This window comes from Triticum urartu, chromosome 5, assembly GCF_003073215.2.
Source record: "Triticum urartu cultivar G1812 chromosome 5, Tu2.1, whole genome shotgun sequence".
Lineage (NCBI taxonomy): Eukaryota > Viridiplantae > Streptophyta > Magnoliopsida > Poales > Poaceae > Triticum > Triticum urartu.
This window is the reverse complement of record NC_053026.1, coordinates 200,045,565-200,117,653: the sequence shown is the minus strand read 5'-3', so window position 1 is coordinate 200,117,653 and position 72,089 is coordinate 200,045,565. Positions and strand designations below refer to the sequence as shown.

General features: G+C 43.7%; 1 long non-coding RNA gene across 1 annotated transcript; it reads left to right on the top strand.

Moving 5' to 3' along the window:
* The first annotated feature begins 52,344 nt into the window (after positions 1-52,344).
* On the top strand, positions 52,345-54,141 carry LOC125555822. The gene is made up of 4 exons (XR_007304885.1): positions 52,345-52,533; positions 53,336-53,395; positions 53,604-53,758; positions 53,868-54,141. It is a non-coding gene; the product is annotated as an uncharacterized LOC125555822 (long non-coding RNA).
* The last annotated feature ends 17,948 nt before the right edge of the window (positions 54,142-72,089 follow it).

Sequence of the window (72,089 nt, the reverse complement as noted above, 5' to 3'; positions counted from 1 at the left end):
TCATGGGCCGCCTTCCTTGAAACTTGGATAAATCAGCCTGTGATGCATGCTGCTACTCTGACACCGCGTACTCCTGATAAGTCTATCTTTACATTGGACCTGGACTTATCTGGGTTCAAATGTCGATTGGGTACTGTGAGTGCCGGCTCACGGAAAGCGCGTACCTTCCAGTGGCCATTAGGCTAATTTCATTGAAGAAACTGTGGCTTGGCGGCCTACAAAAGCCTTGATTTTTTTATTTCTTATTTCTATTTTTTATATGATCTCTTCTTTGCCATCTGATTTTTACAAATTGGGCCAAGTTGCCCTACTTGTGCTCATATTTAAAGCATCTTTTGGGTCTTTACAACCCGCCAGGATGGAAGACTCTAAGTCGCCAGAGTATCATAACTTTATGTTTGGAGTTATAGCTCTATAAACTCTGACTGCATCAAGATGATAAACCGGCAGTCTAAGCATATACCACAGGTACGATATTTCATTATGTCGGCATTTTGGTCAGACCAGCCCTGGTTATGGACTACTCGTCCCTAATGGCTTCAATTGGGTATCATGACCTGCCCGGCAGTCAACTGCCAGGGCATTTGTGATCTAATGTTGTGCAGCGTAATGATCAGTCAGATCTGCATAAATCCACGCTATCATCAGCATAAAGTGATGGTTTCTTAAACTGGCGAATAAGCAGTATCGCGCAAAATTGAAACGTGCACAATGGCACGGCGGATTAAAGTTTCACTACCCTATTACATGACTTTGTGAGTCAAATATACCAAATGTTTTCAAAAGGATCAGATATTTCAACCGCCCAGCGGTTCACCTTCTTGGCGTTGCTGGCTTGAAGCTTCTGGATCATCCTTTTCAGTTTCTTCTTCCTCTTCTGCCGTCTGGAAGTTTGGTGATGGGCAATTGATTCCACATAAAGCTTGAAATTCTGCTTCATCATCTATAAGTTCAGACGGCTCAACTTCAGGGGCAAAAGTATGCTTACAGATTGGAGGGATTAGATCCATCACTCTATAAGCCGGTGTAGGCATCTTCTAATTTTCTTTGTTATAAGCCGGATGGTACTTTGAAAGGTCCAAGTCATTGGCAATCTGAGTTTCCATTGGACGTATTTCTTTCACACAAGCCGCAAAGTCCTTTTGGTCAAACGGAGCACCATCCTCTTTTAAGCAGGGGTATCCAGTGGCTACATCAGCCGGGTCTAGTTCTGGTACCCATGCTTTAGCCCGGCTCAAAGCTGTCACGGCGCCGGCTCTTCCAGATGATCGCTTCATCTCGTCAATCCTAGCAGGCAGCGCAGAAAGCTTCTTCAAGACATCTATCAAGAGAGTAGGTGCTGCATTAGTTGGAGAAATTGTGGCTAGTGCATGCTGGGCTCCAGTATAAAGTTGTTCAACAAGAGTGTAAACAGCTTTGAGCTTCACAAGCATATCTTGGTTAAGATTGCTACTCCTAGGATCTAAGTAAATTATAGATTGGTTAGCGGCGGTTTATACTATCAAGAAAATGATTCACTTTGGATGGTTAGCAAGGCGACTCACCAAAGATAGCAGAAACCATCTGAGATACACAGTGTTTTAAGCCAGTGAGCTCAGTGGTCACCTCTTGAAGAGCCATCTCTGCTTTCTCAGCTCATTGCGTCAAAGCAGTCTTTTCTTCAGACCAAGTTTTTCTCTCCGCCTCAAAGCTGGTTTTCGGTTTTTCCATCTCAGATATGCTGAACTGGAATTTTGACTCGGCCTTCCGGGTCTCAGATTCCTGATTCGACGGCCGGGTCTTTGCATCCACCAATTGTGACTCAAGTTCAGCAGGGGCAGCCTGTATAAAACACAGAATTGTCAATACGTTCATATGAGGGTTACAGGAATGTAAGTCCCAAGCCTTTTGCAAGCAACAACACTTGGAACTTGGGGGCTAATGCTTGCCGAAACAATTTTTTGTACAACGGCTCATGTCTTTAAAAGTCCCAAGCACTGTGCAAGCAAGAGTACTTGGCACTTGGGGGCTAATGCATATTGCTTGTGCCTTTTTTACTACTTTATGATGACCTGGTTGTGCTGTAAACAATCACAGCCGGCTCATAGGGGCTATACAAATATGCTTTCCCTTTTTCAACAATGGTACAAGTCGGCTTTGGAAGGATTCCGCTACAGATGTTTACGGTTATTCTAAGTATACAGCCTATTCAATATTATCATATCCAGTAGACTTGGGGGCTGACAGGTTATACATAACTTGTTTAAAGCAGGAAGTCATACCTCATATTTTTGGTGCATTTGCTTCACCATATAAATTTTAAGATCGCGGCTGGAGTGTACTTGGCTGAGGTAGCCAGAGAGTATTTCACTGCTGCTCAATTGAGCATAATGGGAGACAACAAACCTCACTTTCCGCCTTTCAATAACCTCTTGTTTGGCAGAGTGCTTGGCCAAAGCTGTTGGATTTCCCGGTTCTGTAAAGCCGGTGCCAGTGATCAGAACGTCGTCAGTATGAGTCTCCGACGGCTAAGTGGACTTGATGGTGCAGTGTTCAAAGAGTTCATATTTGTGTCATCAATGGGGAGATCAGGAATTTCAGGTGGAACATCATGGGCAGGTTCGTCTGGTTGTTTTTCAGAAGCATCGGGTGTAGATACTTGATGTTTCGATTCAACAACTTTAGGATCCTCAGCTGGTTTGGTCACCCTTGCCTTCTTCTTAGGCTTTTCTTGTCCACTGCACGGGTTGTGACAAGTTGATATAATTATAAGAGTATAAAGGGGTACAAAAAAGTAAGTATTATTACCCAGGGGCAGTCTTGAAAGCCGGCAGCTAGGTCTCTGATGAGTCGCCAGAGGAAGAACGGGAAACCTCCTGGTAGTTTGAATCAGAGGAATTAAGTGGATGGCGAACGAGACCTGCCAGTGGGTAAAGAGAATTTAAGTTTGAAAAGACCTTGTTTCGGCGTTTCCGTGGAGACGGAGTGTTTGGTAAACCGGAGGACAATTCTTCACCTCCGCTTTTCCGAGTCTGGCGTCGGCACTCGTGCTGATGTTGCTTCAAAAGAAAGTGAGTATCCAAATGATCTAAGGGGTGTGAAAAGCTTACTTTCCGGGTTACTCGTCGAATTTTCTGTCTTGGCAAAGGTGCTGAGCCAGAGGGAATAATGGTTACCTTTTCTTCAACTGCTTGGCTGGCCCTCGTGTCATCCTAGAGTAGTCAATGTCAATAAGATAATTGAAAAAGGATCCAAGGGAGTCAAGGGCTACCTCCGACTCAGAGCTATCATCTAGCTCAAACATTTTAGAGGCACTTGGTTTCTTCTTATGCTTCTTGGCGGGTTTCTTGGAGGCTCTCTTGGCAGCCCTGGCCTTTTTGGCAGCTTCATGGTCATACTTTGCCTTCCAAAAATCAGATTTAGCCTGTGAAAGACAGTAAAATTGAGTTAGTGCAATATCTGACTGATGAGATGAAAGTAAAGTAAGTTAAGAGACTCACATCTGGCAGCAGGTTAAGTGTGCAGAAAGGGTTCAGACCCACTTTACTGCAGTCTTCTGTATCTTCATTCAGAAGGGGTTTTTTCATTTCAGTAATTGCATCATCCGTTAAACGCAAGGGGCTATGGCATAATGGATCCTTTATACTGCATGTATAAGTACACATTAAGCCGGGTCGGCGGCTCAAGGGTATGATTCGCCACGAGACCCAGCATCAGACCAAATCAATGCCATTTAGTTCGTTTCCCAGCAAAGCCTTGACCTTCGCAATTGTGGGGGGAAGCTTTTCATGTTTAGCGCCTAAGAGATTTTCCAGAAGATTATGCTTCGGGTCAAGACGTTCAGTATGATAACCCGGCAATGGATTCTCGTCAGCTGGAGAGGTATCCTTGCAGTAAAACCATGCCTGGTTCCAATCCTAGGGGTGAATCGGCAGGCGAGCATAAGGGAAGATGGCATCTCTTCTTCGTTGGAATGAGATTCCGCCAAGTTCCAAGCTGGGCCCGATTGTAAACTCATTTTGGCGGTTCAAATAGAAAAATTCCCTAAAGAGTTCGACACTGGACTCCTCTTGAAGATATACTTCGCAAAAGACTTGAAGTTGTAGATGCTTGACACGGAATTGGGTCCGATGTCTTGAGGATGGAGTTGAAAGAAGTGCAGAATATCTCGGAAAATTTTAGAACCGGGTGGTGAGAAGCCCCGATTCATATGATCAGTAAACACAATGACTTCGTCATCTTTGGGCTGAGGTTTTTCTTCGCTTGGAGTAGGGGTGCGATAATGCATGACATTTTTTGCTGGCAAATACCCGATTTTGACAAAATCTTTGAGTGTGCCCTCAGTAACCATGGAGGGAACCCAGTTACACGAAGTGACTGTCTTTGGCGTCATTGTGAACAAAGAAGCCTAAAAAAGAAGAAAGGTTTGCCGGTTTAAGTTAATACATTCCTTTAAGCCGGAAATAAAAGCTACAGTGTATAGTCGGAATGGTGGCTTAGATCGGGCCTAATGATATATGGGTAATTGTAAGACGGTGGTGTAAGCCGCCATGACCATCACGGATATTCAAAATCTGACAAGAGCAAATTCTACTAAGTAGACAGACAGGTTTCACAGGTTGAAGCTATAAGATTGGATCTGCAGTTGGTCAGAAAAATGAAATAAAATCTAAATTTAAGGTGGCGGTGGCCGAAAAGTGGGGATGTCCAGATGAGATCTATTTGCAATGGGGATATATTCTGATATTAAAAATCTAGTGTTAAAGCTGCTACCGCACAAGATTGGTGTCGTTTTTCAGATCAAAACTATGAATCTAAGCAAGAAAAGGAAGAACGGTGATGAACACCGACGAACAGGGAAACCCTAAGACAGATTTAAAGGAAAGATGAAGGCTTATTGATGCTGATGAATAGTAGAGGAGTGATGTGATGTTCTGGTCCGTTCAGGGTGATGCAGCGGCCGGAGTCGAGGAAGGAGACGAAGGTCGATGGTGGCGGAGCTCGGGCGCGCTGGAGCGTTGCAAGGAGGAAGAAGAAGGCGAGAAGGCAAGAGGGGAGAATGAAAAGAGGACCCGTGGCCTTATAGGACTGGAAGGATAAGTGGTAGGCGCGAGAATCGAGGAGACAAGGAAATGGATATGTGACGGCATGAGCGCCTTAATTTTCGGAGGTTCATTAAAACAAAATATTTATTAGGGTTTTGGTCGTATGTAGTATTAATAACATGTGACATCATGGCGAGTTACCGCAATTTTAGGAGGTGACGTCATGGCAGGTTACAACATTTCACTGGAAGATGAAGAAGGATTTTTTCTAAGTGTTGAAGATTGACATGAACAAGTTCAAATCAACCTGGGGCCTAATGTTGGGGATATGACTATTCGATATGACCCGCCCAGGAGGGGTCGGGTTATCACAATGGCGGTTCATCCAGACAAGGCCCATGAGTATGTTGAAGATGGCGGTTCATGAAGTAGGCTTATTAAAGGGCCCAAACCTAAAAGCGTCTTAAGGCCCGTAAGTATAAACTGCCATGTATATGTAACTAGTATGGTAAGGCATGTAAGATAAGTCACCGGGCCGGACACGTTTGTATGAGCCGGTCGGGACTCTGTAAGTCGTAGGGCGTCAACCCATGTATATAAGGGGACAACCCGACAGTGGTTTAGGGCAAGAAACAACATATCGAAAGCCAGGCAAAGCGTATCCGCTCCCTGGTAATCGAAACCCTAGTAATACCACCTCATACTGGATTAGGCTTTTACCTTAAACGCAAGGGGCCGAACCAGTATAAACTCCTCGTGTCCTTTGTCCCAATTAACCCATTTAAGCTAATCTCATCGCAATGGCCCCACAACTAAGTCCTTCCATGAGGACATCTGTCATGAAAATTCCACGACAACTCCGGATCTAGGTTTCTTTCTGGGGGTTTCATGATTTATAGGAATTTTTGGTGTCGGTTTAACGTTAGGGGGGTTCCCAAGGGACCCACAAGGCAGGGGGCGCGCCCCCTACCCTTGTGGTTGCCTCGGGACTCTTCGGGTCCATCTCTGATGCTCCGTGGGCTTCTTCTAGTCCATAAAAAATCACCGTAAATTTTCAGCTCGTTTGGACTCTGTTTGATATTCCTTTTCTATAAAAATCAAAAACAAGGAAAAAACAGAAAGTGGCACTGGGCTCTAGGTTAATAGGTTAGTCCCAAAAATAATATAAAATAGCATACTAATGCATATAAAACATCTAAAATAGATAATATAATAGCATGGAAAAATCAAAAATTATAGATACATTGGAGACGTATCATTCCACTTCTTCCTAGTTTAGAAGACGAAGCTTACATTGTTGTCGGGAACTTTGTGCGCATCTTTCCTTCATGGAAAGACTATACCACAGACAAAGAACAATTTCCAATCTTCCTCCGCAACTTACGCGTAAGTAATGTACTAATGTTATGTTGGGGAACGTAGCATGCAATTTCAAAAAATTTCCTACGATCACGCAAGATCTATCCAGGAGATGCATAGCAACGAGAGGGGAGAGTGTGTCCACGTACCCTGATAGACCAAAAGCGGAAGCGTTAGGTTAACGCGGTTGATGTAGTCGAACGTCTTCGCGATCCAACCGATCTTAGTACCGAACGTACGGCACCTCCATGTTCAGCACACTTTCAGCTCGATGACGTCCCTTGAACTCTTGATCCAGCAGAGGGTCAAGGGAGAGTTCTGTCAGCACGACGGCGGTGATGGTGATGGTGATGTGATCCACGCAGGGCTTCGCCTATGGAGGGGGGCACCGCACACGGCCATAGCGACCCGACCTCAGACGGTCAAGTCTCTGTGTTCAGTGTCATCCTTGGATCGGTAATGCTGACACACACGGTACTCGAATGGATTTATAACAGAGTAGCAATCACACACTTATTAAAATGAATGTCTCAAGAGAGAGCTTATTACAATAAATATGGCTTAAGGCCATCTAAATAAGATAACAGCGGAAGGCTTGGAAGATTAAGTGAGTCCATCACCTCCAATAGCATAGCTGAGTGCACGACAACGACCTAGCACACCTTACTCTTCATCTGAAAAGTCCGCAACATGATATGTTGCAGCCCAAAACGGGTTAGCACATGGAATATGCTGGCAATGTAACACAGTAGAGCAATGAACAGAATAAATGCCTATCACTACATGCATATATGGCTAGTGGAGGCTCTATGGTTATAATGTTTTCGCAAAAAGCCAATTTTTCCCTACAGCAAAGGAATATATTTTTTAACTATCATGGTAGTTGTTAAACATTGAGAAGGTTCCTCCAACTCAATCCCCAATTAAAAGTAATTATCAATCCAAAAAATTAATTTAGAGTCATGAGATCAACATGATAATCCAAGAACCAGATACTCAAGATGTCCATAACTGGGGACACGGCTAACCATGATTAGTTTGTACACTCTGCAGAGGTTTGCGCACTTTTCCCCACAAGACTCGATCTCCTCCATTGGATTTTTCGCACTACATGGTGTTTGAGAAACGGATGACCGAGACACAGTCTTTCAGAAGCATTAACTCTTTACTCTGGGCGGACAGTTACACCTACTTTCCCCTACATCTGCTAGCCCACCACTGAAAGAGGTCATGCAACATACTAAACTATGCTAGAGCCCATAATAGCTGGTGGCTGCACACGGAATTTTCTAGCATGGATAATCTTATGACACCTTTGAGCCTGGGTGGCGAACCATAGGATGATCACATAGGTACTCCGGGATATCCTAGGACAACACTGGATTCTCCAGGTGCCCACAACCAATCCACCCATATGTGTATTTAAGTAGCCACCTTAAGTTTAACCATTAATTAACCAACTCACATCTGTCATGGATACACTCAAACCCAAACCACGTCTACGAGCATAGCATGGCATTATAAGCATAACGTAGAAGTAACTCCCAAGGGTTTGATAAATAAAAGGGCAATAGGTTCTACCTCGTCTTCTACTTCCCAAACCCACATGTTAAGAGATCCTACTGATGCAATATTTGAGGGTTGTAACTAATGCATAACTGGGTAATAGAGGGGTATGATCAATGTGTTACTTGCCTTGCTGATGATCCGCAAAATCTAGTGACACGTAGTAGCACGTTGCGCACTCCGGAAATTCTATGGCAAACAAACAATAGCATACATAAGCACTCAAGCAAAGATACAAGTATAAAACTTCGAATAAGAAGATCAAATCTGAAAACTCAACTGAAAATATTCGATCTGCAAAAATAATCAATCGAATTGGAGATGGGAACTGAAACTACGGTCAAAAGAACTTCGAAATCAAATCTGCTTGAAACCAAATTTTAAATTGCCAAAACCTTGTTCAAGTTGATTAAACAGAAAGAGGGGCTTGAGACGAAGATTTTGGCGTTCGTTTCACTGGATTTGGACAAACGGTTGAGAAACGGCGAGGTTTGAAGATCAGGAGCTAATCTGCGATAAAAATAATTGCGGATAGGTCCCTGGAGGAAAATAAAATAAAATAAAAGACTAACGAAAGAACGTTCGCTGTCTGAACCTAACCGGCGAATAGCGTTCGTAAAAACGAACGAACGGACGGACGTCCGCTAAATAACTAAACCGAGAAAAACCAAACCGATAAAATAAAAAAACGCATGTATGGTTTCTAAAAAACCGATTGGTTTTTACCTAAACCGAAAAAAAAATCGGCGGATACGGATCGGATCGGAAACGGCGGAGGCTCCAGCGGCGAGGTGGCGGCTCCGGCAAGGCGAGACGCTGCGGGGCGGCGGCAGGGTGGGGCGTGGGGCGCGGGCGGCGTGCGGACGCGGGGAAGGCGGCGGCGGTGCCGGGCCGGCTGGGCTTCAGCCCACTTCGGACCGCGAAGAGTTTTTTTAAACAGAGTCTGCCAGAAAAAAATCCTAAATAAATAAAGATAAAAATCTAAAAATGCCAAAACAAATGTTCACCGTCTAAATAAAACATTTAGAACAAAGTGAACATTTTCTTGGCCTAATAATGCAATTTTAAAAAAATGCATATTTTCTAATTCAAATAAAATAGCAATAAAATCCAAATAAAATTACTTATTTGATTTTAATATTTTTCCTCCAATATTTTATTTATTTTGGAGAGGTCATATTATCTCCTCTCATATAGTTTTTAATATGAAATATTTTCGGAGAGAAAAATAATTAAAACCGAAATGATCCTTGTTTCGATATTTGAGAAAATTCAAATATGATAACGGTAAAACCCCCAACTCTCTCCGTGGGTCCTTGAGTTGCTTAGAATTTCGAGGATCGCAAAGCAAAATGCAAATAAAATATGATATGCATATGATGACCTATGTATAACATTCCAAATTGGAAATTTGGGATGTTACAAACCTACCCCCCCCCCTTAAGGTGAATCTCGCCCTCGAGATTCGGGTTGGCTAGAAAATAGGTGTGGTGTTCTTTCCATAGATCATCCTCTCGTTCCCAGGTGGCTTCATCCTCGGTATGGTGGCTCCACTGAACTTTGCAAAACTTGATAACCTTACTGTGTGTGACCCGGCTGGCAAACTTGAGAATCTTGACTGGTTTCTCCTCATAGGTCAGATCACTATCCTACTGAATTGCTTCCAGGGGCACTGTGTCACTCAGATGGATATCGGCCATCTCTGCGTGGCACTTCTTCAACTGGGAAACGTGAAACACATCATGAACTCCTAACAGTCCTTTGGGTAACTCCAACTTGTAGGCTACTTCTCCCATACATTCCAAAACTCGGTATGGTCCTACAAATCTTGGGGCTAACTTTCCCTTAACTCCAAAAAGTTTTAACTCCTCGCATCGGTGACACACGAAGATATGCTCTGTCTTCGATTTCATAGACTACCTCCTTGCATTTTGAGTCTGCATAACTTTTCTTCCTGGACTGAGCTACTTTCAGTCTGTCTCGAATCAACTTAACCTTCTCTTCGGACTCTTTGATCAAATCTGGTCCAAACAACTGACGGTCTCCAACTTCATCCCACATTAATGGTGTTCTGCACCTCCTTCCATACAATGCTTTGAAGGGTGCCATCTTCAAACTGGCTTGGTAACTGTTGTTGTATGAGAACTCCGCGTAAGGAAAATTATCGTCCCAACTAGATCCATAATCTAGCGCACGAGCTCTCAACATGTCCTCTAGAATATGATTGACTCTCTCGGCCTGTCCATCTGTCTATGGATGAAAAGTTGTACTGAACTCTAGCCTCGTGCCCAAGGTCTGGTGTAGCTGGTGCCAAAACTTTGAAGTGAAATGTGTCCCTCTATTTGATACAATGGTTCTTGGAACTCCATGCAGACATAGGATCCTGGTCATATATATCTTGGCCAACTTCGCACTTGTATAGGTGGTTTTCATAGGGATAAAGTGAGCCACTTTGGTCAAACGATCCACCACTACCCAAATAGAATCGTATCCTGATCGGGTTCTGGGCAATCCAGTGATGAAATCCATGCCAAGCTTGTCCCACTTCCATTTGGGAATCGGCATAGGTTGCAGTAATCCTGCTGGCTTCTGATGTTCTTCCTTCACTCTCTTACATACATCACATACGGCTACATACTCAGCAATATCCTTCTTCATACCAGTCCACCAGAAACGCTCCTTCAAATCCAAATACATCTTGGTGTTTCTGAGGTGTATCGAGTATGGCGAGTCATGAGCTTCCTGAAGTATCAACTTCCTAATCTCCGCATTATTGGGCACATAAACACGGTCCTCAAACCATAAAGTGGTGTGCTCATCCTCATGAAAACCCTTGGCTTTTCCTTTGCTCATTTTCTCCTTTATCTCGGCAATTTCTTTTTCATCCTTCTGAGCTTCTTGAATCTTTCCCAATAATGTCGACTGAACCTCCAATGCTGCAACAAAACCTCTAGGGACTATCTCCAAACGAAGCTACCTGAGATCTTTGGCCAACTCCTTTGGTAAAACTCCGCTTACAAGGGTATTGGCGTAACTCTTCCGTCTCAAGGCGTCTTCTACGACATTAGCCTTGCCTGGATGATAGTGAAACTTCATATCATAATCCTTTATGAGATCCAGCCATCTCCTTTGCCTGAGATTCAGCTCCTTTTGGGTGAAAATGTACTTCAAACTCTTATGATCCGTGTACACATCACAATGATTCCCAATAAGAAAATGTCTCCAGGTCTTGAGTGCATGAACTACAGCTGCTAACTCCAAATCATGTGTGGCATCATTCAACTCATGCGGTCGAAGTTGACATGAGGCATACGAAACAACTCTTTCGTCTTGCATAAGTACGCCTCCAAGTCCTAAGCGAGATGCGTCGCAATACACTTGGAAATCCTTGCGTATATCTGGCAGAATCAGCACTGGGGCTATATCAAACGTTTCTCCAACTATTGGAAACTTGTATCACATTCATTTGTCCATTTGAACTTGGTGTCCTTCTTCAACAACTCCGTCATGGGCTTCGAAATCTTAGAGAAATTCTCAATGAATCTCCGATAATATCCCGCGAGTCCAAGAAAACTGCAGATCTCTCCAACTGAGGTGGGTGCCAACCACTCAGTGACTGACTGAACTTTAGTGGGGTCTACTGCTATACCTTCTCCTGATATAACATGTCCAAGGAACCCAACTTCCTTCAACCTAAACTCACATTTGCTGAACTTGGCATATAACTGATGTTCCCTGAGCATTTCAAGAACTAATCGCAAATGCTCCTTGTGTTCCTCTCCATCCTTCGAGTATACCAATATGTCATCAATGAACACCACAACAAATTTATCCAAGAACTCCATGAACACCTTATTCATCATGCTCGTGAAATAGGCAGGGGCGTTAGTCAATCCAAATGACATAACCGTTTACTCATATAAACCGTACCTGGTGGTGAAACTTGTCTTAGGTATATCCTGTTGTCGGATCTTCAGCTGGTGGTATCCTGATCGAAGATCGATCTTGGAAAATACTTTAGCTCCTTGCAACTGGTCAAACAAATCATTGATCATCGGTAGTGGATACCTGTTCTTGATTGTCACTTCATTCAATGTGATAATCAACAACCATTCTCAAGGATTTATCCTTCTTCTCATCCAAGAGCACTGGGGCTCCCCATGGTGACGAACTTCGGCGAATGTAACCTTTCTCCAATAACTCCTTAATCTCCTCCAGATCATTCGCAGGCATCCGGTAGGGTCTCTTCGATATTGGTCCGGTGCTTGGCAACAGCTCTATCAAAAATTCAATGTCTCTATCCGGCGGCATGCCTGGTAGCTCCTGTGGAAATACATCTGGGTAATCCATAACTACAGGCACCTCCTCCTGAACAACACCTATGAGAGAATTTACGTGGGTCATCTTTGGTGTATGCCAGGATACATACTTAATCCTTTGTCCCTCCGGTGTGGTGAGTAGAATTACTGGCTCAATCGATGTTTCCTCCATACATCGATAGTCAATCCATTCCCAATATCACATCCAATCCTTGTGACTCCAAAATTATCAAGTCGGAGGGGGAAACATGTCTACCTATGGTTAATGGCACCTGAAAACATCATTGGCTTGCCATATGCTCTGCTCCTGGCGAGCTTACTAACATAGGTGTCATAAGAACCTTGGTGGGCAACTTATACTTATCCACAAATCCGCTTGAAATGTATGAATGCGATGCACCAGTATCAAAAAGAACGATTGCAGCAAATGACTTAACCAAAAACTTACCTATTACTGCATCGGGCTGTTCTTCAACCTCCTCCACGTTCACGTGGTTCACCTGTCCCCTATTGAAAGGGTTGGGCTTCTTCCCAGAGCTTCCATTGCCATTTCCATTCTTTGCTTCAGAACACTCGGTGGCGTAGTGTCTAGTCTTCCCGCACTTGAAACAAGTGGTGTGAATTAAATCCTTCTTGGCGGGCGTGCTTGGGTTAGAGCGGTTCTGGTTGCTGCCTGCTCCATTCCCATTTCCATTTTTGGGGCCACTATGGTTATGCGAATTTCCTCCATTGTGGGTATGGCCTCCATGGTTATGGGTAAATCCTCCCGAGTTCGGGGCGAAACGGGGCTTCTGCTGAGCTCCTGAATTGTACTTCCCTGATCCATACTTCCTTTTGCGGCTCTCAATTTGCTGCTGCTTTCCTTCAATCATGAGGGCCTTATCCACCAATTCCTGGTAGTTGTTAAATGTTGCCACCATCAACTGCACACTCATCTCATCATTCAGCCCTTCCATAAACTTCTCTTGCTTCGCGGCATATGTGGCCACATCATCCAGGGCATAGCGAGCTAACTTGCTAAACTCCTCCACATACTGCCCTATAGTACGGTTGCCCTGGCGTAAGTTGCGAAACTTACGCTTCTTCATGCTCGTAGCTCCAGTTGAAACATGAGCAGTGCGGAATGCTTGCTGAACTGCTCCCAAGTAACATTGGCTATAGGGAAGGTGGTTGTGTAATTCTCCCATCATGAGGCCGCAGGTCCATCCAATTGGTGTGCGGTAAAACACACCTTATCCGCATCTGTGCAACCTGCAGTGGTCAACTCACTTCCAATCCTGCGTAGCCAGTCATCTGCAACTATGGGCTCGGTGCTACTGGAAAACACCGGCGATTGTAACCTCAGAAAATGGGCTAAGTTGTCAACTGGTGGTGGCGGTGGGTTGTTGTTATTGTTGTTGTTGTTGCCCTGATTCTGAACTAGCAACTGCATCCGTGTATTCTGCTGTTGGATCAACTGAGTGAGCTCCGGTGGGAAAGCAAATCTGGGGTCACGTCTCGGAGGCATCTGATGGGTTTAAAGGGGAGAGAATTTAGAATAGAATGAGGTCTGGTGGGAAAACACTACCCATATGCACATGAGACAAACACAAACATATCACTCCAAAACAATTTCAAGCAAGGGCATACAATCGATCTAACTATCGTTACAGTGCTCGGACTACTAATATGTACATGGGGGAAAATACTACTAATAATATGGTGGTCTACTAGAAATTTTGATCGGTAGAAGACTCCATGATATCTGCTCCAGCTTCGTCTTCATAATCATCATCACTGGGGTCGGAGTCGGTGTCGTCGATGATGATGTAGTCCTTGGGATGGTCATCATCTCCTCCTGGCGCAGGGTCTCCCATGAATACTCCTAGCTCAGGTCGTCATTCTTTTCCACTAGTATGGTGATTTCCTCCTCGTATCTGTCGCATGTAGACTTGACTTTTTCTTCCAGCTACATGTTCCTAGTCATCAATTTCTTCAGATCTATCATGCTTGCACACATTTGGTTCTCCTGGCGGCGAATGTGCTGGTTTAACTCCTGGATGTAAGCTATAATGGACATGTCCTTCCTGGTGCTGGTCATCTCCCATTGTTCATCTCAGCGCCCACATATCTAGTAGATAGTGTCCTTAAGATCCTTGTGATAAACTTCGCCAATGCGTCCTATGGCGATATGGGCTGCCATGCTCTTTCCTAGACTCCAGGTGGGTGCATCAAAGGAAAACTCTATGGGCTCAGTGACTGGCGTGAATGTCCTTCCTGGAACTTGAACTCGAATCATCCAACATTCCTATTTTGGTAAAGTTGTGGTGTAGGTCTGGTGAAGCTTGGTATTCCAATGTTCAGGTACCCGGTGACTTCCTTCAAGTGTTGTCCAAAAGGTGTGTCTTCATCCGGCTGTGCAAACTTGTTCCTCGTGTCCGCCATCCTATAGAGTAGGAAATGGAGAGGAGTCAGAAATGGGTAGAGAAGAGTGACCTAAGGCTTATCTTAGTGGCCGTGTCCTACATTCAGCGTGGGCTCTGATACCATCTTGTAGCGACCCGACCTCAGACGGTCAAGTCTCCGTGTTCAGTGTCATCCCTGGATCGGTAATGCTGACACACACAGTACTCGAATGGATTTATAACAGAGTAGCAATCACACACTTATTACATCGAATGTCTCAAGAGAGATCTTATTATAGTAAATATGGCTTAAGGCCATCTAAATAAGATAACGGCAGAAGGCTTGGAAGATAAAGTGAGTCCATCAACTCCAACGGCATAGCTGAGTGCACGACAATGACATAACGCACCTTACTCTTCGTCTGAAAAGTCTGCAACATGATATGTTGCAGCCCGAAACGAGTCAGCACATGGAATATGCTGTCAATGTAACACAGTAGAGCAATGAACGGAATAAATGCCTATCACTACATGCATATATGGCTGGTGGAGGCTCTATGGTTATAATGTTTTCGCAAAAAGCCAATTTTTCCTTACAGCAAAGGAATATATTTTTTTAACTATCATGGTATTTGTTAAACATTGAGAAGTTTCCTCCAACTCAATCCCCAATTAAAAGTAATTATCAACCCAACAAATTAATTTAGAGTGATGAGATCAACATGATAATCCAAGAACCAGATACTCAAGATGTCCATAATCGGGGACATGGCTTACCATGACTAGTTTGTACACTCTGCAGAGGTTTGCACGCTTTTCCCCACAAGACTCGATCTCCTCCGTTGGATTTCTCGCACTACATGGTGTTTGAGAAACGGATGACCGAGACACAGTCTTTCAGAAGCATTAACTCTTTACTCTGGGTGGACAGTTACACCTACTTTCCCCTACATCTGCTAGCCCACCACTAAAAGAGGTCATGCAACATAATCAACTATGCTAGAGCCCGTAATAGCTTGTGGCTACACACAGAAGTTTCTAGCATGAATAATCTTATGATCCCTTTGAGCCAGGGTGGCGAACCATAGGATGATCACACGGGTACTTCGGGATATCCTAGGACAACACTGGATTCTCCAGGTGCCCGCAACCAATCCACCGAGATGTGTATTTAAGTAGCCACCTTAAGTTTAACCATTAATTAACAAACTCACATCTGTCATGGATACACTCAAACCCAAACCACGTCTACGAGCATAGCATGGCATTATAAGCATGATACGTCTCCAACGTATCTATACTTTTTGATTGTTCCATGCTATTATATTATCAACCTTGGATGTTTTATATGCATTTATATGCTATTTTATATGATTTTTGGGACTAACCTATTAACCTAGAGCCGAGTGCCAGTTTCTGTTTTTTCCTTGTCTTAGAGTATCGCAGAAAAGGAAAATCAAACGGAGTCTAATTAACCTGAAACTTCACGGAACTTATTTTTGGAACGGAAGCAATCCAGGAGACTTGGAGTAGATGTCTGGGAAGCTTCAAGGTGGCCACAGTGCAGGGAGGCGTGCCCTGCCCCCCTAGGCGCGCCCCCCACCCTCGTGGGCCCCTCATGGCTCCCCTGACCGGCTTCTTTCGCCTATATATGTCCATATACCCTAAAAACTTCGGGGAGCAGAATAGATCGGGAGTTCCGCCGCAGAAGCCTCCGTAGCCACCGAAAACCAATCTAGACCCGTTCCGGCACCCTGCCGGAGGGGGGTCCCTCTCTGGTGGCCATCTTCATCATCCCGACGCTCTCCATGACAAGGAGGGAGTTGTTCACCCTCGGGGCTGAGGGTATGTACCAGTAGCTATGTGTTTGATCTCTCTCTCGTGTTCTTGAGTCGGCACGATCTTGATGTATCGCGAGCTTTGCTATTATATTTGGATCTTATGATGTTTCTCCCCCTCTACTCTCTTGTGATGAATTGAGTTTTCCCTTTGAAGTTATCTTATCGGATTGAGTCTTTAAGGATTTGAGAACACTTTATGTATGCCTTGCATGTGCTTATCTGTGGTGACAATGGGATATCACGTGATCCACTTGATGTATGTTTTGGTGATCAACTTGCGAGTTCCATGACCTCGTGAACTTATGCATAGGGGTTGGCACACGTTTTCGTCTTGACTCTCCGGTAGAAACTTTGGGGCACTCTTTGAAGTTCTTTGTGTTGGTTGAATAGATGAATCTGAGATTGTGTGATGCATATCGTATAATCATACCCACGGATACTTGAGGTGACATTGGAGTATCTAGGTGACATTAGGGTTTTGGTTGATTTGTGTCTTAAGGTGTTATTCTAGTACGAACTCTATGATAGATTGAACGGAAAGAATAGCTTCGTGTTATTTTTACTACGTACTCTTGAATAGATCGATCAGAAAGGATAACTTTGAGGTGGTTTCGTACCCTACAATAATCTCTTGATTTGTTCTCCGCTATTAGTGACTTTGGAGTGACTCTTTGTTGCATGTTGAGGGATAGTAATATGATCCAATTATGTTATTATTGTTGAGAGAACTTGCACTAGTGAAAGTATGAACCCTAGGCCTTGTTTCAACGCATTGCAATACCATTTGTGCTCATTTTACCATTAGTTACCTTGCTGTTTTTATATTTTCAGATTACAAAAACCTATATCTATCATCTATATTGCACTTGTATCACCATCTCTTCGCTGAACTAGTGCACCTATACAATTTACCATTGTATTGGGTGTGTTGGGGACACAAGAGACTCTTTTTTATTAGGTTGCAGGGTTGTTTGAGAGAGACCATCTTCATCCTACGCCTCCCATGGATTGATAAACCTTAGGTCGTCCACTTGAGGGAAATTTGCTACTGTCCTACAAACCTTTGCACTTGGAGGCCCAACAACGTCTACAAGAAGAAGGTTGTGTAGTAGACATCAAGCTCTTTTCTGGCGCCGTTGCCGGGGAGGTTAGTGCTTGAAGGTATATATTTAGATCTTGCAATCGAATATTTTTGTTTCTTTTTTTAGCACTAGTTTAGTTTATAAAAGAAAACTACAAAAAATGGAATTGAGTTTGCCTCATACGCTTCATATTTTTAATATCTTTCGTGAGAACGATGGAAATGAAAATTGTGCTCAAATGCTAGAAGAATAAGTCTATAAAACTTTTGGCACTAAATCTTTGAATGATGAGCATGATTGCAATGTTGTTAGTGTGAACTCTTTGAATATCCATAGTACTAATGATGATTGCACTAGTCATGATGAAGATATCTCTTATAAGCATGTCGATTTTTGTGGAGTGCATAGAGTTTGCAAGTACATTCCAAATAGGGAAGGTAGATTTGCAAGTGGCATAAGTATTTGGAAACTAAATGGTTGCAAGAAAGGCTAGATATTTGTGCTGAAAATTTAAACTTTCTTAGTTGTGCTTGTGAACTTTGCAATGAACGTGATCATTTCAGTACCCAATGCAAATTGTTTCATGATCATATCGTGTCCAAAAATTGTGATGACTTGATTTCCCTTACACAACATAATGAACTTAGTTTGCTCTTGGGTTATGAAGAAATGAAACGTATATCTAAGGTTATTCTAGAATTTGCCCTTGATAGAGTTCTTAATTTTGATCTAGAGGAAAGTTATATGTATTGTGCGGTGAATTGCATTGAAAATCCTTATATTGCCAATTACATAAAGATAAGAAAACAAATAGAAGATGAAGAGAATAGTAATGAAAGGGAAGAGACTTCCCAATATTCTCCTATTATTTCTTATGATGAATAGGTAACGAGGAGGAGCCTCCTATTCAACCAATCTCACTAATAAGGAGCTCCGAAAAGAGGATTAAACCCACACATAATGTGAAGAAGAAAAAGGAAAGATGGAGAAGTAAAGTTAAAGAGGTATCCCTTCCAAATGATGTTGCTCCTACTACTCATTGTGATGATGATAATTGCTATACTATCGGTGCTATCCATACTATTAATGATGAGAGTGATTATGCTTATAATATGAAAAGGCCCAAGCTTGGGGATGCTATGTTTGATGAAAATGACATGTTTGAGAATATATTTGCTGCAATTAATGTCTGTCCCAAGCTTGGGGATGCTACGTTTGATGAAGATGATATTTTTAGCCTCCCAAGTTTCGATATGCAAATTTGTTATGATGATAGCATGCCTCCTACTTATGATGATTATATTGATGAAAGTGGGTTTGGAAGAGTGTAAACTTTAGGAAGTAGTAATCCCACTATTTTGGAGGATGTTGAATCTTATTGTGATAATTATGAAAGTGGATTTGGAGAGGTCATGACTTTATTTAGTAATGATTCCACTATCTTGGAAGAGGTTTCAATCAATTATGATGAGAACAAAGTTGCTACCTATGATGATTATTGTGATGATACTTATGCTATAAAAGTAGTGATGATTATATTTATAAAACTTGTCATGATTATGATTACCCCTTTTCTGAACATTACTCTTTTAATATGGAAACAATTTATAGTATTTGAGTTTCTTACGATACTCCCACTATTCCGAATGAGAAGAATTTTGCTTATGTGGAGAGTAATAAAATTTCTATGCTTGTAGATCATGAAAAGAATGCTTTATGTGATGGTTATATTGTTTAATTCATTCATGATGCTACTGAAAATTATTATGAGGGAGAATATATGCTTGTAGGAATTGCAATAATATCAAGTTTCCTCTCTATGTGCTTAAAATTTTGAAGTTATGCTTGTTTTACCTTCCTATGCAAGTTGGTTCTTGTTCCCACAAGTTGTTTGCTCACAAAATCACTATGCATAGGAAGTGGGTTAGACTTAAATGTGCTATTCATATTCTTCATGATGCTCTCTTTATGTTACAATTCTTATCTTTTATGTGAGCATCGTTGAAATCATCATGCCTACCTAGGGGCGTTAAACGATAGCGCTTGTTGGGAGGCAACCCAATTTTATTTTTGTTCCTTGATTTTGTTCCTGTTTAGTAATAAATTAATCATATATCCTCTGTTATAATTGTGTTTTTTACGTTTTAATTATTTTTTGTGCCAAGTAAAGCCTTAAGGATCTTCTTGGGTGATTGTTATTTGATCTTGCTGTAAAATACAGAAAGTATGCGCTCACGAGAATAATTTTCATTTTTTACCAAAGAGCGATCAAATACCAATTCTACTTGCAGTAGATTAATAAAAAAATCTCCTAGGACTTCCTAATTGCTCAGGATTTTGGGAGTTACAAAAGTATTCGAAACCTACAGATTACTACAGACTGTTCTGTTTTTGACAGATTATGTTCTCTATGTGTTGTTTTCTTATTTTGATGAATCTGTGAGTAGTATCGGAGGCTATGAACCATAGAGAAGTTGGAATACAGTAGATACTACACCAATATGAATTTAGAATGAGTTCACAACAGTACTTAAGTGGTGATTTATTTTTTATACTAACGGAGCTTACGAGTTTTCTGTTAAGTTTTGTGTTGTGAAGTTTTCAAGTTTTGGGTGAAGATTCGATGGACTAAGGAATAAGGAGTGGCAAAAGCCTAATCTTGGGGATTCCCAAGGCACCCCAATGTAATCCAAGGACATCAAAAAGCCTAAGCTATGGGATGCCCCGGAAGGCATCCCCTCTTTCATCTACGTTCATCGGTAACTTTACTTGGAGCTATATTTTTATTCACCACATGATATGTGTTTTGCTTGGAGCGTCATTTTATTTTCTTTTGTTTTGCTTGATGTTTGAATAAAATACCAAGATCTGAAATTCTTAAATGTTAGAGAGTCTTCATATAGTTGCATAATTATTCGACTACTCATTGATCTTCACTTATATCTTTCGGAGTAGTTTGTTGTTGCTCTAGTGCTTCACTTGTATCTTTTTAGAGCACGGTGGTGGTTTTATTTTATAGAAATAGATGAACTCTATTGCGTCACTTATATTATTTTGAGAGTCCTAAACGGCATGGTAATTTGCTTTGGTTATGAATTTAGTCCTAATATGATGGGCATCCAAGAGGGATATAATAAAAACTTTCATATAAAGTGCATTGAATACTATGAGAAGTTTGATACTTGATGATTGTTTTGATATATGAGGATCGTAATATTAGAGTCATGCTAGTTGAGTAGTTGTGAATTTGAGAAATACTTGTGTTGAAGTTTGTGATTCCCGTAGCATGCACGTATGGTGAACCGTTATGTGATGAAGTCGGAGCATGATTTATTTATTGATTGCCTTCCTTATGAGTGGCGGTCAGGGACGAGCGATGGTCTTTTACTACCAATCTATCCCCCTAGGAGCATGCGCGTAGTACTTTGTTTCGATAACTAATAAATTTTTGCAATAAGTATATGAGTTCTTTATGACTAATGTTGAGTCCATGGATTATACGCACTCTCACCCTTCCACCATTGCTAGCCTCTCTAGTACCGCGCAACTTTCGCCGGTACCATAAACCCACCATTTACCTTCCTCAAAACAGCCACCATACCTACCTATTATGGAATTTCCATAGCCATTCCGAGATATATTGCCATGCAACTTTCCACCGTTCCGTTTGTTATGACACGCTTCATCATTGTCATATTGCTTTGCATCATCATGTAGCTGACATCGTATTTGTGGCAAAGCCACCGATCATAATTCTTTCATACATTGCACATCTCGGTACACCGCCGGAGGCATTCATATAGAGTCATACTTTGTTCTAAGCATCGAATTGTAATTCTTGAGTTGTAAGTAAATAAAAGTGTGATGATCATCATTATTAGAGCATTCTCCCATGTGAGGAAAGGATGGTGGAGACTATGATTCCCCCACAAGTCGGGATGAGACTCCGGACGGAAAATAAAAAAATAAAAAAAAGAGGCCAAAAAAAGAGAAGGACCAAAAAAACAAAAAAGAGTGAAAAAGAGAGAAGGGGCAGTGCTACTATCCTTTTACCACACTTGTTCTTAAAAGTAGCACCATGGTCTTCATGATAGAGAGTCTCCTATGTTGTCACTTTCATATACTAGTGGGAATCTTTCATTATAGAACTTGGCATGTATATTCCAATGATGGGCTACCTCAAAATGCCCTAGGTCTTCGTGAGCAAGCGAGTTGGATGCACACCCACTTAGTTTCTTTTGTTGAGCTTCCATACACTTATAGCTCTAGTGCATCCGTTGCATGGAAATCCCTACTCACTCACATTGACATCTATTGATGGGCATCTCCATAGACCGTTGATACACCTAGTTATGTGAGACTATATTCTCCTTTTTGTCTTCTCCACAACCACCATTCTATTTCACGTATAGTGCTATGTCCATGGCTCACGCTCATGCATTGCGTGAAGATTCAAAAGGTTTGAGAACATCAAAAGTATGAAACAATTGCTTGGCTTGTCATCGGGGTTGTGCAAAATTTAAATATTTTGTGTGATGAGGATAGAGCATAGCCAGACTATATGATTTTGTAGGGATAACTTTCTTTGGCCATGTTATTTTGAGAAGACATGATTGCTTAGTTAGAATGCTTGAAGTATTATTATTTTTATGTCGATATTAAAATTTTGTCTTGAATCTTATGGATCTGAATATTCTTACCACAATAAATAAGAATACATGGATAAATATGTTAGGTAGCATTCCACATCAAAAATTCTGTTTTTATCATTTACCTACTCGAGGACGAGCAGGAATTAAGCTTGGGGATGCTTGATACGTCTCCAACGTATCTACAATTTTTTTATTGTTACATGCTATTATATTCTCAACCTTGGATGTTTTATATGCATTTATATGCTATTTTATATGATTTTTGGGACTAACCTATTAACCTAGAGCCCAGTGCCAGTTTCTCTTTTTTCCTTGTTTTAGAGTATCACAGAAAAGGAAAATCAAACGGAGTCCAATTGACCTGAAACTTCATGGAACTTATTTTTGGAACCGAAGCAATCCCACGAGACTTGGAGTAGACGTCAGGGAAGCTTCGAGGTGGCCACGAGGCATGGAGGCGCGCCTACCCCCCTAGGCATGCCCCCCACCCTCGTGGGCCCCTCATGGCTCCCCTGGCCGACTTCTTTCGCCTATATATGTCCATATACCCTAAAAACTTCGGGGAGCAGAATAGATCGGGAGTTCCACCGCCAGAAGCCTCCGTAGCCACCGAAAACCAACCTAGACCCGTTCTAGCACCCTACCGGAGGGGGGAATTCCTCTTCGGTGGCCATCTTCATCATCCCGGCGCTCTCCATGATGAGAAGGGAGTAGTTCACCCTCGGGGCTAAGGGTATGTACCAGTAGCTATGTGTTTGATCTCTCTCTCATGTTCTTGAGTCGGCACGATCTTGATGTATCATGAGCTTTGCTATTATATTTGGATCTTATGATGTTTCTCCCCCTCTACTCTCTTGTGATGAATTGAGTTTTCCCTTTGAAGTTATCTTATCGGATTGAGTCTTTAAGGATTTGAGAACACTTGATGTATGTTTTGCATGTGCTTATCTGTGGTGACAATGGGATATCACGTGATCCACTTGATGTATGTTTTGGTGATCAACTTGCGAGTTCCGTGACCTCGTGAACTTATGCATAGGGGTTGGCACACGTTTTCGTCTTGACTCTCCGGTAGAAACTTTGGGGCACTCTTTGAAGTTCTTTGTGTTGGTTGAATAGATGAATCTGAGATTGTGTGATGCATATCGTATAATCATACCGACGGATACTTGAGGTGACATTGGAGTATCTAGGTGACATTAGGGTTTTGGTTGATTTGTGTCTTAAGGTGTTATTCTAGTACGAACTCTATGATAGATTGAATGGAAAGAATAGCTTCGTGTTATTTTACTATGGACTCTTGAATAGATCAATCAGAAAGGGTAACTTTGGGGTGGTTTCGTACCCTACAATAATCTCTTTGTTTGTTCTCCGCTATTAGTGACTTTGGAGTGACTCTTTGTTGCATGTTGAGGGATAGTAATATGATCCAATTATGTTATTATTGTTGAGAGAACTTGCACTAGTGAAATATGAACCCTAGGCCTTGTTTCAACGCATTGCAATACCGTTTGTGCTCACTTTTACCATTAGTTACCTTGTTGTTTTTATATTTTCAGATTACAAAAACCTATATCTATCATCCATATTGCACTTTTATCACCATCTCTTTGCCGAACTAGTGCACCTATACAATTTACCATTGTATTGGGTGTGTTGGGGACACAAGAGACTCTTTGTTATTTGGTTGCAGGGTTGTTTGAGAGAGACCATCTTCATCCTATGCCTCCCATGGATTGATAAACCTTAGGTCATCCACTTGAGGGAAATTTTCTACTGTCCTACAAACCTCTGCACTTGGAGGCCCAACAACGTCTACAAGAAGAAGGTTGTGTAGTAGACATCAAAGCATAACGTAGAAGTAACTCCCAAGGGTTTGATAAATAAAAGGGAATAGGTTCTACCTCATCTTCTACTTCCCAAACCCACATGTTAAGAGATCCTACTCATGCAATATTTGAGGTTTCTAACTAATGCATAAAAATGGGTAATATAGGCGTATGATCAATGTGTTACTTTCCTTGCTGATGATCCACAAAACCTAGTGACTCGTAGTAGCACGCTGTGCACTTCGAGAATTCTATCGCAAACAAACAATAGCACACATAAGCACTCAAGCAAATATGCAAGTATAAAACTTCAAATAAGAAGATCAAATCCGAAAACTCAACTGAAAAGATTCGATCTGCAAAAAGAATCAATCGAATCGGAGCTACGGAACCGAAACTATGGTCAAAAGAACTTCGAAATCAAATCTGCTTGAAACCAAATTTTAAATTGTCAAAACCTTGTTCAAGTTGATTGAACAGAAAGAGGGACTCAAGACGAAGATTTTGGCGTTGGTTTCACTGGATTCGGACAAACGGTTGAGAAACGGCGAGCGTTTGAAGATCAGGGGCTAATCTGCGATAAAAACAATCACGGATAGGTCCCTGGACGAAAATAAAATAAAATAAAAGACTAACGAACGTTCGTTGTATGAACCTAACCGGTGAATAGCGTTTGTAAAAATGAACGAACGGACGGGCGTCCGCTAAATAACTAAACCGAGAAAAACCGAACTGATAAAATAAAAAACGCATCTAGGGTTTCTAAAAAACCGATCTGTTTTTACCTAAACCAAAAAAAATGGTGGATCTGGATCGGATCGGGAACGGCGGCGGCTCCGGTAGTGAGGTGGCGGCTCCGGCGAGGCGAGACGCTGCGGGGTGGGGCACGGGCGGCGTGCGGCGGCGCGGCGGTGTGCGGCACAGGCGGCGGCGGCGGGCGTGGCTGCGTGCTGCTGCTGCGGGAGGTGGGGGTCGAGGCGGCGGCGGCAACATACAAATGGGAGGGGGCTCATCTTGGGCAGGGGGCAACCGAGGCGGCGGCGGTGTCCCGGACTCCAGCGGAGTCCGACTAGGGCACGGCGTGCGGGCGCGGGGAAGGCGGTGGGGGTGCCGAGCCGGCTGGGCTTCGGTCAAGTTCGGACCACGAAGAGTTTTTTTTCACAGATTCCGCCGAAAAAATCCTAAATAAATAAAGATAAAAATCTAGAAATGCCAAAACAAATTTTCACCATCTGAATAAAATATTTAGAACAAAGTGAACATTTTCTTGGCCAAATAATGCAATTTTAAAAAATGCATATTTTTCTAATTCAAATAAAATAGCAATAAAATCCAAATAAAATTACTTATTTGATTTTAATATTTTCCTCCAATACTTCATTTATTTTGGAGAAGTCATATTATCTCCTCTCATATAGTTTTTAATATGAAATATTTTCGAAGAGAAAAAAAATTAAAACCGAAATGATCCTTGTTTCGATATTTGAGAAAATTCAAATATGAAAACGGTGAAACCCCCAACTCTCTCCATGGGTCCTTGAGATGCTTAGAATTTCGAGGATCGCAAAGCAAAATGCAAATAAAATATGATATGCATATGATGACCTATGTATAACATTCCAAATTGGAAATTTGGGATGTTACACGGCTAAGAGAACAATTGATGTGCCTTTGGGGTGCCCCCCGCCCCCGTATATAAAGGAGGAGAGGGGAGGCTGGCCGGCCCTAGGGGGCGCGCCAAGTGGGGGGAGTCCCACTAGGACGCCTAGTCCTGGTCGGCTCCCCCTTCCTTCCAACAGAGAGGGGGAAAGGGGAAAGAGGTGGAGAGGGAGAAGGAAAGGGGGGCCGCGCCCCCCACCCCTTGTCCAATTCGGAGTGCTAGGGTGTAACGCCCACGATGTGGCTATATCTCCCACGTGTCAAAGCACGACTTAGAGGCATAACCGCATTGTAAGCAATGTCACAAGAGGGGTAATCTTTACACATCCCATGTACTGAATAAGGAAAGGGGTACATAGTTGTCTTACAATCGCCACTTCACACAATACATGACTATAGCATTACAACATCCAGATACAATCAAGGTCCGACAACGGAACCAAAATAAAAGAAGACTACCCCTAGTGCTACAGATCCCTGATCGTCCCAACTGGGCTCCACTATCGATCAACTGAAATGAAACAACACAACGAACACGGACTTCATCGAGCTCCTCCTTGAGCTTGGTTGTGTCACTTACACGGTATCATCGGCACCTGCAATCTGGTTTTGGAAGTATCTGTGAGTCACGGGGACTCAGCAATCTCACACCCTCGCGATCAAGACTATTTAAGCTTACGGGTAGGTAAAAGGTATGAGGTGGAGCTGCAGCAAGCACTAGCATATATGGTGGCTAACTTACACAAATGAGAGCGAGAAGAGAAGGCAAGGCACGGTCGAGAAACTATGATCAAGAAGTGATCCTAGAACAACCTACGTCAAGCATAACTCCAACACCGTGTTCACTTCCCGGACTCCACCGGAAAGAGACCATCACGGCTACACACGCGGTTGATGCATTTTAATTAAGTTAAGTGTCAAGTTCTCTACAGCCGGACATTAACAAATTCCCATCTGCCCATAACCGCGGGCACGGCTTTCGAAAGTTCAAAACCCTGCAGGGGTGTCCCAACTTAGCCCATCACAAGCTCTCACGGTCAACGAAGGATATTCCTTCTCCCAAGACAACCCGATCAGACTCGGAATCCTGGTTACAAGACATCTCGACAATGGTAAAACTAAACCAGCAAAGCCGCCCGATGCGCCGACATCCTGATAGGAGCTGCACATATCTCGTTCTCAGGGCAACACCGGATGAGCGCTGCGTACAGCTAAAACCAGCCCTCAAGTTTCCCCGAGGTGGCGCCGCAAGTGACTCTGTTTCGGACCAACACTTAGAGAAGCACTGGCCCGGGGGGTTAAAATAAAGATGACCCTTGAGTCTGCAGAACCCAAGGGAAGGTGATAGGTTGTTAGTGCAAATGGTAAAACCAATGTTGGGCCTTGCTGGAGGAGTTTTATTCAAAGCGAACTGTCAAGGGGTTCCCTTTATGACCCAACCGTGTAAGGAACGCAAAATCAAGGAACATAACACCGGTATGACGGAAACTAGGGCGGCAAGAGTGTAACAAAACACCAGGCATAAGGCCGAGCCTTCCACCCTTTACCAAGTATATAGATGCATTAATTAAATAAGAGATAGTGTGATATCCCAACAAAACCATGTTCCAACAAGGAACAAACTCCAATCTTCACCTGCAACTAGAAACGCTATAAGAGGGGCTGAGCAAAGCGGTAACATAGCCAAACAACGGTTTGCTAGGACAAGGTGGGTTAGAGGTTTAACATGGCAATATGGGAGGCATGATAAGCAAGTGGTAGGTATCGTAGCATAGGCATAGCGAAAGAGCGAGCATCTAGCAAGCAAAGATAGAAGTGATTTCGAGGGTATGGTCATCTTGCCTGCAAAGTTCTCCAAGTAGCCGAAAGCTTGATCCTCGAAAACGTACTCAACGGGCTCCTCGAACACGAACTCGTCTCCCGGCTCTACCCAAAGCAAGAACCCAAGCAAAGGGAGACACAATCAACCACGTGCAATGCACAAACAACATGATGCAAAACATGGCATGATATGCGGGATGTGATATGCAATGCATATGGGTACTCTGGAAGGAAAAGATTGAACCAGGCCTCAACTTGGCAAACCAAGAGTGCCACTGGAAAGAGGAGTTGATTTTGGTCGAAATCGATATAAAGATCACCGGAATCGGATGCACGGTTTGGAAATGGCAAGCAAAACAAATATGGCACCGATCTGCGATTAACAGCACGAGGCCATTTAAATGCATCAAGAACAACAAGCTACTGCACTCTAACATAGCAACAAAGCACATGGCAGGGATACACTCAAGGTGCTTGACAAAAGATGAACACTGAACTATGGCTAATTCACTCAATAGCAGGTTCAAACAAGCATGGAAAAGGTGCAAAAGATAACAGGTTACAGACTTAGTGAAAATAGCAACATGTCAGGAATTTAATAACAAGAAGCAATGTTTAGAGCAAGGTAACAACATGCTACAGGAATATATCATGGCAAAGCAAAGCATGGCATGAAGCTACAGGAACCTCTTTGGAACCATTCCGGTGTCCGTATATAACCTTCCAATGCATGAATCTTTACCTCTCGACCATTTCGAGACTCCTCGTCATGTCTGTGATCTCATCCGGGACTCCGAACAAACTTCGGTCACCAAAACACATAACTCATAATACAAATCGTCATCGAATGTTAAGCGTGCGGACCCTACGGGTTCAAGAACTATGTAGACATGACTGAGAGACATCTCTGGTCAATAACCAATAGCGGAAACTGGATGCTCATATTGGTTCCTACATATTCTACGAAGATCTTTATCGGTCAAACTGCAATAACAACATACGTTATTCCCTTTGTCATCAGTATGTTACTTGCCGAGATTCGATCGTCGGTATCATCATACCTAGTTCAATCTCGCTACCGGCAAGTCTCTTTAGTCATTTCGTAATACATCACCCCGCAACTAAATCATTAGTCACATTGCTTGCAAGGCTTATAGTGATGTGCATTACCGAGAGGGCCCAGAGATACCTCTCCGATACTCGGAGTGACAAATCCTAATCTTGATCTATGCCAACCCAACAAACACCTTTGGAGACACCTGTAGAGCATCTTTATAATCACTCAGTTACTTTGTGACGTTTGATAGCACACAGGGTGTTCCTCCGGTATTTGGGAGTTGCATAATCTCATAGTCATAGGAGTATGTATAAGTCATGAAGAAAGCAATAGCAATAAAACTTAACGATCATTATGCTAAGCTAACGGATGGGTCTTGTCCATCACATCATTCTCTAATGATGTGATCCCGTTCATCAAATGACAACAAATGTCTATGGTCAGGAAACTTAACCATCTTTGATCAACGAGCTAGTCAAGTAGAGGCATACTAGGGACACTTTGTTTTGTCTATGTATTCACGCATGCACTAAGTTTCCGGTTAATACAATTCTAGCATGAATAATAAACATTTATCATGGTATAAGGAAATATAAATAACAACTTTATTATTACCTCTAGGGCATATTTCCTTCATGTTATTCATGGTAATTACTGCATATATTTCTGCTAATAGAAGACACAATATTTCATTCTTTTAAATAGGCGAGGACCAAACTCGATAGTCAAGACGAGCAAGGGTTGGTTGTGCTTTTCAAGCACTCATTGATGAAGTATCGTTCCTACCTGAGGCAAGCGCACTTCGATGTCAAGCCTCTAAATGAAATTTGTGTAAAGTATCCGATGGTACATTTATTAGACAGTGACTGGAATAATCTTGTTACACATTGCTCTCATCTGCAGCGTAAGGTACTGTATATGGTATCACATCACAATTTGAACTACATTTTTGCATGTGCCTTACCGTCTCACTTGTACGAAAACTGTTTGCAGAAGAACATTTATTCTCAAGGGACAACAGAATCTCGCAACTACACTGCACACTGCATTGCTCTTGTGAGTACCTCTTGCCTTGTGTGACCATACTTACTTTCATGGTTGGTTGATTATGTAGCATCACTACACATGTTAGCCTCCTTATGCTCCATTTGGTGGACATTATAAGATCCGTATCGACTCTTACATAAATTTAGAATCAACCCAATGCTTTTGAAGAGGTTTAGCTCAGCAGTCCTCTTGTAAGGACTGAACGTCTTCTATCATTGTACTTACATTAACAGCTACTCCCTCCGTCCCATAATATAAGAGTGTTTTGTACAGTACACCAGTGTACAAAACACTCTTATATTATGGGAAGGAGGGAATTGGTTCATTGTGTAGCATTATGCATCTTATCTCCCTTGCCCACCATTTACTAAAAGATATCACATCTATATTTAATCTTACCAAAAAGTTGAATACACACACAATGCCAGTGCAGAAGTGTAGCCCATTGCTCTTGTCAATACATTTTGTCCTATAACGCTTGTACTTACAGGAATAGGTAGTTGATTATGTAGCATCAAACGGCATCTTATCTTCATTATCCTCTATCCCTACCAGTATTATCATATCTATAATTACTCTCTACAAAATGTAGAGTACAGACAATGCTTATAAAGAAGATTATGTGTTGAAATTCTTGAGTTATCCTGCCCTTGACATGGAGAAGGGCATTATATAGCCGGTGTTAACTATTAATGTAAGTCGGTCCTTCTAAAGCCTTTATCCTCAACTGTTGTTTAATTTTCTCATACTCCCTATCGTCAATTGTTGCTTAGTTTGCTATTTCTATCAAAATGCATGTTCGCAACAACTGTAAGTTCCAAGATTTAGTTGTAAAACCAAATTCCTTATTCATACCATGCACATTACTCAATACAGATCCAATGATTTTATTTAGCCCTACATGTATGCTAGTTTTGTTGATATATAATCCAGTGTTTGGTGAAGCAGCCCACATTTGCACCTTGTCATCTCCTGCTTTATCTTACTGTTTGTTTTTTTCCTTCATCTATGCTTGTTTTGTTGACATGGTAATCCAGTAGTGTGGTGAAGCTCCCTGTATTATGAACAATGCCAAATTATGCTATTGAGATTTTGAATGGACTCTTTATTTTCTAACTTGAAATTGGAAGGAATTGACAGCACAGTTACCATCTTTGTTTATATACGTGCGAAACATGTCATCTCTCTACTTGTTTCAGGGTGATATGCCTAATGGCATGCACAAGTCTGTTGAAGGCTGTGAGACAAACCCAACATATATTGCAGCAAAGAAGGCAAAACATCTTGCAGATAGCGAGACAACCTCAAAGGCATGTCGTCATGTAGTGTTCAAGTTACTTGATACTAGTAGTCACACAAGCTCATAGAATTCGCTGTCTAAATCAGTTCAACATCTTCAGTCTCAAGTTCAAGCAGAAAGGCATTCTGCAACTCAACTTAGACTTGAAGTCCAATCTCTAAGGAAGATCATGGAGAACACCAATGAGAACCTCATTGCTAAATAGCTACACCTGGAAGCTATGACCGGCATGCAAGGCCGGTCTCACAGCCTTGCTCAGCTGCTTGCGCAGCAGCTCCCGCATGAGGCTAACCTTTCTTGAATTGTCTTGGAAGTGGTCTTTGTTCACTATTATTTTGTTACGCTGCAATGGTGCCCAGTTTTTGTAATCTGCTTCTTCGTTGTGCTTTATGATTGGTGGCAAACTTTAATGCCCAGTGAATGTAATATACCATAAATCCTTTATTGTATAGTGTAGGTTTATTCTAAGTTACTATGTCATAATTTCTTTATTGTATAGAGTAGGTTTGTTCTTAATTCCTACTAGTTACCGTATATGCCATCATTTGCTATCTGGAAAAAACAGCAAAAATCTGATGTAGTCGACCGGGCCAAAACATTTGCCTCTAATGGGCATGCATTTTAGCAGGCCACAATTGGGCTAGCCCGCAACTTTCTTGGGCCTGCGCTGACCGGCCATTGGGGCCCTTCGTGGACACTATGCGCTAGGCCCACAACTTACATGGGCCTTCATTGGGCCCAAAGTTTAGTTGGGCCTTTAGTGGACCCGGCGCTTAGTTGGCCCATGTAGCTTCGGGCCATTAACAGGCTGAATATTCTAACGGGATGTTACGGCCCAAAAGATACCATGGGCATTTAGCAGGCCAAAATGCATGTTGGGCCTCAATTTTCAATAGTCGTCCACGGGCCTTTAGCAGGCTGAAATGTATATCGGGCCATTATTGGCCCAGTTATACAATAGGCCGTTACCAGGCTAGAACATATCTCGAGCCTTAGTTGGCCCACTAATATCATGGAACTTTAAGAGGCCGAAAATTTAGCAGAGGCATTAGTGGGCCGAATTATACGACGGACCTTTAACAGGCCCAAAGTCACATTGGTCTGAACTATTGCCACCTTGATCACGGGTCGTTAGTGGGTCGGATGTCGCGTCGGACCATATATGGCCCATGGGCAGCACGGGCCATTCCCAGGCCGAAAGACACACCGGCTGAAATGGGGCCATGTCTACATCAGGCCTCTAACAGGCTGAAATCTCACTGGGCCGTAATTGGGCCCAAATACTCGGCGAACAATTAACGGGCCAGATTTGGCTTTGGGCTGTAAATGGACCATGTTTAAGCAGGTCGTTAGTGGGATGGCCCTTTTAACCTATATGAGCCTCTGTTGGGCCCTACCACGTGTCGACGTATCATAGGCATGTCTTCTCCATTGGATGGACGACATCTAGCCCACCACGGAGCCGACACGTGTTTCCTCCGGCCAATGATATTTTTACACGTGGAAAATCCCCATTGGTCCGGGCTGTTAACGGGTTATCGGATCTAAACCGGGACCCGATAGCTTAACGGCGACCCGTTACGGTGGATGCCACATGTCGGTGACCCTTAACGAAAGCACTTCCATGACGCGCCATTTATCGTCATGGAAGTGGACACTTCCGTGATGATAATTTTGGTATTGTCATGGAACACTTCTACGACAGCACAGGTATGACTATCTTGATTCTGTCATAAAATCGTCATGGATGTACATGCATGACAGAAAACGTGACCTACTATGACAAACACGTATCATCACGGAAGTGGTTTTTTTGTAGTAAAAACAAATGCTTTCAAGAATATCCATATATTTTAAATCCTAACGCCAATTTTGACATATTACACATGGAATTTGATTAAAAATGTGTAGAGACTAAATATGATATTATTTTACATGTTGATTTTTTAAATGCTATTTAGGGTGTAGCTTTAATCAATAGCACACGATCCATCTTTGTTTTGTATCGGCGCCGATCTGGTTAAAATGAATACGTCAACAGAACCAGAATGGAGATAACCACACATGTATGCCTCGACAAAATCTCCAGGGGGAAGAAATCAGATTGCTCATTTTATGCCCAAAGAGAGACGCCTTAAATTGACCACATTCAAATACAACGTGGTTGTACGTGCACTGAGGCCACCGCCGACAAGGTGAGAAGAAGGATAAACGGCAACACAGATGAGATGCCATGAGTATGATCTTTTTTTACATGTTAATCATTTTTTTAAATGCTATTTAGGGTGTAACTTTAATCAATAGCACACGATTCGTCTTTATTTTATACCGGTATCGATCCTGGTTGCAACTAAATATGTCATCAAAACCAAAATGGAGATAACCACATATGCATGCCTCGGCAAAACCTCGCAGGGGAAAATAAATTAGATTGCTCATTTTATGCTCACAGAGAGACGCCTTATGATTGACCACATTCAAACGCGTTGTGGTTGTGCGTGTACTGAGGCCACCGTCAACCATCAGGGTGGGAAGAAAAATAAATAGTGTAACATCCCAATTTTCAATTGGATGTTAATCAATTAGGTCATCATATGCATCCATGATCCTTGCATTTTTTTGAATTGGTTTTATTTGGACATTTTGATCCTAGAGACCTTAAGCAACTCAAGGACCATTTGAGAGAGTTGGAAGTTTTCCTAAAATTCCATTTTTGAATTTTTGAATTTGGTAAGTTGGGTCAAAGTGATTTTTATTTGAAATTATTTTTCCAATTATTTTGAAATAAATAGAACAATGAGAGAAGATAATATGACTTCTTCAAAATAGAGGAAATAATGGAAATTTAATTTTAAATAAAAATATGTATTTTATTTGATCTTATTTCGGATTTTATTCGGGTAAATTAGGAAAAAAATGGATTTTAGCCCACAAAAATGTTCATCTTGTCCTAAATATTAGTAGAGGACCGTGAAACTTATTTTTGAGATTTTAGGGTTTTTATTTATTTTATTTTGGATTTTTCTTTTTCGGCGAAATTATTTTAAAAAAACTCCCGAACTGGGCCGGCCCAGCCGAGCCAGCCCAGCCCGTGCCGCCACCGCCTTCCCTGCCCGAGTCCGGCAGGACTCCGTCGCCGGAGCCATCGGAGCTCGGGACTCCCCCGAGGTTCGCCGCCCCTCCTATACATATAGCGACCCCGAGCCCCCTTGGACCCCGAGTCAGTCGCGCCGCCGCTACCTTTAGTCGCCGCGCCGCCCCGCCTCGAAGCTCGCTAGCGCCGCCGTCATCGTCAACGTGTCGCTCGTCGCCGTCGGCGCAGCCCCGCGCTGCCCCGCCCGTCTCGCCGGAGCCGCCGCCCCGCTCGTCATTGACCGCCGCCGGCCGAACCCCGTTTAACCGGTAAAAACCATACTGGTTCGCCGGTTACTTCTCGGTTTTTTTGTTTCGGTTTGCTTCGGATAGATCAGTTTTTATTTTTCCGGTTAAGTAGCGAACGTTCATTCGTTTCGATCTCTTAACGAACGAGTTCATTCGTTAGTTTCTGTTAGCGGACGTTCATCCGATAGATTTTTCTTTTTCTGTTTATTTTTGGCCAGGGACCTATTTGTGAATAGTTTCTTTATAGATTAGTCCCTGGTCTTCAAACCCTCGCTACTTTTTGCTTGTTTGTCCAAATCCAGTGAAACCAACGCCAAAATCTTCGTCTTGATCCCCTCTGTCCAGATAATCAACTTGAACATGATTTTGGAAATTTAAAATTTGGTTTCAAGCAGATTTGAATTCAAATTTCTTTTGATCGTAGTTTGAGTTTCATAACTCCGATTCGATTGATTCTTTTTGGAATTCGAAGCTCTTCACTTGAACTTTCAGCTTGGATCTTTTCTTTTGAGTTTTACCTGTGCATCTTATGCTTGAGTGCTTATGTATGCTATTCTTTGTTCACGATAGAGTTTCGGAGTGTGAGACTTGCTACTACGAATCTCTAGGGTTTTCCGATCGTCGGCAAGGCAAGTTCACACTTTAATCATACTATTCCTATACCCAGTTTTACTTGCATTAGTTCACCCTCAAATATTGCATGAGTAGGATTGGGAACATGTGGTTGTTGCTATGTAGTTCATGAGGTAGGAATCTATTACCTTTGATCACCCCGGAAATATAAGTTATGCTCATATTGATTAGCCATGCTCGTAGACGGGGATTGGTATGTGAGAATCATGCAAGTTGTGAGAGATAATAACTAAGGGAAACTTAAGGTGGCTACTTAAATACACATCTAGGTGGATTGGTTGCGGGCACCTGGGGAATCCAGTGTTGTCCTTGGAGATCCCGGGGTATCCGTGTGATCATCCTATGGAATGCCACCCAGGCTCAAAGGGATCATAAGATTATTCATGCTAGAAACTTCCGTGTGCAGCCACAAGCCATTATGGGCTCTGGCATAGTTAAGTAAGTTGTGGGAAACCTTCCCATGATAGGCTAGCAGATGTAGGGGGATTATAGGTGTACCGGCCTATCTATCAGTTAAGGGGACCTCTTCGGAAAGACTATGTCTCAATCATCCAGTTCTCAAACATCAGGCAGTGCGAGAAATTCAATGGAGGAGATCGAGTCTTGTGGGGAAAAGTGTGCAAACCTCTGCAGAGTGTACAAACTAATCATGATTAGTCGTGTCCCCGGTTGTGGACAATTTCAAGTATCTGGAAGTGAATTATTGGTTGATCTCATCACTCTATTTAATGAAATTGTTGGGTTATTGATGATTTGGTGATTTTGGGATTGAGTTGGGGTTACCTTCTCAATATGGGTAACTTAACTTAGTAGTAAATAAAATATATTCATTTGTTGTAGGGAAAATTTAGCTTTATGCAAAAATTAAACTTAGAGCCTCCACCAGCCAAATATGCATATAGAGATAGACATTCTCATTATTATTCTATGGTGTGAAGTTGCCAGTACATTCAATGTACTGACCTACATGGCTGCAACGTCTCATGTTGTAGGAATTTTACGATGAGTAAGTCATATGATAGGGTTGCGATGTCTACACTCAACTTTGTCGTTGGTGTTGTTCGGACTCCACAACTTTGTTGTTACTTCCGCTATATGGATTGAGGTAATAGTATTTATGTTACTTTTTACATGTGATTGAACTCTATTATAAATCCTCAAGTATTGTGTGCGTCAGCATACCGATCCACGGATGACACTTCAGTAGTCACAAGGATTGGATGTGATACTAGGCATGGAATGGCTATCGATGTATGGAGGAAATATTGATTGTGCGAGTAAGTCAATTCTCCTCACTACCCCAGAGGGTAAACGGATCAAGTATGTGTCCAGGCATGCGCCAAGGAGGACTCAAGTAAATTCGCTCTCGGGAGTTGTTTAGGAGGAAGTGCCAGTTGTGAAGGATTATCCTGATGTATTCCTAGAGGAACTACCAGGCATGCCACCAGATCGAGATATAGAATTTTTGATAGAGCTGTTACCAGGCACCGAACCAATATCGAAGAGACCGTATCTAATGCCCGCAAATCATCTAGAGGAAATTAAGAAGCAGATTAAGGAGTTATTGGAGAAAGGTTACATTCGACCAAGTTCATCACCGTGGGGAGCCCCAGTGCTCTTAGTTGAGAAGAAGGATGGATCGTTGAGGATGGTTGTGGATTATCGTGCACTGAATGTGGTGACGATCAAGAACAAGTACCCACTACCGGTGATCAATGATTTGTTTGACCAGCTATAGGGAGATAAAGTATTCTCCAAGATCGATCTTCGATCAGGATACCACCAACTGAAGATTTGAGAACAGGATATATCTAAGACAGCTTTTACCACAAGATACGGGCTATATGAGTACACTGTCGTGTCTTTCGGTTTGACAAATGCCCCTGCCTACTTTATGAGCATGATGAATAAGGTGTTCATGGAGTTCCTGGATAAGTTTGTTGTGGTGTTCATTGATGATATATTGGTATACTCGAAGAATGAAGAAGAACATAAGGAACATTTGCGCTTAGTTCTCGAGAAGCTTAGGGAACATCAGCTATACACCAAGTTTAGCAAATGTGAGTTTTGGTTGAAAGAAGTTGGATTTCTCGGACATGTTATATCTAGAGAAGGTATAGCAGTCGATCCTTCTAAGGTTAAGTCTATCACAGAGTGGTTGGCACCCACCTCAGTTAGAGAAATACGTAGTTTTCTTGGACTCGCAGGATATTACCAGAGATTCATTGAAATTTTTCCAAGATTGCAAAGCCCATGACAGAGTTATTGAAGAAGGACACCAAGTTCAAATGGACCAAAGAATGTGAGGCCAGTTTTCAGGAATTGAAGAAACGTTTAGTTATAGCCCAGTGCTAATTCTTCCGGATATACGCAAGGATTTCCAAGTGTATTGTGACGCTTCTCGCCAGGGACTTGGAGGTGTACTTATGCAAGACGGAAGAGTTGTTTCATATGCCTCACGTCAGCTTCGACCTCATGAGTTGAATTATGCCACTCATGATTTGGAGCTAGCAGTCGTAGTGCATGCGCTCAAGGCCTGGAGACATTTTCTTATTGGAAACCGTTGTGATGTATACACGGAGCATAAGAGTTTGAAGTATATCTTCACGCAGAAGGAGTTGAATCTCAGGCAGAGGAGATGGTTGGAACTCATAAAGGATTATGATATGAAGCTGCATTACCATCCAGGAAAGGCCAATGTTGTAGCAGACGCGTTGAGCCGCAAGAGTTATGTAAACACTCTCGTAACCGGAGGTTTGCCGCGGGAGTTAACAGACGATCTCAAGGAACTTCATTTGGATATAGTTCCGAGAGGTTTTGTTGCAGCGTTGGAAGTTCAGTCCACGTTGTTGGGAAAGATTCGAGAAGCCCAGAAGACTGATAAGGAAATTTTAGAGATAAAGAAGAAGATGAGTAAAGGAAAAGCCAAAGGTTTTCGTGAGGATGAGCATGAAACTTTATGGTTTGAGGATTGTATTTATGTGCCCAATGATGCAGAGATCAGGAAGTTAATACTTCAGGAAGCTCATGACTCGCCATACTCGATTCACCCCGGAAACACGAAGATGTATTTGGATTTGAAGGAACGTTTCTGGTGGACAGGTATGAAGAAGGATATTGCCGTGTATGTAGCAGTATGCGACGTCTGTCAGAGAGTGAAGGCAGAGCATCAGAAGCCAACAGGATTACTACAGCCTATGCTGATACCCGAATGGAAGTGGGATAAACTTGGCATGGATTTCATCATCGGATTACCTAGGACACGATCAGGTTATGATTCCATCTGGGTAGTAGTAGATCGCTTGACTAAAGTGGCTCACTTTATCCCTGTGAAAACCACCTATACAAGCATGAAGTTGGCCAAGATATATATGACCAGGATCGTATGTCTACATGGAGTTCTGAGGACCATCGTATCTAATAGAGGAACACAGTTTACTTCAAAGTTTTGGAATCAGTTATGCTAGACTTTGGGTACCAGGCTAGAGTTCAGTACAACCTTTCATCCGCAGACCGATGGACACACCGACAGAGACAATCAGATTCTGGAGGACATGTTGAGAGCTTGTGCGCTAGATTATGGCTCTAGATGGGATGATAATTTGCCTTATGCAGAGTTCTCGTACAACAACAGCTACCAGGCTAGTTTGAAGATGGCCCCTTTCGAAGCTTTGTATGGAAGGAGGTGCAGGACACCATTGATGTGGGATGAAGTTGGAGACTGTAGTTGTTCGGACCAGATTTAATCAAAGAGTCTGAAGAGAAGGTTAAGTTGATTCGTGATAGACTAAAGGTAGCTCAGCCCAGGAAGAAGAGTTATGCTGATACTAAACGCAAGGAGGTAGTCTATGAAGTCAGAGATAGAGCATATCTTCATGTGTCACCACTTCGAGGATTTAAACGATTTGGAGTCAAAGGAAAGTTAGCACCACGATTTGTAGGACCATACCGGGTTTTGGAACGTACGGAAGAAGTGGCCTACAAGTTGGAGTTACCTGAAGGTTTGTCAGGAGTTCATGATGTGTTTCACGTCTCCCAGTAGAAGAAGTGCCATGTGGAGATGGCGATATTCCTCTAAGGGATACAGTGCCCCTGGAAGCAATTCAGTTGGAGAGTGACCTAACCTATGAGGAGAAACCCATCAAGATTCTCGAGTTTGCCAGCCGAGTTACACGCAGCAAGGTCATCAAGTTTTGCAAAGTTCAGTGGAGCCACCATACCGAGGAAGAAGCCACCTGGGAGCAAGAAGAAGACCTACGGAAAGACCACCCACACCTATTTTCTAGCCAACCCAAATCTCGAGGGCGAGATTCATCTTAAGGGGGGTAGGTGATGTAGGGTGGAACCCTATGCGGCCGATCTTTCACGAAAGGAGCGGATCCCGCGAAGAACACGAAGAATACGGGGAAGAACGGAGATAAAACACAAGGGGAAACACTCAAGAACAAGTCCAATCACACATCCACTAGATAATCAAACACACAAGATCCACAAGGTACATGAACAACAAAGGGAAAGATACAAGGTAATTAAGGTTCATCTCCATGAGGAGGTCTTGATGGTAGAGTTCATCCCAAATCCAAAGGAGATGGGGGCTTTAATCCTAGAAGGATCCTCCCACACGGGGGTCTTGACGATATATCCCGCAGGATCTTCTCATAGATGGAGGTCTTGGCCTCCAATGGAGTAGTAGTCTCTTTCTCTCTCAAGAGTAGAGTGGTACAAGGAGCAAAGCTCTCTATCAAATGAGCTATCACTTTGCTAACCCTAGGAAGGATTAGGGGAAGGTCTATTTATAGTCTAAGCCACGAAGGGGTAAGTGGGAGAGATATACAAGGCCAAAGTCCCAGCTGCACACAGGCAGGGTCGGACATCCGGTTGGCGTCGGAAGTCCGGTCGCTCGCAGGGGTCCGGTCGTCCGGAGGGCGTCGGACATCCGTCGTTTTGCTTCGGGATGGGTGGCACCAGATTTCAGGTGAGCGTCGGACGTCCGGTGCCTGGGACTTGTCGGACGTCCGGTGTCCGTCAGTCGTCCGGCGGCTGTAGAGGGTCGGACATCTGACGGCTTCCGGTCATCCGGTCGCTGTAGACTTTGCAGCTCCTTCTTCCGTCTTCTCTTCCAGGCTTCCCTCGCGGATGGTGTAGTTGTACACTTGCGCTCGCACTCCTCCTCGTCGTCCGTACCATTCCGACAATACCTATGCATGCACACGAGTGGAGTGTCACGTAGTATACCATCCTCAAAGGGGTCAAGTGAGCACGTGTAAAGGAGATGATTCACCTTTGTGTATGTGAAGTAGATGTCGCACGTGTCACTTGCCGAATGGACTCTTGACATGGTGATGTCTGTAGGATGCTCCACATCATCTCCCCTCCCTTGGGAAAGATCCGACCTCGGATCAAAATCCAAATCACCATGGGAAAGAGATGGCGTCGCCATGTAGGAGTGGTCGATCACCAAGTTCTCGTCATCTTGAAGTTCGAAATGGGCACTCTCCAATGTCGCGCCATCTTGGGATTCCTTCAAAAGGAGCAAAGACAACAAACACTTGGAAAAACAAATGTGGTTAGCGTAAGTGCTAAACCAAGCATTCAAGAGGTGATTTACCAAACAAGTGTCGTCATCATGCAAAGCATATGGTTTGACAAAGGATTGTGACATGGCATATAAGCACATAAATTGAGCACAAGCAAGGATATCATGGAAACAATTATGCAAGTGTGAGGTAGTGATGCAAATGTGCGTGACAAGAGAAGAAGCATCTACCTCATGGTCATAGCAAGCATGCATAAAGCTCTCAATGAAAGGTCTATGGTAGGCATAGGAAGCATTCACAACACCAAATAAAATAAAGTGTCTAAACACATGGGTCAAGTGCAAGACAATCCAAGCATAATGTGCATGGGGTGTAGTGAATATAGTGTGGCAATCAACACAATAGAAAGATCAAGTGTTCATCATGTGTGAGGCAATAAAGGCAAGCATGTAGCAATCGATGGGACATGACATATGTGAAGTGATGACATTGTTGCAACCAAACATATGAGAGGAGCAAGTAATCCAAGAATTGGATGCAACACACAAGGCATATATATCATGATGCATGGAGCGGTGAAAATGACAAGTCGAAGCAAGGTCTCTAACATGTGTGCAATCAAGTGGTCCAAGTCTCATGGTGCAAGCAACACAAGTAGTATGATCCACAATATTCATGCTCATGGTTTTGAAATTCTCAAAAGAGAAGGATATCACCTTGAAAGCGTGTCCTTGTGCGTCCTTCACAATGCCGAAGTACAAGCAAGTGTGATGTAGAATCGTCGTAGTAGGAGGTGGTTTGCTCTCAAGAGCTCGGATTGTCAACTCACGTGATGTGGAAGTTGACACAAAGTCCAAGTATCCTACACATGCACAAAACAAAATAAAGAATGTATGTGCATGGTAGATAAACACATCATCCATCATGATGGTTCTGTTCTTTTGCACATAACCGTTAGAAGCACAAGCGCATGAATAATATGATGCAACAATGGCTATATTCATGGCACTAGGTATATGGTGCAAAGAGGCAAGACAAGCATGCTTCACAAGAAAAATGTCAAAATCTCCAATCATATGTGAGAATGCTATGGGGGAAAACTCATTATCAAGACTAGGGGCATTGTTGCACTCAATACATGTCAAATCATCTAGCAAGAGAAAGGCAACATATGGAGATATATGACAAGAAGCAACAACAATCATGTGCAAAGCATGTAGATGGTTGTCATCAACCGCATGAAATGAGCAAGTATGAGTCATTGGTGATGCAACATAAGCAAGCATAGTAATCAAGTCGTGCAATCTAGTAGTGCGAAGATGCAACATACTAGAGGAAATTATGGCAATCATGTCATGTGAGCAAATAATAGACATAGACAATACACATGACATATCGCAAGCACGAACACAAAGCAAGATCATAGTATAATCATAGGCGTGGGGCACAAAGCAAATATGGCAATAACAAGTGATGTCTCCACAAAGCTTGCAAATACACATACAAGTAGTAGAATCAATCATCATGCGTAATGCAAAGCATGGGTCACAAATGCATGGAAAAAGCATGGGAATGAGCATATCATGCAAAGTGAACATGGCAAGATGGGCATAGAATATGTAATGGACAATAATCCATAACCATGTGAGGGACATGTAGAATAAATGCATGAAGACTTCGCGTGAAGAGAGCGGTGGGAAAGGCAATCCATGGTATCCCAAGTCATCATTGCTCTTGAGAGCTCGTTTTGTCAACTCATGGGATTGTGAGGTTGACAAATGTTCATGGGTACCTACACAACAAATACACAAGCGAAAGAAATTGTCTGTGTGGTAAATGTACACATCATCCATCATGATGTGCATGTGCACGTGTGAGTTAGTACAAGATAAGCATCGCTCAAATAAATTTGATGCATGGTATAAGAACATGTCATCCATCATGAAAGAATAGTTATTGTGTATAACACGATGGTGACACAAATTGAGCATAGTAGTATATGGCACAACAATATCATTATGATTCATTGGGAGCATATGGTGCACACAAGTATTGGGATCATGCAATGGATGGGATGAATCAAAATCTCCTAAAATGTATGAGGAAACTATGGGGGTCTCCTCATGAGCAATATTGGAAATATCATATGGAGAAAATGGACAACATCCAAAACAATGCATATCCGAAGCTAGGTGGTTATGGCATGGCATATGAGATAAATGATGCAAAGGTAGCATGTCAATATCATCACAAGAGAAACAAATGCCAATAACCATAGGCTTGTCATCTATACCATATGTGCAAATTGGGTTTATTTTAATAGCATATGCATAGTCACTATGAAGAGATTGCAAATATGACATATGATTGATCTCATGCATAGCATATGACAAGTCAAGCGGATTGGCAAACATGATGTGACCAAGAGAATTAGCACAAGAAATCCTATGTAACATGGCATCACAACTAATAGACTCCACATGGAAATCATCATACTCATCATAAATGGATAAACCATCGCATGGGGAAGTCGCACTAGCATGAAGCATGGTAATAGGTTGATCAACATCATGCAAGCAATCAATGTCAAGAATGTCCACTAGTGGGACTAGAGCATCACCTTCACCTATGTTACCTTGTTCATTCCACTCAAGTGGTGTAGGTGAGGTGGGAAAGACCAAATGGTGGTCATCTTCATCTTGATGGAACCATGTGGGGGTGCATCATATTCCACCATGGCCATCGTCTTGTCCAAAGGTAGGACGTAGTCGTTGCGAATCGGCGCGTCATCATATTTGGGGCCTAGCACCAAATGAGAAGACACAATAGAGGTAGAGGTCAAGTTGTTAGAAATGCAAATGGCCTCACATGCCCTATCAACTATCACACTCTCTCTATGTGGTGGTTCACTCACTCCCTCAAGGTAGGTGCACTCAATCTCACGTATGGCGGAGTCACTCATCTCATTCAAGCGGTGGGGGTTGTGGCTCTCCTCACATGGGAATTGTGATAACACATCATATATGGGCCTAGTGGTGAAGTCACTCTCACTCTCAATATGGTGGCAAAAGTCACTCAAGTCATCATACTTCACTGTGGTCGAAGGGAAAATCCCATGCTCAACCATCTCATCGCCATCGCCGTGGATGAAGGCCGAAGATGGCACATCATCACTCTCGCCTCCTAAGATGGAAGCATCATCCTTGCTCGTCACCATGTCGCTCGCCTCCAAAGCTTGGTCCTTGATGGTCTCCGTAGTCGTAGTCGTCGCTGCACCATCTTGATAAAGAGTCGAAGTAGACTCGACATCATCAATGCCACAAAGAGGGGTGGCGGTGAAGTCGAACTTGGGAGCATCGTCTTGGAGCTTGTCGGGCTTGGACATCGTGGTGGTACTAGCCTCATGCTCGTTCTCATGGAGCTTGGTCATCGCGAAGTGAGCTTGGGGTGGAGAAGCTTTGGCCGTCATGATTTCTTGTTCCGCCTTGAGAGCACCAATGTAGTTGTCGTCGAGGGACTTGTAGTTCTTGAGGAAGATCATCTTGGAGATGTCGTTGTGCAATCCCATCATGAAGTGGAACTTCATCGAAATGGGGTCGTCCACGCCGGCTCATCTTAAGGCAATCTTCATCTCCTTGAAGTACTCGTCGATGTACTTGGATCCTTGGATGGTGTTCTCCAATTGGCGTTGAAGTTGTTCCGTGTAGGTTGGAGGCACGAACTCTCGCCGCAAAGCTCTCTTCGTCTTGGGCCAACTCATATGCGTGAAGCCACCATGTGGACGCGTAGTCGTGGAAGTTCCTTGTGGCGCACTTCACTTTATCTTCGGGAGGAACTTGATGTAGCTTGAGGTAGTCGTCCATCAAACACTCCCACTCGAGATACTCCTCGGGTTCTAGAGTTCCATAGAAAGAAATCGCGTGGTCGATGTCGAGGTCATAGTAGCTCATGGAAGTCGCGGACTTGAGCTTGGGGAGCTTCTCTTGAGGTGCTTTTGGGCGAAGATGCCGTATGTCCATAGGCGAAGATGCCTTGAAGTCGCTTGGCGAAGATGCCAAGGGAGATGGTAAGTCGTTGAGCGGTTGTTGGTGTTGAGCTCTTGACCTTCACGTCCTTATTGGTGATGGTGTCGATGCCGATTTGATTTTGCCGGAGATGGTAGCTCAAAGACATGTGCTCTTGAGTGTCTTCTCAAAGATGAGGAAGACCGCTTGTAGGACTTGATGAGGGCTTTGATCTCCTCCATTTGAGCTTGCATCTTGGCGTCGTTGGAGTTGTTCGTGGCATCGAACTCGTCGTTGTTGTTGTAGACCGAAGATGAAATGCCTTGCCTATCCATCATAAGACTTGAGTAGAGGTGAGTAGGAAATGAGATAAACAATACCAAGTTACCTTTTCCCAAAGTTGAGGATGTATCCCGTTTCACTCGATGTGAGATGAAAGAATAGTGGAATTGGTACCGGACTTGTTCACTCACACCTACAAACTAAAACTTATGGAGTAGCTCGGTGAGGATAGTGGCACAAAAATTTAATGCAAAATGTTAGCAAGAGTCAATAATGTTGAAAGAGATTCACAAATTCGCAAGTGAAACAAGTAGACCAATAGCAATATGTGGCACACAGAAACACACACAGATAGATAAATGGGGTCATGCAACCAAGGAATGAGCTCAAAATGTGGAATCCACGGAAAACGCTCGTGTTGCACAACTCAAGAGAGACGCTAGCACGATTGCTCAATAGGCGGATACGACACTTGTGCACAACCTATTTAGAATCATTATAACTGAGAAACTTTCAAGCCCTCCCAGGCCATTAACCTACACAACCGTCCAATCATCACTTTTTGCGATTTTTGATCGTCGGATTGGCCCTGGATCGCAGGTAGGCTCGCTTCGTTCGCTACAGTTGAGTGCCAGCCGTTCTGGGCCGCTGCTCTAGTGACTTTTTTGGGCCTCTGTCGTTAAATTGGGTTTAATGGGCTTCTATTACCCTCCCATCCGGGGCAGCCGAAGGTACTGGGATTGGGAGGCATACGAGCGACGCGGTGGGTCTGTCCACTCGTGGCCGTAAACCCTAATCCAATCCCGATTGAGGCGCGGCGGAGCGACCGCATACTCCAATCCATCCACTCCTGAATCAGGAAGTCCTGATTCGGTTGCTTCCAAAAAAAAGTCCCGATTGGAGGCGCAGCAGGAGCAACCGCATCGAATCCATCCACTCCTGGATCCGAGGCGCAGAGAGGATCCAATGCATCCAGTCTGTCCCGATTCAAGGTGTGGTGGACCGACCACGTCGAATCCATCCAGCCCGGATTCGAGGCGCAAAGATGGCCAATTCATCCAGTCTGTGAATCGCCGTTCGGCTATTCGTCTCTTGAAACTGCTACCATGGGTTTGAAGGAAGTAATCACTCTTCAGTTTCTCTCCAGTCATTCATGGCGGAAGATGTGCACCCCTCACTTTCATTAATGGATGGCTGGCTCTTTGTTTCTCATTCTTCCGATGTGTATATATGCTTCCTCCACGCTCACTCTTCTAGCTCCGGCGACAGAACATCCATCAGCATGGTGCTCTTCTAGGTTCCCATCTATCTTTATTTTGTATCATCCATGTATGATTTGCTTCTTCCACCCAACGATTACATTGTATCCTCCCAATCTAATTTTGTAGAAAAAAGTATAGATAACCCCCAGAAGTATCCCGTTTGGATCACATAACCCCCCAATGTTTAAAACCGAGTTCTTAATCCCCTGAACTATTCTAAACCGGACATATCACACCCTGGCATCCACTTTTTTTGAGACAACGTCGCGAAGCTTTATTAATTCGTCACAATGTTTACAGGGACAGATGGTAGGTTCCCGGGATGGCCTAACCAAACACGGCGGCCACCACCGAGAGATAAAGCATGCCTCGCTAAGTTGTGAGCTTCATAATTGGAGCTCCTAAATTCATGTCTAAAGCTACAAAATTCAAAAGAATTAGAATGGGCTATTATTTCACGTACAATTGCACCGTAGCTCGCCAGATTATCCTTCTGTAGATCCTCCACTACCACTTTGCAATCCGACGCCACTTCAATCTGTCGTAGATATAGATCATGTGCCAGTGCCAGTGCTTCCCTGATCGCCAGGGCTTCAAGGGTTGGTGGATCTACAATGTTTCTGAAACCGCAGGTGGATGCACCGATGAAACGACCTAATTGGTCTCTGCATATCACCCCAATAGACCCGAAACCCTGCCTAGACACAGCCGCGTCAATGTTCATCTTAGTATTGTCCGCAGTCGGGGGTATCCACCTTTTTGCGTTCTTGGATCTATGCACCGTCACGACCGGGTTCTTGGCATTTATCATCTTCAGCTCCCCCAAGTAACTTGATATAAAACTGCTCACAGAATGGGGTGATTGATAAATGTTCTCATGGATGGCTTTCCTTCTGGCTCCCCATATCGCCCAAAGTGAGACCACCAAGCGATCAAAAAGCTCTTTAGGTAGTATTTCATGGATTGCAAACAGCCAATCCTTCGGATGCTCCTCGCCGCGTTCTAGCATATGATGCACCAGTTCTTCGGGAGCAAGCGCCCATACACTTGCAGACATGGGACATGAGAGCAGTGCATGCTTCCATGTGTCCACGGCTCCACAGAGTAGACATGTATTTTCTGTTGCCATGTTCCGGTGCTCCAAAACGGTCCCCGTTGGCATCGAATGCCTGGCTAAGCGCCATAGAAACATCTTTAGCTTTGAAGGCACTTGGATATGCCAAATTGTTGACCAGTTGTTGGATTCACTGAACTCATATGAAGTCCCACCCTCCTCATTTAGCCATGCCTCCCTGCTATGCTTTGTCTTAAGAATCATGTGATAGGCAGACCGGACGCTGAATCTTCCTCTAGGATCATGATGCCATGCCCAGAAATCCTCGACTCGACGCGTGCATAGCGGGATTGTGAAAATCGCCTCGGCGTCAAAATGAGTGAACACAGTTCGGACCAAGCCCTCGTTCCAGCAAGCAGAAGTGTTGTCGATGAGTTGTGCCACTCTCACCGGAGGATTTGGCATCAGAGATGTTATAGGGCGCTTGAAACTGTCTCGAGGAATCCAGTTGTGTTGCCATATATCCGTCGTTGCACCATCCCCTATTCTGCGCACCACACCTTGTGCAAGGATATCGCACCCATCCAATATAGCCCTCCATATCTGAGACAGGTGTGCTCCCAGTTCGGCTTGAAGTAAAGAACATTTCGGGAAATACACTGCCTTGAGGATTCGAGCGCTGAGAGATGTATCATCTGTGAGTGTGCACCAAGCCTGCCTTGCTAACAATGCTAGGTTGAAGATTTCCAAGTCGCGGAAACCCAAACCTCCCAAATGCTTCGGCATGGTTAAGATATCCCATGCTACCCAGCTAGGCTTCCTCTTCCCTTGCTTGGAACCCCACCAAAATTGTCAGATAATCGACGTGATACTATCATAGAGACCCCTTGGTAATCTGAAGCACGACATCGAATACACGGGGATCGCTTGTGCTACAGGATTAATTAAAACTTCCTTACCAGCAGCAGACAGTAACTTCTCCATCCATCCTTTGATCTTTTCCCAGACTCTGTCCCGAAGGTATTTAAACGTACCGTTCTTCACGTGTCCAACATCCGTCGGCATACCCAGGTAGCGTTCACTCAAAGACTCGTTCAACACTTGCAAGTTGGTCTTTATAGTTTCTTTCAACTGTGCAGGGCAGCCCTTACTAAAGAAAATTGAAGATTTCTCATTGTTGATTCTTTGTCCTGACGCCTGACAGTAAATATCAAGTAGGTTTGACACCTGAATTGATCCCTCCCCACTGGCCTTGAATAGCAACAGGCTGTCATCTGCAAATAGGAGATGGTTAACGGTAGGAGCCGAAGGAGCCACCTGAATTCCTGTTAGTGACGACTGAGAACTTGATTTAAGGAGGCACGAGAGGCCCTCTGCTGCAATCAAGAACAAGTAGGGGGAGATTGGGTCTCCCTGCCGAATACCTCGTGTAGGCTTGAAAGAATCAAGTTTTTCACCATCGAAACATACAGAAAAAGATACTGAGGATACCATACCCATAACAATATCTATCCAGTGCTGTTCAAAACCCAACTTTGTCATGATACCTCTCAGGTAGTTCCGTTCCAATCTATCATATGCCTTCATCATGTCCAGCTTCAAAGCACAAAAACTGTTGGATTTTGATCTCGACCTCTTCATAAAATGCAAGCACTCATAAGCGCAAATGATATTGTCTGTGATAAGCCTTCCAGGGACAAAAGCTGATTATTACAGAGATTATGTCAGGTAAGATCACTTTCAATCTGTTAGCTATCACCTTTGAAGCTATTTTATATAGAACGTTGCATAGACTTATGGGACGGAATTGAGCAAGTACTTTTGGAGTAGTTACCTTGGGGATTAAAACAAGCACTGTATCATTGATGGATTCTGGGCTCTCCTCGCCGTTCACAATTCTCAGAACTATTCTTGTTACTTCGTCCCCACAAACTTCCCAATGTCTCTGATAGAAGTGTGCAGGAAAACCATCAGGCCCCGGAGCTTTGGTTGGAAACATTTGAAACAGAGCAATTTTAACTTCCTCTTTGGTGTATGGCGCACACAGACTAGTATTCATTGCTGTTGTTACCTTACGCGGCACATGGTTTAGCACTGCATCCAAGTTTTGAACTCCCTCGGACCGGTACAAGGATTGATAAAAATCATGTGCCATCGCCTTTAGCTCTCCCGGATCAGATATCTCAACACCCAAAGAGTTCTGTAGTGCCTTGATCATATTCTTTTTCCTCCTCAAGCTGGCCCTGAGATGAAAAAACTTTGTATTTTTGTTGCCTGCAGAAAGCCATTCGACCCTAGCTCTCTGGAGCCACATGATTTCTTCTCTGTGATACATCTCAATTAGCCTTTCGTTGATCTTCAACTCGGCGTAAGTTGGGCCTGTCCTTAGAGGGTCACTCTTTAGTTCATCGAGAGATTTCTTTAGATTTTTTATCTCTTTCCTCACGCTTCCAAATGTATCCCGACTCCATCTTCCTAAATCCCTTGCCAGGTCTTGCAATTTCAGTCGCAGCTCCTCCACAGTTGAGCACGGAGGACCTGCGCCCCAACCCTGGTTTATCACATCCCAGAAACTATCATGTGTCTCCCACATTGTCTCATATTTGAAGGGGCGATTAACATGATTGGTCGTCCCAGCTTCCAGTTCGAGCAACAACGGTGAATGGTCTGATGTAACCCCCGTCAAATGTGTAACCGATGCTAGTGGAAACCTCGTTAACCACTCTGCACTGACTAGCGCCCGGTCAAGTCTGCACCTTGTGAAAGTGCCGCCTGTTACCTTCTTCTCGAAGGTCCAAAAATTACCTTTGTAGCCCAAGTCGAGCAACATGCAAACATCTAAAACATCACGAAAAGCTTGGATTTGAGCGTTGCTCCTTTGACCCACACCATGGTGCTCGTCTGGACGTAACACTTCGTTAAAATCACCCACACATAGCCAAGGAAGTGTGCTCAAAGTGCTAACGTTTTTCAAAGTTGTCCATGTTTGGTGCCTCAAATGTGTTTGTGCCTCACCATACACACACGTCATCCTCCAATTCTCTCTGCCTTGTTCCTCAATAGAAACATCTAAATGATAGTCAGAGTAGCCAAGGATCTCAACATTTATTGAATCATTCCAAAACAAGCCAATGCCTACACTTCTACCTCGACTACTAACAGCATAAGATTTATCAAAACCCAAAGTACCAGCTAGTGCTTCTACCCTCCCGCTTTCCAGCTGTGTTTCAACAATACAAAAGAGGGTAGGGGAAAATTGCCTCGCAAAATCGTGAAGCTCCCGAACTGTCGCAGCTTTTCCCGCACCAGGACAGTTTCAGCAGAAAATATTCATTGGGCCCGGCGGCGCTCCTCGAAGGAGCCCGCCAAAGAAGAGACGGTCCTGCCAAGACTGTCAATATTTTCCAAAATGTCCTCCCCTATATCTGAGCTCATCTTGGTTCTCTTCAAATCTTGTTTGCTGCTCGGACTAGCTGGAACAGTTGCGGGTGCTGGTAGCAAGAACCTCGCCCCCCTGGCACCCACTTAAGTGGTTTGGGAAGGTGGTTTTGCATATGTGGCGCCTGGGCTGGGCCCATCGATCGGCCACGTTGGACTGGGCCTGCTGGGTGTGGTCTAAACGACGCCCTCGAGCAGGTTCGACCCAGACCCAGCCTCTTCGCCTCCCAATGGACTTAGTGTGAGCTTTGTAATTTTTCAGCAGTGTACTACAGCAATATAATTTCAGAGCAAATTGTTGATCATTATACTGTTCTGTATGTAATGCTATGTAAAAGAAGGAAACTTTTGATAGCAAATATTTTATCACTGTACTGTTCTGTATGGAATAGTGTGTTGCAAGATATTTTATCAGAAGTGTACAAATTATTGCCATCAAATTCAGAAATAGATAGCAAATTTCCATAGCATTGAAGATCTTAAATTCACACAATAAGTTCCATGGCATACTCAGGTTCAACCTGATAAAAGCTACAGGTCTTTGACATGCAAAACTCCACAAACGACACTTAATTGTCAAGGAATTTGATGTTTCACATCAAATAAAAGCACACACTTCTATCTGGTGTTACACATCAACTACGTGACATTGAAAAACAATCTGGGCATTCACTTTTTCCCAGTGAGAAGCCATTCCAGCCTGTTATTTCTTGGCACTTGCATCTGCTGTGAGCTTGAAGAAGCCTTGTTGTGACTCCTACTGTGGCTTCCCCTTGGAACTGGTTGAGAAGATGCAGTAGGCATTGCAGTTTGACTTGCGGCTGATTGTTTCTTTCTTGTTGGATTAGATGCTGCTTGAGAAGATGGTCTTGCTGAAGTAGATGTTGGTTGCTTCTTTGTCCTCTTCCCTGGGTGTGCCACCTGAAACAAAATGATCAGTACTAATTTTCAGAGTGAACATATATCACATTAAAATTCAGAGATAACAGTTACCTGCTGTGTGTTTTTTCTAAATCTTTTTGCTGCTTTCTCCTTGCTCTTTTTGCTGCTCTTGTGTAGCTAGCATTTTGTTTCTTACCTTTGTTTGGATTCTGCTCACAGGTTCTCTTGTTATGAGTAAAGCTCCCACACATAGAACAAGCAATTTTAATGCCTTTCTTTGAAAGCTTGTTCCCCTGAGGTTTCTCACCTTCTTCTCTTCTTCTTTTTGTCTTCTTTCTTCCTGGCATTACCCTATGAGGAGGTGGATGAGGTTTTGGCTCTTTTCCCTCCACTGGTTGCGGGACATGATCATATATCTTGTTGTACTCAGATATCTTGTAGCATGGGGCAATGTAATCATCTATCACTCCCAGCAGGCCCAGTCCGACGTGGCCGGTCGATGGGCCCAGCCCAGGCGCCACATATGCAAAACCACCTTCCCGAACCACTTAAGTGGGTGCCAGGGGGTGATATGTCCGGTTTAGAAAAGTTCAGGGGATTAAGAACTCGGTTTTAAACATTGGGGGGTTATGTGATCCAAACGGGATACTTCTGGGGGTTATCTATACTTGTTTCAATTTTGTACAGGTATTGTTCAAACTGGGAGATGGTCGATTAATTCGGCTAGATATTGGAAACTGGTTCTCGCATTTTTTTCTGAAATTCTTCAGGTGATAGTTCTAATGGCTTCTGGACAGGTAATTAATTCACTTGGACTACCAGATTTCATTTTATCTATTCATGTTTTACCATCCACGTTTTTACAGCATAGAATATTACTCATATATCTGTTATCCACACCATGGTTCTTCTATTTGTTGTTGTACTCAACAGATTAAGTGGAACAGTGTAGTCATATGCGCAAAAGAATGTAGCCATACTGTTATAGAGGGGGGTGAAGCCTCAGTATCTTCTTCTTCTATGCAGAAGTGAGCAAAGCCCAATAATCTTACCGATATTTGAAAGTATGTATGTGGATTTTCAAGACACGGTGCAGGCTTTGCATCATTCCAAGTATAAGGTGAGTTTTTTTCTAGATTAATATTGTGAACAGAATTTGAATCAAGGTGCAAGGAACTCCAATTCAAGATACCTCAGATCCATGCCTAAAACTGAAATCTATCAGTTCTTGACAAGCTAATACTTAACAATTTGCTCATGTTTTTTCGCCTTCCATGTAAATGCAGCCTTTATCTTGAGGGATGTTCATGTGCGGGCCTTTCTAATTTACAGAATTGAACTTTTATCGATTATCATTGATGGAACCACCAACTAATAAAATGGGGGAGAAATGCCTCTATTTTTTCCATAGCAAGCACGAACGGGTAGCAAAAATAAGTTATTTAGTGTTCAGTTGCACATAAATCTAAATAGTAGTAACTGATATCCCTCTTCTATTTTCTCCATACGATGCACCAATGGGTAACAAAAATATCCATCAAATTTGCATGAACAGTGTTATATTCCCATCAATAAAGATTTCACCATTGGAGACAAAACAATCAGGCAAAACAATAGTACAGTACAATGGACCTATTCTAGCTACACAACCAAAAGAAAAGTTTGCTGTTGCGCTTGCAGATTTAGCTTCACTGCAGGCAGAATGCAGCTTAGTTAGAAAACAGACCTACCTACAACTGGGAGCTGCCTGTCGAGTCAAGGACTCTATTGTTGCTTTCATGCAGCTTAATTTAGACTCCCCTAATTCTCAGATATTGTTCTTTCATCTCTGAATTCATGACATTCTCATTATTTGCAGAATTTTTGGTTTTGTTCGTTTCCATTTTTAAGATCTTGATGTATGGGAAATGTAATATTTTCAGGCAAGATACACTTGGTTCAGTCTGTGGGCAGTGATGTCAGCAAATCATTGGAAGAGTTCAGTAAGTGCAGTCTGTATCTCATTATTTTTCTTACAAGGTAAGGCATCACGGCATATAGTAAATAAGTGAACACCATCGGACAGGCAACGTTGTTCTTTTCAGTGCTCTCCGCTGTGTTCGTGATCAGATTTGTGTGTAGAAAGAAGTGGATGAACCCGTAACATGTGTTCATCATAGAAGATCGTCATAACAACCTTCCTTTTGGCAGGGGAGGGGCTATTTTAGTTACGACCTGAGGCACAACAAGCAGGAGGAGTTGGCCAACTGGAGTGCTAGATTCAGGGCAAGTTTGCCTAAGCACTTTTATTAGTTCCGTTGATAATACCAGGACTGGAGAACTGAAAGCCCTTGTAGATGCAAGAGGTATGATATTAAGCCAAAAAATTAAGTGCACAACATAATACTATTACATAGTTCACGTGGTCGATTTTCACATGATTTCGAACTTCCTAAATCGTATTTCTTTTTGCAGGAACAAGATTGACAAAGGCCTTTTGCATTGCACTCTTGATAAAGCTTCAAGCTCAAGGCCTTCGATATTTGTGAAGTTTTCCAGGAAGAAGATTGACTGTAGCATCTTGGAGTGCACTAATATTAATAAATAAACCCTTCAATATTTTTGTTGCCCAAAGGCTACAAGTTCTGTAATTTACCCAAATAATTAGCATTTTCACTACCCAAATATGAGTGTAATGTTTCAGATCATATATTCCCAGTATTATTAAGACATCATGTATGTGAAGTTATTTCTGCTATTCCAATGCTATTTTTTACAAATCTCTGAACGTGCCCTTCCTTCTGTGATGTACTCGTAAGTGTTTGGTAGATTTGAACATGCACTCATCTGAAAGCTCACTTGTTTCATTTAAGTTTTCACCATAACAATTCAGGGACCTTGAATCTATTTCTCAAATGTAATCTTACATGAGAAAAAGCATGCTTCATTAGGAAAAAATAAAGTTGATTTAAGCAATAGAACATTGATAACCAAACATATTTTCTCTCCGGTTGGTCCTACATAGGATCTTTTATTTATTTATTAAAATGACTAAAAAACCCTATGTGAAGCTGTAGCTTAATGTGCGAACGAGTTTACCCCAGATAATTAAGACACTACTATAATTGACGTGACAAATTTTTACCCCAGACAATGAGACACTACTACAATTGATGTGACAAATTTATTGCATCATCAATAGTTACAACTGCACGTTGTACTCACAAAAACTGAAATCAAACACAATATTGTAGTGATATATAAAGTCCTTCGCATGCCTGTAGACCAACTATTATCAGCTTCATGGGAGACACTATTACTTTGTACTAACACATTATTATTTGTATAAACTAACATGAACTCTATGTTTGTACATAAATTTTTAACACTTTCGCATAGCATTCAAAATAGACGGGCGCGGTAACGCGCGCCATCAACGATCTAGTAGGATGCAAAATGTAACAACTTTTATCCCAAGTATGCTATATATGTATGATGTTCCGGTGCTATGATCCAAGATGATCGGATATGACAATCTTATGCAATGGGGTATGATGCTATGGCTCTTGCTTACAAGCTTCTTTGCTTTTTCTCTTTTGCTTAAAAGCTTTATTCTTTCTTTTTTTGGTGTATGGCCACTTTGCGAAATGCACAAACCAAGCTACTAATTGTGTATATGCGGGAACAAACTTGAGGCACACGAGATGATATGATACCAAGATGATACATATGGTATGGTATGTATGCAATGGAAGGTGTAGCTCGATGATCACTAATGTGCACAAGTAACGTTGCCGGCAATACTCAAAGGCTAGTCTCGATAGGCAAGTGACACAAAATGGGCTAGGGGTTTTCAATGCAATGGCAAGGGAATATACAATGGAGGGATACCACGATACCGAGATGATATGGAGGTTACCGTCCGTGGCGATGATGAGTGGCGGTGATCTTGATGGAGACACCAAGGTGATGAAGACTCGTCCCTAAGTAGCCGAAACAACTTAGGAAACGAAAAAACCGCGAACTCAAAATCTCAAATGTCAAATGGTGGTAGCGGGAATGTGGTGGTGCTGGCGGAAGCTCAATGGGATTGCGGAAATGCAATGATGGGTTGTGGAGTACGCAATGCGGAAATGGAGGGTAAGGTGGTGGACTATACACGGTGTCGGAGTTGGAAGCTCGGTCCCTAAGTAGCTAAAACACCTTAGGTGACATAACTCACAACTCAAACAAAATTGGGTTAAGTTGGGGTGGCGGGAGTGTATAGTGGTCAAGCCTACGCGGAAGTTATGGTGGTGGTGGTGGTGGTTGATGAAGAAGCAACCATCCCTAAGTAGCCTAGACACCTTAGGAGACTCAAATCACTCCTCAAGCAACCACTAATGCGATGGGGATCAATATTGGTTAGGTTGCGGAAGTCGGTGATGGAGTAGCGGATGATGTGGTGGAAGCCCTAGGCAAAGATGCCAAAATTGTCAAAAATTGATGGAGTCAAAAGATGTTGGTGGTATTTTTGTGGGAAGGGGGATGTCAAGAGCTTTTCAACGAGCTAAATAACGCGATAATCAGATTCCGGATGAATTAGTTATGGCCGAAACAAAAATCAGCTCAAATCTGAAACTACAGGTTATGGACGTCCGGACAAGGTCGGATGTCCGGGGGCCGGACGTCCGGGCGGGCTCGGAAATCCGTAAATTAGGCTCGGGTTAGGGGTTCCGGTCGTCCGGAAGAGGTCGGACGTCCGGTCGTTCCAGGGGCTCCGAACGTCCGTGAAAGGTCAGTCGTCCGGTGGGTCGGGGTCAACTCGAGATGCGAGTTTCGGGACGCGATTTTGGGCGGAAAATGGGGATTTTGGGGTCAAAATTGAGGAGATTTCGTGGGTGAAAGATGGGGAAATTTGGCAAATGCTAGATCCACTTGAAACCAAGCAAATCCACGGATCAAAATCAACAAAACTTCGTCAAACCAACAAATCACAAAAAAAAATTGGGGCTATTTTTGGTGGGGATTTTCGAATTTGGGGAAGAACACAACAAAATTAGGCTAGAAAACAACGAGGGGAGGCTCCGAAATCGTGATCAACATGGCTCATGATACCAAGATGATGGGGTGGAACCCTATGCGGCCGATCTTTCACGAAAGGAGCGGATCCCGCGAAGAACACGAAGAACACGGGGAAGAACGGAGAGAAAACACAAGGGGAAACACTCAAGAACAAGTCCAATCACACATCCACTAGACAATCAAACACACAAGATCCACAAGGTACATGAACAACAAAGGGAAAGATACAAGGTAAGGTTCATCTCCATGAGGAGGTCTTGATGGTAGAGTTCATCCCAAATCCAAAGGAGATGGGGACTTGAATCCTAGAAGGATCTTCCCACACGGGGGTCTTGACGATATATCCCGCAGGATCTTCTCCTAGATGGAGGTCTTGGCCTCCAATGGAGTAGTATTCTCTCTCTCTCAAGAGTATAGTGGTACAAGGAGCAAAGCTCTCTATCAAATGAGCTATCACGTTGCTAACCCTAGAAAGGATGAGGGGAAGGTCTATTTATAGTCTAAGCCACGAAGGGGTAAGTGGGAGAGAGATACAAGGCCAAAGGCCCGACTGCGCACAGGCAGGGTCGGACGTCCGGTTGGCGTCGGAAGTCCGGTCGCTCGCGGGGGTCCGGTCCTCCGGACGGCGTCCGACGTCCGTCGTTTTGCTTCGGGATGGGTGGCACCAGATTTCCGATGAGCGTCGGACGTCCGGTGCCTGGGACTTGTCGGACGTCTGGTATCCGTCGGTCGTCCGGCGGCTGTAGAGGGTCGGACGTCCGGCGGCTTTCGGTCGTCCGGTCGCTGTAGACTTTGCAGCTCCTTCTTTCGTCTTCTCTTCCAGGCTTCCCTCGCAGATGGTGTAGTTGTACACTTGCGCTCGCACTCCTCCTCGTCGCTCGTACCATTCCGACAATACCTATGCATGCACACGAGTGGAGTGACACGTAATATACCATCCTCAAAGGGGTCAAGTGAGCACGTGTAAAGGAGATGATTCACCTTTGTGTATGTGAAGTAGATGTCGCACATGTCACTTGCCGAATGGACTCTTGACATAGTGATGTCCGTAGGATGCTCCGCATCAGTAGGTTTGTAACATCCCAATTTTCAATTGGATGTTAATCAATTAGGTCATCATATGCATCCATGATTCTTGCATTTTTTGAATTTGTTTTATTTGGATATTTTGATCCTAGAGACCTTAAGCAACTCAAGGACCATTTGAGAGAGTTTGAGGTTTTCATAAAATTCCATTTTTGAATTTTCAAATTTGGTAAGTTAGGTCAAAGTGATTTTTATTTGAAATTATTTTTCCAATTATTTTGAAATGAATAAAACAATGAGAGAAGATAATATGACTTCTTCAAAACAGAGGAAATAATGGAAATTTAATTTTAAATAAAAATATGTATTTTATTTGATCTTATTTGAGATTTTATTCGGGTAAATTAGGAAAAAATGCATTTTAAAAATTGTATTTTAGCCTAGAAAAATGTTCATGTTGTCCTAAATATTAGTAGAGGACCGTGAAAATTATTTTTGGGATTTTAGATTTTTATTTATTTTATTTTCAATTTTTCTTTTTCGGCAAAATGATTTAAAAAGAAACTCCCGAACTGGGCCGGCCGAGCCGAGCCAGCCCAGCCCGCGGCGCCACCGCCTTCCTTGCCCGAGTCCGGCAGGACTCCGTCGCCGGAGCCGTGGGAGCTCGGTACTCCCCCGAGGTTCGCCCCCTCCCCTATATATAGCGACCCCGGGCCCCCTTGGACCCCGAGTCAGCCGCGCCGCCGCCTTTAGTCGCCGCGTCGCCCTGCCTCGAAGCTCGTCGTCGCCGAGCCACTCGTCGCCACCCGTGTAGCCCCGTGCCGCCCCACCCCATCTCGCCAGAGCCCTTGCCCCGCTCGTCGTTGACCGCCGCCGGCCGAACCAAGTTTAACCGGTAAAAACCGTACCAGTTCGCCGGTTACTTCTCAGTTTTTTTAGTTTCAATTTGGTTAGGATAGATCGGTTTTTATTTTTTTCGGTTAAGTAGCGAACGTTCATCCGTGCCAGCCAGGCCCGCACCAGCCAAGACTCCACCGCCGTTCACATGCAGCTGCCAGTCCAACCAGCTAGGCAGGCACCTGCATGGCAACATGTAGCTTCCAGGCCGAATCAGCAAGCACCTGCATGGCGGCATGCAGATCTTCATGAAGGCCCTATGTAACACCCTCGATGCGGCTATATCTCCCACGTGTCGAAGCATGACTTAGAGGCATAACCGCATTGAAAGCAAGGTCGCAAGTGAGGTAATCTTCACACAACCCATGTAATACATAAGGGAAAAAGATACATAGTTGGCTTACAAACGCCACTTCACACAATTACATGAATAAAACATTACATTCATCCAAATACACTCAAGGTCCGACTACGGAACCAAAATAAAGATAAACCCCAAATGCGACAAAGTCCCCGATCGCCCCGACTGGGCTCCACTACTGAACAACTGGAAACGGAACAACACAATGAACACGATCTCCATCGAGCTCCTCCTTGAGCTTGGTTGCGTCACCTGAACGGTTTCATCGGCACCTGCAAACTGGTTTTGGAAGTATCTGTGAGTCACTGGGACTCAGCAATCTCACACCCTCGCGATCAAGACTATTTAAGCTTATAGGTAGGGTAAAAGGTATGAGGTGGAGCTGCAGCAAGCGACTAGCATATGTAGTGGCTAACATACGCAAATGAGAGCGAGAAGAGAAGGCAAAGCACGGACGAGAATCTATGATCAAGAAGTGATCCTAGAGCAACCTACATCAAACATAACTCCAACATCGTGTTCACTTCCCGGACTCCGCCGAAAAGATACCATCACGGCTACACACGCGGTTGGTGCATTTTAATTAAGATAAGGTTCAGGTTTTCTACAACCGGACATTAACAAATTCACATCTGCCCATAACCCCGGGCACGACTTTCGAAAGTTCATAACCCTGCAGGGGTGTCCCAACTTAGCCCATCACAAGCTCTCACGGTCAACGAAGGATATTCCTTCTCCCAAGACAATCCGATCAGACTCAGAATCCCGGTTACAAGACATCTCGACAATGGTAAAACTAAACCAGCAAAGCCGCCCGAATGTGCCGACAAATCCCGATAGGAGCTGCACATATCTCGTTCTTAGGGCACACTCAGATGATACATCCTACGAGTAAAACCAACCCTCAAGTTGCCCCGAGGTGGCCCCGCAGTCTAGTCGGTTCGAACCAACACTCAGAGGAGCACTGGCCCGGGAGGGTTAAAATAAGATGACCCTCGGGAGTGCGACTCCCAAGGGAAAAGTAGGTGGTGGTGAGGCAAATGGTAAAACTAAGGTTGGGCCTTGCTGGAGGAGTTTTATTCAAAGCGAACTGTCAAGGGGTTCCCATTATAACCCAACCGTGTAAGATAATACCGATATGACGGAAACTAGGGCAGCAAGAGTGGAACAAGACACCAGGCATAAGGCCGAGCCTTCCACCCTTTACCCAGTATAATATAGATGCATTAATTAAATAAGAGATATTGTGATATCCCAACAAAATATCCATGTTCCAACAAGGAACAAACTCCATCTTCACCTGCAACTAGCAACGCTATAAGAGGGGCTGAGCAAAGCGGTAACATAGCCAAACAACAATTTGCTAGGACAAGGTGGGTTAGAGGCTTGGCTTAGCAATATGGGAGGCATGATAAGCAAGTGGTAGGTATCGCAGCATAGGCGTTGCAAAAGAGCGAGCATCTAGCAAGCAAAGATAGAAGTGATTTCGAGGGTATGGTCATCCTGCCTGCAAAGTTCTCTGAGAAGACGAAAGCTTGATCCTCGTAAATGTACTCAACGGGTCCTCGAACACGAACTCATCTTCCGGCTCTACCCAAATCAAGAACACAAGCAAAGGGAGATACAATCAACCACGTGCAATGCACAAACAACATGATGCAAAACATGACATGACATGCGGGATGCGGTGCATATGCATGATTGGGAAAGGAATGATTGAACCTGGCCTCAACATGGAAATCCAAGAGTGCCACTGTAAAGAGGAGTTGATTTCGGTCGAAATCGATATAAAGATCACCGGAATCGGATGCACGGTTTGGAAATGGCAAGCAAAACAAATATGGCACCGGTCTGCGATTAACAGCACGAAGCCATCTAAATGCATCAAGATAATTAAGCTACTGCACTCAAACATAGCAACAAAATACATGGCAGGGATCCACTCATGATGCTTGACAAAAGATGAACACTGAGCTACGGCTAATTCACACAATAGCATGTTTAAACAAGCATGGAAAAAGTGCAAAAGATAACAGGTTACAGACTTAGTGAAAATAACAAGTCAGGAATTTAACATCAGGAAGCAATGTTTAGAGCAAGATAACTACATGCTACAGGAACATATCATGGCAAAGCAAAGCATGGCATGAAGCTACTCAAAGCATGCAACAAAAGTCCCTTACTAACCATAAGCCAAAAGGGATCAGAAAATACAATGGCAACCATGTGAACATAGCAATTACATAAACAGATTCAGACTTACTGAAAAACTGGAGCATGGCAAAACAGACATCAAGTAGGCATGTTTACGAGCTCGATGCACTCACCACAAGGTATTGCATGAAAAACTAAGAATGCACCCAGCAAGTAGACATGGCATAGAAGCTAGACATGGTAAGAACAACAACATAGCATGCACGGATCAACTACAACAAGCTCGGCAAAATCGCTAAACATGTTAACAATCTGTCAGGAACATTTTATAGAAAAAGTAGAGCTTGATTGACTCAAGCTAGGATGCTCCATAATTGCAAACAAAGACATGCATGGATAGATCACAACAAACTCTACAAAACATCCTTACTGATCATGCTCAAAAGAGGCACGGATCACTCGGTAGCAACATGAACATATGGCATAAAAATATAAACAGGACAAGGACTTAGAAAATATTCTAAGTCTCTGAAATCAGCAACATTAAGTAAGCTACTTTGCATGCTTGTGCTAGTCACCACAAAGATCACAAAAATACATGGCATACACCCATGTAAAGATGGCATGGCATACTTCAAAACTCATGTAGGGCTCAAGATCATAGCATGCACACATTAATCATGGCAAAAATGACAAATGAGCCAATGCTGATACGGATCTGAAACTAACATCACATAGCCCTCTTCCAACAACATTTCGGGCATCAAGATGAGCTCAAATGAAAATGATGCAATGAGATGAAATGAAGTACTCATCGAGACGAACATTTTGATATGCTACACACACGAATCGGAGCAACGGTGATGAAGCTATGATGCGATGAAAGTGGCATGAAAAATACTGGGATCTGGGGACTTAGAGATATTTCGACCTCTCTGGGAAAGTCAACGGGGCGGAGGCGAACGGGACGGAGCGGTCCAGGCGCGGACGCGGCGCAGTTTGGATGGATGAGCGGGTGGATCTCATCCACCCGCGGTGGATCCGGCCGGTGCGGGGCTCCGGCGAGGAGAGCGGCGAATCCGGCGATGGCGGTGGCAGGAGAAGAGCGCGGGGCGGCGCGCGGGGCCAGCGACGAGCCGTGGCGGCGCGGGGCGGCAGGAGGAGGCCGGCGACGAGGGTAGGTGGCGGCGGGGCGAGGTCGCCGGTGGAATGGCGCGGCGGCGCGGCGAGCAGGTCCGGCGACCGCGGGCGACAGCGGCTGGCGGGGTTCGGGCGGGGCACCCGCGAAGCGCGGCGGCGGCGAGATGGGCCGAGAGGGCTTCGCCCGGGCCCCGGCGGGCTTCGGCGGGTGGAGGGAAGCGCTGCTGAGGTGGCGCGTCGCGATTGGCGCGGGAGGCGGCAGCGGGTGATGTGGCAGGCCCTCATTGGCCGGAGTGAGGTGGAGGGCGCGGTGGACATGTCCGGCCGGCGCGGTAGGAATTGTCCGGCGGCCCGGGGAGGAGTTTGCTAGGGTTTGGACTACGCGAAAATTCGGGGAGAGCCACATATATATAGGTAGAGGGAGCTAGGAGGCTCCAAATTGAGCACAGTTTTCGGCCACGCGGTCGTGATCGAACAGCCTAGGTGATGGAGAGGGTTTAGGTGGGTTTTGGGCCACTTTGGAAGGGTGTTGGGCTGCAACACACATGAGGCCTTTTCGGTCTCTCGGTTAACCATTGGAGTATCAAACAAAGTCCAAATGGCACGAAACTTGACAGGCGGTCTACCGGTAGTAAACCAAGGCTGCATGACATGTCTCGGCCCAATCTGAGAACGTTTAACACCCGCACACGAAAGGAGGTAGAAAGGGATACCGGGTGACATAGGAGCGCCGGATGGCAAAACGGACAACGGGAAAATGCTCGGATGCATGAGACAAACATGTATGCAAATGAAAAGCACATGATGACATGATATGCAAAGCATGACATGCAAGCAATGACATGGCAACAACAGCGAATAACTGGAAGACACCTAGCACAACGGGCTCGGGGCGTTACAACACTCCACCACTACGAGAGGATCTTGTCCCGAGATCTAGAATGGCACCGGAGGGAAAAACAGAAGAGAGAGAGAAGAGGTAAAACTAAGTTGCTTTTTTGACCAATGAGTGAAACCAAAGAACCTTGAGATGTTAAACCACTTGGAAGGAATAATACCACGGAGGTGATCGAAGTTGAAAAACACTCGGTTAGAAACGAGGAACAAGGAAGAACAAATTCGAACATCACTCCGTTTGAACAGTGATATGAAACTTGATAAGATGAAAAGAACTAGAGCAGAGGGCACAACACTCCGGTTAAAAGGATAAGCATGAAAAGAACAAGGTCCTGACAAGAACAAGAAGAAAGGTTGAAGAGAGCAACAACACAATGCCTCCGGAATAGAAGAGAGAAATGGAATGGAATGAACAGAGGATAAAACAACATATTCTACCTTAAATGAGCTTGCAAAAGCATCCTTAGGAGAAGGTTCGAACGGAATTGTTGGAAAAACAACAACGAAAAGAACAAGGTTGTAGTGGACTTATGGAAAACATCTCAAAACTATGAGGTGAAATTCTGGCATTAACGGAAAACAATAGATTCGATTGATATCAACATGGAGAGAGAAACTTATTTCACCGGGAGGATAGATGAAGAACTTGGATCATATATGAGCACCATAAATAGCAAAAATCCTTAGGGAAGGTTTTAGGTGAAATATAACCCAAGATAACTCCAATGACGAGATTGATGGATTTAATATATCTCATTCTTAACAACATGAAACACGAACTCAAATTATCAAGAATGACATAATACCACCTCCAATGATATGGAAGAGAGAATTGCACTCCGGAATGCAAGATGAAGAATTCTTGAGCTCCTCTGAAAAGAATCTCAATGAATGCTTCGAAAAGGAATTAAATCCTTGATGAACCATCATGTAGAGCCTCCATGAAGAACTCCGGTAACAAAAGAATGATCAAACGAAAGGAAAGATGAAAAGAGTAAGGTTGAAGCCTTGCAATGATTAGATGAAGCTTTGTGACGAGATAAAGTGGACACTTGGAACTCCGGAAAATAAAATATGAAACAAGTGAAACCGAGAATTTGATGCACCAACTTGGAATCTAGGAAAGAGCATGGCAGCTCACATCGCCATGGGACGCATTGGAGAAGTTTACCGCAATGATCTCAAGGATACTATCTAACAGATTTGTGGGCGCCGAGATGAGCACTTGGAAATGATCAGCACCAGGAAGGATAGATCAATTGCAGCTTTTATCCAGGAGTTAAACCAGCACATTCAACGTCAGGAGAACCAAATGTGCGCCGACATGATAGATCTGAAGAAGGCAAGGACAAGAATCAAGGAACTAGAGGAAGAACTCAAGGCTACGCGTGAAGATTATGAAGAGGAAATCGAAGTACTAGTGGACAAGAATGCCGACTTAACAATGAAGATTGGAATATTCATGGGAGGCCCTACACCAGTAGAAGAGGACGAAGAACCCAAGGAGATTCGCCCGAAAGACTACATCATCATCGACGACACCGACTCGGATCCAGACGATAGCGATGATTGTTGGGGAACGTAGTAATTTCAAAATTTTCCTACGCACACGCAAGATCATGGTGATGCATAGCAACGAGAGGGGAGAGTGTGATCTACGTACCCTTGTAGACCGACAGCGGAAGCGTTAGCACAACGCGGTTGATGTAGTCGTACGTCTTCACGGCCCGACCGATCAAGCACCGAAACTACGGCACCTCCGAGTTTTAGCATACGTTCAGCTCGATGACGATCCCCGGACTCCGGTCCAGCAAAGTGTCGGGGAAGAGTTCCGTCAGCACGACGCCATGGTGACGATCTTGATGTACTACCGTCGCAGGGCTTCGCCTAAGCACCGCTACAATATTATCGAGGATTATGGTGGAAGGGGGCACCGCACACGGCTAAGAATATGATCACGTGGATCAACTTGTGTGTCTAGGGCTGCCCCCTGCCCCCGTATATAAAGGAGCAAGGGGAGGAGGCCGGCCGGCCCCTATTGGCGCGCCAGGAGGAGTCCTCCTCCTAGTAGGAGTAGGACTCCTACTAGGAGGGGGAAGGAAGTGGGGAGGAAGAAGGAAAGGGGGGCGCCGCCCCCCCTCTCCTAGTCCAATTCGGACCCAGGGGGAGGAGGCGCGCGGCCCACCCTGGCTGCCCTTCTCTCTCTCCACTAAGGCCCATATGGCCCATTACTTCTCCCGGTAGGGTTCCGGTAACCCTCCGGCTCTCCGGTTTTCTCTGAAATCACCCGGAACACTTCCGGTGTCCGAATATAGCCGTCCAATATATCAATCTTTATGTCTCGACCATTTCGAGACTCCTCATTATGTCCGTGATCACATCCGGGACTCCGAACTGACTTCGGTACATCAAAACTCATAAACTCATAATATAATTGTCATCGAAACCTTAAGCGTGCGGACCCTACGGGTTCGAGAACAATGCAGACATGATCGAGACACGTCTCCGGTCAATAACCAATAGCGGAACCTGGATTCTCATATTGTCCCCTACATATTCTACGAAGATCTTTATCGGTCAGACCGCATAACAACATACGTTGTTCCCTTTGTCATCGGTATGTTACTTGCCCGAGATTCGATCGTCGGTATCTCAATACCTAGTTCAATCTCGTTACCGGCAAGTCTCTTTAATCGTTTTGTAATACATCATCTCGCAACTAACTCATTAGTTGCAATGCTTGCAAGGCTTATGTGATGTGCATTACCGAGAGGGCCCAGAGATACCTCTCCCACAATCGGAGTGACAAATCCTAATCTCGAAATACGCCAACCCAACATTTACCTTTGGAGACACCTGTATAGCTCCTTTATAATCACCCAGTTACGTTTTGATGTTTGGTAGCACACAAAGTGTTCCTCCGGCAAACGGGAGTTGCATAATCTCATAGTCATAGGAACATGTATAAGTCATGAAGAAAGCAATAACGACATACTAAACGATCGGGTGCTAAGCTAATGAAATGGGTCATGTCAATCACATCATTCTCCTAATAATGTGATCCCGTTAATCAAATGACAACACATGTCTATGGTTAGGAAACATAACCATCTTTGATTAATGAGCTAGTCAAGTAGAGGCATACTAGTGACGTTTGGTTTGTCTATGTATTCACACAAGTATTATGCTTCCGGATAATACAATTCTAGCATGAATAATAAACATTTATCATGATATAAGGAAATAAAATAATAACATTATTATTGCCTCTAGGGCATATTTCCTTCAATGATGACTATGTTGATGAAGCTGGAGCAGATATCATGGAGTCTACAACCGAAGAATATTTCTAGTAGACCACCCCATCAGTAGTAGTAGTCCACCATGTAAATATAGTAATCCGAGCACTTTTGCGATAGTTAGATCGATTGTATGCCCTTGTTTGATTGATTGAATGAAGTGAATTGTTTGCTTTTGCCTCATGTGCATATGGGTAGTGTTTTCTCTCTAGACCCCTCTCTATTCTTAAATCTCATCTTTTCTACACCCTCAGATGCCTCCGAGACGTGACCCCGGATTTACCTTCCCACCGGAGCTCACTCAGTTGATCTAGCAGCAGAACACATTGATGCAGTTGCTAGTCCAGAATCAGAATCAGGGGAACAACAACAACAACCCACCACCACCACCACCTGTTGATCACTTAGCCCGTTTTCTTAGGCTGAATCTGCCGATGTTTTCCAGTAGCACCGAGCCGATAGTAGCAGATGATTGGCTCCGTAAGACAGCAAGGGAGTTGACCACGGCGGGATGCACGGATGCGGAAAAGGTGAAGTTTGCCGCACATCAGCTTGAAGGATCCGCAGCATCATGGTGGGAGAATTTCACCGCCACTTTCCCTGTCGACACTGTCACGTGGGACCAGTTTCAGCAGGCTTTTTGTACTGCCCATGTTTCAGCAGGAGCTATGGCCATGAAGAAGCGAGAGTTTCGCAACCTACGCCAAGGAGGACGGACAATTGGCCAGTATGTGGAGGACTTTAGTAAGCTAGCACGTTATGCCCCAGATGACATTGCTACGGATGCAGCTAAGCAGGAGAAGTTTCTAGAAGGACTGAATGATGATTTGAGCATGCAGTTGATGGTAGCAACCTTCAACAATTACCAGGAGTTGGTAGATCGTGCTCTCATGATTGAAGGGAAGTAGCAGCAGATTGAGAATCGCAAGAGGAAGTATGGACAAGGGAAGTACAATTCAGGAGCTCAGCAGAAGCCCCGTTTTACCCCTAGACCGGGAGGACATTTTCAGCATACCCATGGAGGAGGTATCTCGCACAATCACAACGGCACCAAGAATTGTAATGGGAATGGAGGAAGCAACGGCCAGAACCACACCAACCCATCGACCCCAGCCAAGAGAGACCTGAGCCAAGTCACTTGTTTTAAGTGCCAGAAGACCGGACATTATGCCAATGAATGTCCTGAATCACAGAATGGTAATGGCAATGGAAGCTCTGGGAAGAAGCCGAACCCTTTCAACAGGGGACAGGTGAACCACGTTAATGTGGAGGAGGTTGAAGAGCAGCCGGATGCAGTAATCGATAAGTTTATGGTTAAGTCATTTACTGCACTCGTTCTTTTTGATACTGGTGCATCTCATTCATACATATCAAGGGGATTTGTGGATAAGTATAACCTGCCCACCAAAGTTCTTAGAACACCTATGTTAGTAAGCTCACTAGGAGCGGAGTACATGGCTAGCAAGGGATGTTTTCAAGTGCCATTGAGTATAGGTAGGCATGTGTTTCCCTCGGATTTGATTATTTTGGAATCACAAGGATTGGATGTAATTCTAGGTATGGATTGGATGTCGATGTATGGAGGAAACATCAATTGCGCCAGTAAGTCGATTTTGCTTATCACCCCAGAAGGAAGAAGGATCAAGTATGTATCCCGGCATGTGCCGAAAAGGACTCAAGTAAATTGTTTAACAGGAGTTGTGCAGGAGGAAGTACCAGTAGTGAAGGATTTCCCTGATGTATTTCCAGAAGAGTTGCCAGGCATGCCACCGGATAGAGATATTGAGTTTTTGATTGAGCTTTTGCCAGGCACAGGGCCAATATCAAAGAGACCATATAGGATGCCCGTAAAAGATTTGGTGGAGATTAAGAAGCAGATTAAGGAGTTACTGGATAAAGGATATATTCGCCAAAGTTCTTCGCCTTGGGGATCGCCAGTACTTCTAGTGGAGAAGAAGGATGGATCGTTAAGGATGGTTGTTGATTATCGAGGATTGAATGAAGTAACCATCAAGAACAAATACCCACTACCAATGATCAATGATCTGTTTGATCGATTGCAAGGAGCTAAGGTATTTTCCAAGATCGATCTGCGGTCAGGATACCACCAGCTGAAAATTCGAGAACAGAATATACCTAAGACGGCTTTTACCACTAGGTATGGGCTGTACGAGTATACCGTTATGTCATTTGGTCTGACTAACGCACCTGCATATTTTATGAACATGGTGAACAAATTGTTTATGGAGTTTTTGGATAAGTTCGTCGTAGTGTTCATTGATGATATCCTGGTTTACTCGAAGAATGAAGAGGAGCATAAGGAGCATTTGCGTTTGGTACTTGGAAAGCTCAGAGAACATCAATTATATGCCAAATTTAGCAAATGTGAGTTTTGGTTGAAGGAAGTTGGATTTCTCGGACACGTTATATCCGGAGAAGGTATAGCAGTAGATCCCACTAAAGTTGATACTGTGACCAATTGGGAAGCCCCAACAACAGTTGGAGAGATCCGAAGTTTTTTTGGACTCGCAGGATACTACCGGAGGTTTATTGAGAATTTCTCAAAGATTGCGAAGCCTATGACGGAGTTGTTGAAAAAGGATACCAAGTTCATATGGACCGAGGAATGTGAGGCTAGTTTCCAGGAGTTAAAGAAACGTTTGGTTACCTCACCAGTATTGATCTTGCCAGATCAGACCAAGGATTATGAAGTGTATTGCGACGCTTCACGTCGAGGACTTGGAGCAGTGCTTATGCAGGAAGGAAGAGTGGTTTCCTATGCCTCACGACAGCTTAAGCCCCATGAGTTGAATTATGCTACGCATGATTTGGAGTTAGCAGCCGTAGTGCATGCATTGAAGACTTGGAGACATTTTCTCATTGGAAACCAATGTGAGGTGTACACGGATCACAAGAGTCTGAAGTGTATTTTCACACAGAAGGAGTTGAACCTCAGACAAAGGAGATGGTTGGAGCTCATCAAGGATTATGATATGAAATTGCATTATCACCCCGGAAAGGCTAACGTAGTAGCTGACGCGTTGAGCCGTAAAAGTCATGTCAACACCTTAATGATGGGAGAATTACCAAGAGAGTTAGCCGAGAATCTTCGTGAGCTGTGTTTGGAGATAGTCCCGAGAGGCTATGTAGCAGCATTGGAGATTCAGTCTACTTTGATGGATAAGATCAGAGAAGCTCAAAAGACTGACAAGGAGATTGCTTCTATTAAGGAGAAAATGCGCAAAGGAAAAGCTAAGGGATTTCGTGAGGATGAGCACGATACCTTATGGTTTGAAGACCGTGTTTATGTGCCTAATGATTCGGAGATCAGAAAGTTAATTTTACAAGAGGCCCATGGTTCAGCGTATTCGATTCACCCAGGAAATACCAAGATGTATTTGGATTTAAAGGATATTTTCTGGTGGTCCGGAATGAAGAAGGATGTTGCGGAGTATGTAGCAGTTTGTGATGTATGTCAGAGAGTAAAGGCAGAGCATCAGAAACCAGCCGGATTGCTACAGCCATTACCGATACCCGAATGGAAGTGGGATAAGCTAGGCATGGATTTTATTACAGGATTGCCCAGAACACGTTCAGGCTATGACTCGATATGGGTTGTAGTCGATCGTTTGACAAAGGTAGCTCATTTCATTCCAGTGAAGACTACCTATAGCAGTGCAAAGTTGGCAAGGGTATACGTGACCAGAATCGTATGTCTGCATGGAGTTCCAAGGAGGATAGTATCAGATAGAGGAACCCAATTTACCTCAAAGTTCTGGAATCAGTTGCATGAAACTTTGGGTACCAGACTGGAGTTTAGCACAGCTTTCCACCCACAGACAGATGGACAGACCGAGAGAGTCAATCAGATTTTGGAGGATATGCTAAGAGCTTGTGCGCTAGATTACGGATCTAGTTGGGACGAGAATTTGCCATATGCAGAGTTCTCTTACAACAACAGTTATCAATCCAGTTTGAAGATGGCCCCTTTCGAAGCCTTGTACGGAAGGAGGTGCAGGACCCCATTGTCATGGGATGAAGTTGGAGACCGCCAGTTGTTTGGACCGGATCTGATAAAGGAGTCTGAACAGAAAGTGAAATTGATTCGCGATAGGCTCAAGCTAGCTCAATTCAGACAGAAGAGTTATGCAGATTCTAAACGCAAGGAGACAGTTTACGAAGTCGGAGACCGAGTTTATCTTCGAGTATCACCACTTTGAGGAGTTAAGCGCTTTGGAGTTAAGGGAAAGTTAGCGTCACGTTTTGTAGGCCCATACAAAGTTTTGGAGCGTATGGGAGAAGTAGCCTATAAGTTGGAATTGCCCGAAGGATTGTCAGGAGTTCACGACGTGTTCCACGTTTCCCAGTTGAAGAAGTGCCACGCAGAGATGGCTGATATACCGCTGAGAGATACAGTGTCACTGGAAGCAATTCAGTTGGACAGTGATTTGACCTATGAGGAGAAACCAGTCAAGATTTTAGAGTATGGCAGTCGAGTCACCCGCGGCAAGGTTATCAAGTTTTGCAAGGTTCAGTGGAGCCATCACACGGAGGATGAAGCCACCTGGGAGCGAGAGGAGGAATTGTTGAAGGACCACCCTTACCTATTTTCTAGCCAACACGAATCTCGAGGGCGAGATTCATCTTAAGGGGGGTAGGTTTGTAACATCCCAAAATTTCAATTTGGAATGTTATATACTAGATCATCATTGCATATCATATTTTATTGCATTCTGGTTGATCCTAGAAATTCTACGCAACTCAAGGACCCTTGGAGAGAGTTGGGGATTTCGTTATTTTCATATTTGAGTTTTCTCAAATTTTGAAAATAGCATCATTTGATTTTATTTATTTTATGTTCAATTATTTCTATTACAAAAATATGAGAGAGGGAATAAAATGACTTTCTCAAAATAAAGAAATATTGAGGATTTAATAAAAAAATCAAATAAGATTTTATTTTGGTTTTATTTGCTATTTTATTTGAATTAGGGAAAAATGCGCGTTTTTCAAAATTGCATTTAGGCCCCAAATAAATGTTCATCCTGTGCGGCTTGATTTTAGAAGCCGGCGAAAATTTATTTCGGGATTTTTGGAGTTCGTTTAGTATTCCTTTTTTTCTGAGCGTAATTATTTAAAAAAAGTCCGAACCGACCTACCGGGCCGTGTCCGATCATGACACCTGGCCCAGCGGGCCTGCCCAGCCCGAGCTGCCCCAAACCCTAAACCTAGCCACCGCGCCGCCGCCGCCCCGCTGCCCCGCCGTCGTTCGCTGGAGCCGCCGAGGTAGACGCCGTTGCCTCGGTTTTCATGTAGAAAGCCGATCGGTTTTTTTAAAAAAACTTAGATCTGTTTTTTTCGTTAGATCGGTTTTTTCGGTTTAGTTAAATAGTGAGCGTTCGCTCGTTCGTTCGTTTTAACGAACACGTTCATCAATTAGATCCAGATAACGAACGCTCGTTCTTTAATCTGTTCGCCCTTTTTCTCGGATTAAATCCGCGATTTTTCTGATCGCGATTCATTCCATTTTTTGTTTTAGTCTAATTTTTCGCTCGTTTGTCGGAATCAGGCGATTCAAGCGCCTGGAGTTTCGTCTCGAAACCCTCTTTCCGTTTAACCAACTCAAACAAGTTTTTGCCACTGTAAAAATTGCCCTAGATCCAGAATAGTAAACGAAGCTTATTTCTTTTGCCGTTTGACTTTCGTTGCTTCGTTCGATTTGATTCTTTTTGCCAACCGGAGTTCTTAAGTTGAACTTTCTGGTTAGATCTCTTATTTGAGTTTTACCTGTGCATTAGTTGAGTACTTATTGTATGCTTGTTTGTTTGCGATAGAGTACCCGGAGTGCGCTGCTTGCTA